The 72,089-nt window shown below is 40.4% G+C and overlaps 1 protein-coding gene and 1 long non-coding RNA gene across 2 annotated transcripts; one reads left to right on the top strand and one right to left on the bottom strand.

Moving 5' to 3' along the window:
- Positions 1–12,615: 12,615 nt before the first annotated feature.
- Positions 12,616–59,022, bottom strand: TAB3 (TGF-beta activated kinase 1 (MAP3K7) binding protein 3). The gene is made up of 7 exons (XM_064151976.1): positions 58,623–59,022; positions 31,193–31,381; positions 27,896–29,348; positions 24,892–25,052; positions 22,662–22,755; positions 21,093–21,176; positions 12,616–17,282 (listed from the first exon to the last, which is right to left on the bottom strand). The coding sequence occupies exons 2-7, from the start codon at positions 31,292–31,294 to the stop codon at positions 17,134–17,136; spliced, it is 2,043 nt and encodes a 680-aa protein (XP_064008046.1). The 5' UTR covers positions 31,295–31,381; positions 58,623–59,022; the 3' UTR covers positions 12,616–17,133.
- LOC135179885 (uncharacterized) lies at positions 59,001–60,114 on the top strand. The gene is made up of 2 exons (XR_010304177.1): positions 59,001–59,413; positions 59,833–60,114. It is a non-coding gene; the product is annotated as an uncharacterized LOC135179885 (long non-coding RNA).
- Positions 60,115–72,089: the final 11,975 nt, after the last annotated feature.

Below are 72,089 nucleotides of genomic sequence, written 5' to 3'. Positions count from 1 at the left end.
AGGCTGAGAGGAGACCTCTTTGCTGTTTACTACTACCTGAAGGGATATTGTGGACAGGCTGCTGCTGGTCTCTTCTCACAAGTAATTGGAGACAGGACAAGGAGGAATGGCCTCAAGCTGAGACTGGGTAGGTTTAGATGGACATTAGGAAGAAATTTTTCATGGAGAGAATGGTCAGGCACTGGAAGTCACCAACCCTGGATGTGTTTAAAGGTTGTTTACATGTAGAGCTTAGAGATCTGGCTTAAGGTGAATCTTGTAGAGTAGGGTTATAGGTTGGACTTAGTGATGCTGAGGGTGTTTTCCAAGCCAGATGTTTCTGTGATTCTGTGTGATTCCCTCACACCACCTTCTCACCTGCAAGGGCTGTCTTCACCCTCCTTTGTGTTTGGGCATCAGAGCAGTGAGACCTACAGCCTGCCCTTAATTCATGCCCAATATACAGAGCAAGGTGGTACTTTTTGGGCAAATTCAGGGATTAGGAGGATTAATTTTGGACCTTCAAAGACAGCGAGTCACCATCCCCTCAAGAGGTGTAAGTAATTCACCTGGGGTCGCATCAGGAGTCTGGGATGAGACAGGAGAGGAAAGAATCTCTCAGGAGAAAAGAAAAAAGTTAGAAAAAGTAATAAATGTTTCATTCCCTTAAATTCTAAAAAGGGTTTAATCGATAACAGGAAAGGTACCAACATTTTCTGTAACTCAGTATTGATTTCTATGTTATATTTAATCTTTGAAAGGCACTAGTAGGTCATTTACTGAATTAGGAGAGGCCTGAGCTGTTAAGGGCTTTTTCCAGCCTCAAAAGCTATGTAGTTCTTAACCAAGGTCACAGCAACTGCTTTTGTAAAACCACTGGTTACACTTAATGTCCTGTTCAATATCTTTATTGATGAGCTGGACCAGGGGATTGAGTCCAGCACCAGTAAGCTTGCTGATGACACCAAGCTGGGAGCAGGTGTGGAGCTGTTGGAGGGTAGGAGAGCCCTGCAGAGGGACCTGGACAGGCTGGATGGGTGGGCAGAGGCCAATGGGATGAGATTGAACAAGGCCAAGTGCAGGGTTCTACACTTTGGTCACAACAACCCCAAGCAGCACTACAGGCTGGGGACAGAGTGGCTGAGAGCAGCCAGGCAGAAAGGGACCTGGGGGTACTGGTAGGTAGTAGTGGAACATGAGCCAGCAGTGTGCCCAAGTGGCCAAGAGAGCCAATGGCATCCTGGTCTGTATCAGGAACAGTGTGGCCAGTAGGACAAGGGAGGTTATTCTGCCCCTGTACTCAGCACTGGTCAGGCCACACCTTGAGTGCTGTGTCCAGTTCTGGGCCCCTCAATTCAAGAGAGATGTTGAGGTGCTGAAATGTGTCCAGAGAAGGGTGACAAAGCTGGTGAGGGGCCTGGAGCACAGCCCTGTGAGGAGTGGCTGAGGGAGCTGGGGGTGTGCAGCCTGCAGAAGAGGAGGCTCAGGGGTGACCTCATTGCTGTCTACAACTACCTGAAGGGAGGCTGTAGCCAGGTGGGGTTGGTCTCTTTTGCCAGGCAACAGGCAACAGAAGAAGTGGACACAGTCTCAAGTTGTGCCAGGGCAGGTCTAGGCTGGATGTTAGGAGGAAGCTTTTGTCAGAGAGAGTGATTGGCATTGGAATGGGCTGCCCAGGGAGGTGGTGGAGGCACCATCCCTGGAGGTGTTGAAGCAAAGCCTGGCTGAGGCACTTAGTGCCATGGTCTAGTTGAGTGGCCAGGCTGGGTGCTAGGTTGCAGTGGATGATCTTGGAGGTCTCTTCCAACCTGGTTGATTCTATGACTTTGTCCATGTCAGACTGCCAGCCAGCCTTCTGTTTCTTTACTCTTTAGATTTAAATGCATCAGGGTTGATTAATTTAAAAAAAAAAAAAACTCTTATTTTTTTTCCTCTTCCAGTGCCTCATGTTCTCCTGTGCTGGAAGGCCCAAATTGCACCTGGAATACCTCTCCATTGCACGCCGTAAGCACCTGCCTGAACACCCGCCCTGGCGCCCCCCTCCCGGTTCCCTTCCCGGGCGGCAGAAGCGCGGGAGAGCAGACGCCAGCCCCGGCGCCTCTCGGTCTGTCACAGGCGCCATCTTTGGCCGTGCCTGGCAGCTTGCTTCGGGTGCGGCAAGCACAGGTGGCGGGTGCTAGCTATGTGCCTCTCCCTCTTTGGAGAAACAACTCAGGATTGGTTCTAGGGGTGGTTTTACCTGTTGCTGTTGGCCAAAGACGCTTGTCAAAATGCTTAAAAACCTTGCAAACTTGTTTGTTTGCTGCTGCTGCTGCTGCTTTTGTTTGCTTCCCGTTTGCCTTGCGTGCCTCTGTGTGCCGGGACACCGCACGGCGCCTAGCTGGGGACTTGCCTACCACTGGCAGCCCTGACTCCGTCTGACTAAGCCAAGGGACTGAAACAGCTTGCCCTTAGGCTGGGTTACAGCTGCCCACTTGAGCTCAGCCGAGCCCGAGTATAGGTAACGACATAGCAACGGCCTAGCAACGAGTTTCGACACTGGGATCTGCCGGCCCGCCGCGCCAGCCTCCGCTCCGGCCCGAGGGGTAACTCCTCGATAAACACAGCACTTGATCGGACTGCTCCAGCCCGCAAACCTGGATCCTGCTTTCCCAGGTGGCTCCGATGCTTTCCTGAGAGCCACGGAGCCCTTGCCTCGTGTCCCTGGGCCTTCTCGGCCGCCGTGCTCAGCCTGAGCTACACAAGCAGCACAGCCCTGCCGCACCATCGCCACGTGGAAGGCCACCGCGTCGCTGCGACCTAATTCCCTCCGTTTGTGCTTTGCATCGCAACTACTGAGACTCTTAAACAGTGAGTAAACTAGCTCTTCTTTACTCACGTTTGTGACAGTTCATGCTTACCCTTAAGCGGCAGTTGGTGCTGCAAGGCTCTCCAGTTGTAAACATTTTCTAAAGGCCTTTCCTAAATCATTTTATCTGACTGTATAGATACATTCTGCAAAAGAGCTTTACCAACCGCATAACAGAATCTGTGTGTGATAATTTGGGCAATTTTTCTTTATATATTTAGTAATCTATCTAATATTTTTTATATCAGCCTCATTACAATTCACTCCTAACCTATATTCAAGGCCCTCCTTAACATCTCTTCAGTGCCAGTGTTTCATTTCCTTCTCTGTTTGTCTTATAGTGATGCTCTTTTTGTTTTTCTTCCATTGCTTCATGGGGGAAGGACATTTCTTCCTTGGATATTAAACACGGAGTAGTAAACAACCACCGAATGTTGGAAGGGACCTCCAGAGATCATTAAGTCCAACCCCTCATTCATGTTTATAAATATGTAAAGGATGAGTGCCAAGAGGATGGAGCCAGGCTTTGCTCGGTGATGCCCAATGCCACAACAAGGGGCGATGAGTGGAAGTTGAGGCTTAGGAAGTGCCATGGAAACATGAGAAAGAGTTTTTTCCCTGTGAGGGTGACAGAACACCGGAACAGGCTGCCCAGGGCAGGTGTGGAGCCTCCCTCTTAGGATATACTCAGGACCTGCCTGGATGCATTCCTGTGTGATCTGGTCCAGGTGATCCTGCTCTGGCAGTAGAGTTGGACTGGATGGTCTTTCAAGGTCCCTTCCAGCCCCTAACACTCTGTGATTCTGTGATTTCTTATTAAATGTACTAGAGATGCTGACTGCATGACTTGGTTAAGGGGAATGTGATAGGAAGGACTGTGAGGCACTGCAGTAGGTTTGGCTCAACACTGTTTGGATACACTTGATAAAACCTATCAGTAAATATCTCTGCATTATTTTGGGGGCTTGTGAAGATTAGGCAAGAATGGAAACCCTAACCCTGCTACCAGTTGTTTTCTCATCAGTTCTTCTTTCCAGGTAAAACATGATCTGAATGTTAAAAATAGTTATGTATCTATGATTTATTCACTTGGTTTTATTTCAGGTTTTGGTGCCCCACTTAGTAGAAATGAAGTATGGTGTAGAGGCTTTGAGGAAAAATAATATCAACATTTCCCTGCAGGCAGAGAATTATGAGAGGGGCTTTGTGCTGAATGCTTCTTTAATAATTCTGTAAACTGCAATGAAAGAAAATGAAAGAAAGAGTTAGAGTGAGATTGACACTGAACCACAGCATCTTTTACATTCTTCTGATGTCTAATGTCTGGAATCCGCTGTCAAGTTTTTTTCTGCTTTTGGGGGCAAAAGATGTGTTCTTTTAATCAGGGAACTCTCTATTGTGTTTATTGTTGTATGATTGACAGGCTTTTGCCAGGCAAAATGGGGAGAATTTAATTTGTGCAGTTTCATTTCTTATCAGTTTTGAAGGATGTGATTGTTTCTGTTGATCTTTTCTAGACATAAGTTTTCAGGTAGGGACCTTCAAACAGCAATTATTTCTGATAGGAAGGAAAATAAATGGACTGCTAGGTATGGCTTGTTTGTTTTGATGATATCCAGCCTTGTTCTAAATGTCTTGTCATTATGTGTAAGAGATAAAGTAACTTCCGTGTTTTAGCATCAAAATTTGCTGTTTGTTCTCTGGTGAAAGGCCTTGGAGCACATGGCCTATGAGAAGCATCTGAGGGAGCTGGGAGCTGGAGAAGAGGATGCTGAAAGGAGACCTCATTGCTCTCTACAACTACCTGAGGGGAGGTCGGGGAGGAGGCAGCCTCTCTCCTTGTTGACAAATGATGGGAGGAAATGGTTACAAGTTGCACCAGGGGAGATTTAGGCTCGATATTAGGGAATATTTCTCCACTGAAAAGGTTCTCAGGACATCAGAACGGTCTGTCCAGGGCAGTGGTGGAGTCACCATCCCTGGAGGAATTTAAGCGGAGTGTGGACCTGGCACTTAGGGACCTGGTTTAATGCCGACCCTTCAGTGCTGAGTCATAGGTTGGACTGGATGATCTTTGAGGTCTCTTCCAACCAAATGTATTCTGTGATTCTGTTTGCCTGTATTTGTGCAGTCCAAAATATCACAAAGGTAACAAATAGGTTGAAAAAGATTAACTGAAATCTGTGAATGATGAGCACTGAGCATGTGAACACCAGAGAGACTTTTCCCATTAAGACTCCAATAAGTTTCCATTATTGAAAGGCTTTTTTTTCAGTGTGAAAAATATCATTGCAGGCTCAAAACTTAAGTAATGATTACTTTTGTGAGCATAAACTCAAGGACCAAGCTATAACAAAATTAGAGTTCAGTTGAGCCTGCTTATCACCAGCTCAGTCCAAGCAACCTCAAAGCTACTTCAGAATGAGTTGCTGTGCATCCAGTGTTGGGGTGAAGTTGGATGTATTTCTCATTGGGGCTTTTTTTTGTCTCCCTTATACAGTGTGTCTGGAGCAAAGCAGTAGTAGTAACAAAAAATAGGGTCTTGCTGCAATGTTTCTTTGTGATGAGAGGCAGACAGACAGGATTTAAACTGTTGTTTGTTTGTTGTTTGTTTTTTTGTTTCCTTGAACTGATAAAGCCATGGAAGCCACTTAGCCCTTGCTGGACTGACAGGCTTAGGGAGACCTTTGTGATTTTCTGATTAACACAGACACAATCTAGTGGCCCACTCAGCTGATACAGCTATTGATCTACAACAAAGCCTGCCCTCTGATCTCTTTAGAGATGGGGTGAATTTATCTTGCTTTACAACAGCTGTGGTCACTGCTTTTCGTTTTCCCTGAATTTCAGGAACACGTAGTCCTTGCCTTCTTCCACTGTAGAAGTGTGATGGCCAGTCACACAAACCTGGGACAGAGGAGAGAAATGCTTCAGGAGCAGATAATCTTCATTCAAAAGATGACATTAGTCAACAGTGAGATTAAAATGCTCTTTATCTGTCAAGCTGAACTCAGTTTAAGGCACAAACACTTAACAGCTATGCAACTGTACCAGACAAACAACGTGAGAAAATGAGGAGTAAATAATCATTGAGGTGGGGCTTTAAAGGGAGGAGAATTTGACTTCATCATAGAATCAGATGATGATCTTGCTTGGAAGTGACCTCCAAAGGTCATCTAGTCCAACCCCCTCTGCAGCCAGCAGGGACATCCTCAACTAGATCAGGTTGCCCAGAGCCCCATCGAGCCTCACCTTGAGTACTTCCAGGGCTAGGACCACAGCCACCTCCCTGGGCAACTTGTTCCAGTGTTCCACTACTCTCATGCTAAAGAACCTTTTCCTAACATCCATCTAAGTCTGCTCTTGTCTAGTTTGAAGCGATTGCCCCTTGTTCTGTCACTGCAGGCCTTTGTAAACAGTCTCTCTCCATCCTTCTTGCAGACCCCCTTCAGCTACTGGAAGGCTGCTATTAGGTCTCCCCAGAGCCTTAACTTCTCCAGACTGAACAACCTCATCTCCCTCAGCCTGTCCTTGTAGCAACAGAAGTGTAATAGCAAGAAAAAAAGGCAGTGTAAATATTTCCAGAAACTAATAGTGTTTCCTTGGCTAATAAAGGCAGTATTAGTTGAATGTTTTCACTATTAGTGAGCACAAGTGCCTATGGGGACAGATTCTAGTCATGTCCCTACCGACCGCACTTCATACTGCATCTGCAAGTTAGTACAAGGAGATTCTTTTTATAGGCACTTGTTTGCTCTTCCCTACAGTGGGATACATTCACAACGCCATTCCATTTACCAAAATGTATTTAACTGACAAACAGAAGGGGGGAGGGGGGAAACCTGAGAGACTTTACTGAATACCAAATAAAAGGCTGCTATTTATGTCTTTTGTTTATTCACGCTTCCCCCTCCACCTTATGCTCCTGCTGTGAGGTTTTGTGGAGGAACATAAAATGAAAGGAAACATAATTTTGCACCAGTTCTTGTGCTTCTACGTTAGGGAAGCCCCCTGGATAGCTAAGGTCTGGGAAACACACAGGGAGGGAGGCCAAAGCATGCCAGCTTTTGTGCATCTCTGACACAGCCCCTGAAGGCAACCTTGGGACATGCTCATTATCTTGCTTCTCCTTCCGTCTCTCCTTGGTTTCCCAGAAGAAATGCACTTATCTTTTCTGAGACAAGACTTTCTTGCTTGTTAGAATTAGAGGACAGCTTATCTGTATTCTTGATGACTCTTTTTAACTGTCTTTGGGAGGAGTTAGAGATGTAAGCAAAGGTACTGTTGCCACTGTGACAATAAAGGACAACCACTAGTCAGGAAACTTGCCATGACAATAAGGTAAAGTCCAGGTTTAGCTACATTTTATTTATTTCCCCTGGTTTTACAGCACAACTACTGAGAGAAATGTTCAATAGTTTCAAAGATTCTCAATAAAAGGGAAAAAAAAAAGTAGAACTAGAAAACTAGAAAGCTAAAGCCTGAATGTTTCATGTGATAAATCTTGTTTAGTCTTTTCGAGTAAGCCGGTAAGGAAATCTGTTTGTAACTGTGGTCTCTTAACCAACTGCTTGAAAGAGCCCAGCACAGAGCCACAAAAGTGATTGAGGAAGCAGAATATGTCCCTCATGAGCAAAAGCTGAGGGAGCTGGGGCTCTCCAGCTTGGAGAGGAGGAGAGTGAAGGGCAAGATCATTCATGTTAATAAAGGTACAAAGGGTGAGTGTCAGAATGGATCCAGATTCTTCTCAGAGATGCCCAGTGATGGGACAAGGGACAGTGGGTGCAAGCTGCAGCAGAGAAGGTTCCATGTGAATGTAAGGAAACCCTTTTTTTCACTGTGAGGGTGACAAAACACTGGAACAGGCTGCCCAGAGAGGTTGTGGAGTCTCCTTCTCTTGGAGACATTCAGAATCCTCATGGACACATTCCTGTGTGACCTACTCTAGGTCATCCTGCTCTAGTACACGATCTTTCGAGCTCCCTTCCAACCCCTAATGTTCTGTGACTCTGTCATAACTGTTGTGCATGATCAATATTGCAGATCTATAATGTTTTCAGGTTGAGGGGAAGATGCTCTTCTCTCACCTTTTTCCCACTCTCTTCTTTTGAGAGGTGCATTTTTCACCCATGAAGGATAGAAAGTTAATTACAATGCCTTGAAGACAGCACACATTTTCCTCCTAACATTCCTCACCATCATCTAACTTCTCACACCTGAATACAGAATACCATGAATAAAAACAGCAACTGGCTGTAGTTTCTCACACGTTCTGTTACTAGAAATCTTAATCTGCCAAAACATGCATACTAAAGTGGATCTTCTCTTCTTCAGCATGTACCATGCAATTGTGGAACTGAGTCCCAAAATAGCTTCAGGACAGGCAAGGAAATAAAAGGCAAAAGTCAGGTATAGTGCCCATTACATAGGGCCATTACAGGATCATAAGAGACCTCCAGAGATCATCAAATCCAGCCCCCCTGCCATAGCAGGACCATAGAATCTAGCTTAGGCCACACAGGAATGCATCCAGATGGGTCTTGAAAGTCTCCAGAGGAGTCTCCACAACCTCTCTGGGTAGCCTGTTCCAGTGCTCCGTGACCCTTACAGTAAAGAAGTTTTTCCTCATGTGGAGGTGGACCTTCCTGTGCTGTAGTTTATATCCATTACCCCTTCTCCTATCACAGGGTGCAACTGAGAAAAGTTTATCTCCTCCCTCTTGACCCTCAGCCCTCAGATATTTATAAACATTGATTAAATACCTTCTAAGGGGTCCTCATGTCTGAGATCCTCTCCTCACAGGGAAGTGCTCCAGCCCCTTTAGTCATCCTTGTAGCCCTCTGTTGGACTCTTTCAAGTAGATTCCTATCTCACCTGAACTGGGGAGTCCAGAATTGAATGTAGTATTCCATGTGAAGCCTCACCAGGGCAGAGGGGGAGGAGAACCTCCCTCGATCTGCTGGCCACACTCCTCTTAATGCATCCCAGGATCCCATTGGCCTTCTTGACCACAAGGACACATTGCTGCCCCATGGATAACTTGTTACCCACTAGGACTCTCAGGCCCTTCTCCACAGGGCTGCTTTCCAGCAGGTCACCTCCCAACCTGTACTGGTGCAGTTCATTATTCTTTCCCAGGTGCAAGACTCTGCGCTTACCCTTCTTGAACCTCATTAGGTTCCTATTTGCCCAGCTCTCAGTCTATCCCAGTCTCATTGAATGACTGCACAGCCTTCAGGTGCTATCAGAGGTCTTCAGTGATAACACACTGCACTTGAGCCAGCATGGTTTCAAAATAAGTGGTTGTGATTGATTGCCCTAAAATCAGAGTTAGAAAAGGAAAGGCAGTGAGAGGTGGCCAAGACTTTGAGAAGAACCAGTGTCCAAGGCAGAGCTGGGGTTTCTAAATCCTAACAGAACAGCACATAGTGCTTCTCATAAGAGGCTGGCATAACCTGTTTAACAAACCTATCTGGATTACACACATACATGTCTCTGTCACAGTAGATCTTCAGCATCAGGGCTGTGACCTGCAAGAGGGTAGCAAGAGCGTAGCAAGGCCTTTAATTGCAACTGACAGAGGCAGGTTTAAAAACACTGCAGCTGAAGGATGGCATGGCTGGATAAAGATCTGCAGAAGTTAGGGGAAGCCAGACAAGACAAAATTCTTCTCTGTGAGAGAAAATCATTCCTCTGGATGAAGAACAGGTCCCTCTCATTTGTTAGGGCAGAGATTTTTTTTTTCAAGTGGTTTCCCATGTAGAACAAATTTGATGTCAGTAGAATTTGTGAGCTGGAAAAAGAGCAAAGTGGTTATCTTCCAGTTTGAAGGAACAGATTTTAACATGACTGGGGAACGTTTAAACACTCTGCCTTTATTGTGGTAATAAACTTGCTCTCATTTTTAAAGCCAGGCATCACCATGTGGGAATTCTTGTATGCTTGGTGATTTTTATAGCTCCTGAAAACATCTATATTTCCCTCCTCAGTGGATAGATGATTCATGTCAAAATGGGAATGCACTTAAATAGCTTTGCCATGTTTAGCATAACATCCTGTTATTACTCTGTTGTCACCAATACGATTATGCCTCTGTTCCTGGGGTTTATATGCTATGTTCTCCTGAATGACAGCACGTTTCAAAGCACATTTCTACAGCTACGTATTGCCAGCAGCGTGGAGCTGCCAATTCCTGGTGAGGATGAGGCTGCAGCTGCTCCATATCCCCATTTCAGACCAGCAGCAGGGCTGAGCATGTGTTTCCCTGTGTGCAACACTCAAGTTTGGATCACAACTAGGCTGCATTAAGAGGAGTGTGGCCACTAGGTCTTCCGTTGTACTCTGCTCCTGTGAGACCCCACCTCAAATACTGCACCCAGTTCTGCTGTCCCCTTTGTAAGGACATGGAGCTGTTGGAGCAAGTAGAGCAGGGGGCCACACAGAGGATCCCAGGGCTGGAACACCTCTGCTATCAGACAGACTGAAGGTGCTGGAATTATTCAGCCTAGAGAAGACTCCAGGGGGACTTTAGAGCTGCCAATACCTGAAGGGATCCTACAGAAAGGACTTTCCATAAGTGTGTCTAGCAACAGGAAGAGGGAGAATGGTTTGATGCTGAGTAGGTTTAGACTGATGAGCCCTTGAGCAGCTGAGTCCAGGTGAGAGACATCCCTGGATATGGCAGGGAGGTTTGTGTACTCGCCAGTGCAGAGTACAGGTGGATGATCACCTCCCCATTCATTCCTGCTGGCCATGGCCTTCTTGGCCACCTAGCAAGAGAGCCTTTCTTAACTTCAACAAGATCACTGTGGTCTGGGAATCAAGGAGAATTAATTTGTCAAAATCTTCTAAACAGAACATGTGAAATCAGCAACTGTGTAAGGTTTTAAGTCTTGCCTAAATGGACAAAAAATCTCTGCAGTGTGAGGGATTTAAGGATTGGTATTAATAATAGTAATCAATTATAATCATTAATCAAAACACAACTATTTTCCCGAGACACAGAGAGTATTTTGCAAAATAAAGCATCACTCCTGCAAGAGGCTTTCCCAGATCTGGCCTGGTTTTTGCTGTCAGAGGAGAACATGTCACAAACACAGACCCTCCACCTAAAAATTAACACAGCCCTTCCTCTAACAAGGTTGGCACAGGTAATCCACTTAATCTACAATTATTTGAGTCCAGCTGTTGGGTGAATTGACCCATCTAAGTCACCTCCTTCCGTAAAGAATACTTACAATCGAGAGGGGGCAAGTAACACACGGCACTTAGCCAGCACTGTGGGCCACCGTGACTGACTAGAAGCTGCAGCGCTGAACTCCTGCAAGATGTAACCACATCACAAGAGAAATTGTATCTCTAAGTGTCCCCAGTTTAAGACACGCTGCAGTACTGTCAAACCCAAGCAGTCCTAATGAATACAGCAACTAGTTTTATGCAATTATTTCAAGCAGATCCTCCTCCTGACTTCAGGGAAACAGGAATCAAAAACCAGTGGCCATTGTCACTAGCAGATTGACTGTCCTTTGGCTTTGATCTATTTTACGGGCATCTTAAAATTTTAAAACTTTCTTTTTAAAGCTTTGAAAATGAAAAGCAAGTTTAAAAAATTTAGTTGCAATCATATCTACAATCATGTCTAAAGTGTAAGAATCAAATGCTTGATTAAAACCCAAACTTAGCCTGAAACATTTATAAATTCAGTTTAGCTAAGGGAACATGAAACAGAGCTCTTCCATGGTTGCTGGAAGAAGTTCAAAACTGAAGTTGCAGGTTTGTTAGACCTGAATGTGTTTCATAACTGAAACTGTGCGAACAAAAAGCTGCAACAACAGGTAGAGAGCTTTCGAGTTTTACAGTGAGCTGTTCATACAGTCAAGAGGACTGAGAACTCATGCTAATAAATTGTATGCACACTGATTGATGCACTCTTGAATTCTCCATCCTCTCCCAGAGCAGTGCCTTTTTCTACGAGGTTACAGCAGAGAAAGGTCTTTTGTGATCCATAGGGGCAGTGCTAGCAAGGTCAGGCAGGAATGCCTGTGATTAGGACTACAAAATGTGATTACCTGCAAAAGGAGGTAAAGCTACTCCTTTACTAACAGCTTTACATCTAAAAAATAAAAGCAATGACAAAACTTCACTCTGAACATCCTACATCCTGTTTTTACACCAGAAGCTGCACAGAATATCCATCACCTGAACAGGGCTGCTCTTAGACAAGCTGTCCACATTGACAGGACATAGACCCCAATTTAATACTAAGCAACTGTCTACTGCATCACAGAAAACATCTGGTTGGAAGAGACCTCAAAAATCAACCACAGTCCAACCTTTGGCCCAGATTAGGGTCAATCCTTAATTGTGGCCCTAGGCACCAGGTCCACAGGCTGCTTAAACACCGTCAGGGATGGGAACTCCACCACCACCCTGGGCAGACCATTCCAATGTCTGACAACCCTCTGTGAAGGAATATTTCCTAACATCCAGCTCAAACCTCCCCTGGCACAACTTGAAGCCATTTCCTCCAGTCCTGTCGCATGCCACTAAGGAGAAGAGGCTGCCCTCTCCTCGCTCCAACCTCCTTTCAGGTGGTTGTAGAGAGCAATGAGGTCTCCCCTCAGTCATTATTCATCATCAAAAAGAAAACCCCAACAGCTCCTGAAACGAAAGTGCTGTACCTATGGGTTGAGGTGGAAGACTAGGAACAATCAACCCTGTGAAAGCAAAAACCAAAAAGCTGTATTTTTCAAACATTTCCTACTACATACAAGAACAAATGCAGGATGTGATGTTTGCTTAGTTTTATTAATTTATTTTTTTGCAGGGATCTGCAACTCGGGAGTATGCACTTTCTGGAGGTACCATGCATGCATAGCCTCTGAATGCTTTTTTTTGTTTTTTTAATACAATTTCATCATCTCTTAGTAATAAGTTCATTCACAGCATACACAAATCTAGAATGTAGACACCATATATACAGGTTTAAACAAGATTGTGTCATCTTCTTTTCTTTTTTAATGAAAAAAAAAAAAAAACAGGGTTTCACACAGCAGGAAATATAGATTAGATACACTGGTGCCACCATAAATAAATAAGTTTCAAGAACACTTTTTTTTTAATCCTTTTTTTTAAACTGCTTTCATCAAAGGTACTGAAAATCCAGGATTATAATATTGCATTAACTCCATTGTTTCCGATTATTCTCCCCACCCCCCTCAAAAAAAAAGAGTTCCATTAGTATTTATGGATGTAAAACAGCAGTGAAAGCCCCAAAAACTGAAGGAATCTGGCAAAATTCAGTCAGAATATCGATGCTGTGGAAGAAAAAAAGAAATGCTGCAGCACATAGAGACAGTACTGACTATGAGCTGTGATCATCTGTGCACATCTTCTTTCTTTACGGATTTAGAGTCACTGCAAATCCTGCGGCAAAAAACGAGCTGATAAACTGTTTGTGTCCAGCTGTCCGCTTCTCCTCAGGTTAGCCATTTTCACATTCTAGGGTATACCACTGAATTTTTAAAACAACAACAAGCTTGTTTATAGCATATTTAATATTCTCACATTCTTTTTTTTTTTTTAAACAACATTCTTTATTGGGTTTAGTTTGTTTTGACCCTGTTTCGACTCAAGTATTTTTTATTTTCGGTTTCCAAGGGTTGGTTGTTTTTTTTTTTTTACAATCAATATTTAAAAGTATTTAGAACTTGAAATGAGAGATGTGTAACTGGGACAGAGAAAAGTAAAGTGGAAGAGAAGGGGTTTTCTTAATAACAACAACAAAAAAAAAGTGACTTAGTAGCATATCATAATCAGAAAGTACTGAGACCAGCTCTTGTAAGAATTATTACACTTTTCACCACACCTCCCATTTTTCAAGGGAAACACACACATACCACAGACACACGGAGACACAAATTCAATCTGATCTAAGACTACATTTTACAAAGGAATTCCTTTTGCTTGACTTCCCACCCCTATCCTCTTCGCCCAAAGGAGATTAATAATTACATCAAATTAAAAGTAAGATCCAAAGTTCAGGATTTCTTTTGGTTGACGATGGTCTGAATCACCTTTCCACAAGCCCCACTCTAAAGCAGACTTTTTAAAGAGCTACAGCAGTATTCTATAATTCAAGGGAATTCATCTTCATAGCATGGTAAACAGAAAATAAGCTTTATAAAATTTTCAGTGAACAGTGAAATCATTTCAAACATCTGAACGTCCAAGGTCAGTTACAAACACTACACTTGAAGTAGCGTGGTTGAAGGAAAAAGCTCAGTCGGTAAGGAAAACAGAAAACAAAAAGAAAACACAAGTAGTGCATTAACACAATGGCATCAGCACCCCTCTCCATTCACACCCAGACAGAAGTTGTATACAATACAGTGCATTTTGTATGCCAGCTGACATTAGGGTTTTTATGTGCAGTCAATAAATATTACATAAACCAATCTTTTTCTTTTTTCCCTCCCCTTTCTTTTTGGCATAATCTAGAATTGGGTTGGGATGTGAACAGCATCACCTGCTTTCGAGAAGGAAAATGGATCTTCCGATACCCAAGATACAATTTACATTCTAACAAACTAGAAATATTCAAGCACCATGTAAAAAGGCTTTGCTATTAATGTTTGAATATGGGCATTTACAAGGAAAAGAACAACGGAAGGGCTTGTTGGTTTGGGTTGTTGGGTTTTCTTTTGTACAAGCAACAAATGAAAGTAACTGGAAAAAAATGAAGTACATTTATCAGTATGAAGGAATTAATTTGCTATTTAATGGCACTCAGTTTTCCAAGAGTCTTCTTGTTATGGCAGCATTCCTTCTCTCCCTCTGGTGAAGCTACAACTAATGGCAGCAACTGCCTAGGTAGGGTTGTTACAGCTCAGGGAATTACTGACTGCATGCATTTTCCTCTCCCCCTTCAGAAGTAGCACTGATTCTGTCCAAAAGCAGCACAACTATAGTGATGCACAAAACACCTATCCTCATTTGCTGACTGTCATTTCAGCTGCTATCAGTTTGCAGTTCCAGCAAAACCAAATGCTTCTAGAACTTCAACAGATGCACAAATGAAAATTGAAGTAGTACAAAAGCATCACAATAGAAAAGTCATGAAGTTACTGGGATTGTTTTGAGTAATTCATTAGACAGCTGATAACAGCAACAGTACTGCTTATCTTAGGCATAATGCTTATGCTCAGCTGCTCTCCAGCTATCTTGGTTTAGTTAGGCCATCTAACTGGGGAAGGGGGAATGGGCTTTGATGCCTTTGACTTTATTTTGCTTGTCAGTGGTGCATACTGATTGCTGGAGATCTCCTAGTTTTACTTAAAATTACACTGAAAATTTAATTAGTGCAAGAACATATTGAAAAATGCCAAATCAAGTATTGGTTCCTCATCTAAGATCACAGGGTTGGTTTTGGGTTTTTTTACTGTTCTCTTTCTAAACTGCAGGGAGTGAAGACACCAGATTAAGCAATGCAGCCAAAATGAGTTTTCCACCACCCACCCTTTAAAAATGCTGCTTAATTTGAAGTAACGATTCAGACACATGATTGTTCTACCACAGCTTAACACATTACCACACATCAAGGGAACTGTGGAAATTGACCGTATGGATGTGGCTGCCACGAGCTATGAAGAATTTCCAATGAAACAGTTTCAGCCTCTTCTGGTGAGGTTTAGCTAGCACAGGTTGCTCACAGTTGCAAAGTCAATTACCATAACTCAGCTGATGTGCTTGGTTGTGTCTCTGAATCTCGACAGAGTTACAATATAAAAATAACTCAAATGCACTGGGCCAGCTTGACCAGTACACAAGAACGTCCTGTTCAGTTGCACAGTTGTGTAATACAAGCATTCAGCTGCCCAAATCCAAGTCTGATTTCAAAAGTATTGAGTGCTTTATTACAGCAACCTGAAGCATTCAAACAAACTGAAGATCACCTTTATAGTACAGTATATCATATGCATCGAAGTACCAGTATGATTTTTCAGTTCCAAGTCTTATGTTCTTCAACCTATGGCAAGTATTTCCTGACCCAAAAAGAAGAAAAATAAAAAATGCCATGTGTAATCTCTCAAAATCTGGCATCTGCTATTTTACACAGGCTGGTTTATCTACAATGTGCAAATAAACCTTTACTGAAGAGCTAATTGATTGATTATCTTTCAGCTAACTTTAAACTGGGGCACAAAGTACCTTCTGTGCTGTAAACATCATGAATTCTTCAAAAATTGGAAGCTGAAAAGGCCTAAGGAACTGGGTACAAAATCTTCTCATACTCACCCATGGCTGAGCTCAAGCCTTCCAAACCAAATTTGGATTAGTCTGCTTGGCATATGTCACCGTGCTGCTCCAGAGCACAGGCTTAGGAGATTGTTGTGTACAGAAGCATACTTTTAGCTTTGAAACACAATGGCCTAATGAAAGCATGCAGCAGCATGGTAGAATTCAGTTTTAGTTTATTACCATTGTTGACACAGCCAGGTGAGCACTGTACAAGCAAAAGGGATTGTAAAAATTTACCTCAGCTTAAGCTCTCGGGAACACTCATACAGCATCTCATTTAGTCCCCTTAGGTTACTATTTCAAACAGCAATTTTTTTGTAGACATAAGTTACCCTGAAAAAAAGCAGCAATTACAAATACTCTTCTCCTTGTTTGTTTTTGTTGGTTTTTTGTTTGTTTGTTTGTAATGCATTGCAAATTTTATCATTGCATTTACCTGTCTTCTTTTTCAGTAGCTTACAATCTAGAAGCACAGGGAGCCTTTGTTTTCCAGCTAGCTGTGGCCAGGATAAGTCAGCTCTGGCTCTTCAGTTTTTCTGGTTCAGTGTAACATTTCACACCATTACTAAGGTCCTAGAATTTTGTTCTTTTTCTAAAAAACTTTTTTTTTTATTGGTGTGGGTTGTTGTGGTTTGGTTTTTTCATTCTTTTTTTAAAATTTTATTTAGAGCCACTAAGCAGTAACTATAACCACAGGAATAAATACCAGTAGTTATTTGCTTTCTTGTATTACATTCTTCCCAAAATGAATCCTTTTACATTTTCAGGTTTCTTTTTCTGCTTTGCTCACTGCAATGGGATAAGAGAGAATTTCACCCTTAATTTATCTTTTTTTTCAGTGTAGCACAAGCAGAAACATCTTAGCACATTACTCCCACCCTTGCAATATGAAGATTGTCGACTTGCAAAGGCCGGGCAGATGGACTGAAAGGTTCCCCATGTTTCCTTCTCCTACAGCTGTCGGCTTGAGAGCCTGTTTTAAACCCAATGCAGCCCCTTCCTGCTTTTCAAGTGTATCGTGGCATTTCGCATTGCTCACAGCGATTTAGTGCTGGGTGGTTTAGAAAGGTGCAGCTATCGCAATTCCATGGAGCCCCTTCAAAGTCTTCATCTCTTGGCTGAGTCCGTGGAGTCTGTTTGGAGCTGTTTTGATGTTCTAAAAAAAACAAACCCAAAGAAAAACATTTTTTCTTATTTCAGAAAAGAAAGGTGATAGGCAAGACCACACTACCGATTTGTCACCTCTTAAAATGCTCTTTCTTCATAAGGACATGGAAATCTTTTCTCTTAGCTACCATTAAGGGACTTAGATAAAGCTCTTATAACTCGGTGAAATTTGAATATTTCAAGTATTTCACATCTGTAAAGAGCCACTGACCATTAAACAAAACATTTGTTTTGTTTAATTTAACTACATTAAAACAAACAAACAAACAAATCAGTCACCTACTGATACTGCTGAAGGTTTAGCACCTTAAAATTTCCTGAAAAGTTTTCTTTCTGGCACTCAACAATCAACTTGAGGAATGACTTCACAGATTTACATAAAGCAATCTGTTACTGAATTCTGAGCTCCAATAACCCTGCTTTACCTGAAGTGAAAAACTACTTCGAACTTAGTTCCTTCAAACAGTCTGACAGATGATGTATTTTCCTCACCTTCCCTAGTATTTAATCCAGGCTGAAGAAAATACAGTCTGAAGAATAAAAGACCAAGCCTGTTTCAAAACAAAAAATGACTGCTTTTCTTCCTCATAGCCTTGCAGCAGCAGGGATGTGTGTGAAGCAGCAGCTCTGTATCAGTATATATGCAAATCACACATTAGCTAGTAGCCAGGTGGGGGTCAGTCTCATCTCTCAGGCAACCAGCAACAGAACAAGAGGACACAGTCTCAAGTTGTGCAGAGGAAGGCTTGATATTAGGAGGAAGTTCTTCCCAGAGAGAGTGATTTGCCACTGGACTGGGCTGCCCAGGGAGGTGGTGGAGTTGCCATCCCTGGAGGTGTTCAAGAAAAGCCTGGATGAGGCACTTAGTGCCACGGTCTAGTTGATTGGATAGGGCTGGGTGCTAGGTTGGACTGGATGATCTTGGAAGTCTTTTCCAACCTGGTTGATTCTGTGATTCTATGAAAGACTTCCATTTTCCCATGTCTCCTACCACCACTTTGAGACTTGAAATTATCATGGAAGAGTGACAAATACTCCTAAGAAGTGAAAACAACATTTTATGAAGTGGTGATATTCAAAACAACGTGCCTAGAAGGTTAGGTTAAGAGGCTGTAAAACATCTGTAGAACAGCTTTGTTAAAAGAGAAGCTAGGTTGCAAAAAAGGACTGTGATTTGTAATTCAGAGTACACACACTGCTATCATCTGCAATGAAATCTAGCAGATGGCTGATGACAAAGCTAGTGCAGACAGTACTTAGGTTTGTCTTCAGAGACACAGTTAAAGAAAATAGAAAAGTAACCTCCGTGCTTAGATAGGAACCCTCTCAACTCCAGAAGTTGCACTGTCATATTGGCAATGCTTGCGTGGACTCAACAAATTCCTTCCAAGGAAACAAGTAGTTTGGCCACTAAACTGCATTCATGTTCACTAGACAGCGGCATAGAGCAGACCCTTATCTGTCTGCCAATCCTTGTTTGTGTCTCCATGCCTTTAACAGATGAATTTTAAGGAAATATAATTTTTTAAAAAATATTTTGATGTCTCCTTGCTAAAAGCCAAACTCTGAATCACAGAATTGTCAGGGTTGTAAGGGAACTGAAGGATCATCTAGTCCCAACTCCCCCTGCCATGGGCAGGGACACCTTCCACTAGATCAGGTCGTCCAGAGCCACATCCAGCCTGGCCTGAAATTCAAACTTCCAGAGATGGGGCTTCCATCACCTCTCTGGGCACCCTGTTCCAGTATCTAACCACCCTCATGGTGAAGAACTTTTTCTTAACATCCAATCTGAATCTGCCTACTTCTAGTTTTGCTCCATTCCCCCTAGTCCTATCACTACCTGACACCCTAAGAAGTCCTTCACCAGCTTTGTTGAAGGCTCCTTTCAAATACTGGCAGGCCACAATATGGTCTTGAAGCCTTCTCTTTGCTAAACTGAACAACCCAAACTCTCTCAGCCTGTCTTCATAGGAGAGGTGCTCCAGCCCTCTGATCATCCTCATGGCGCCTCCAGATCTTTCTTGTAATAAGGGTTCCAGAACTGGTGGACACAATACTCCAGGTGGGGTTTCACAAGAGCAGTGTAGGGGATACGGTACACCAACCCTAAAGCTGACCTCTAATAAAATGTCAGTCAAAACTAGAAAGCTAGTCTGGGAAGTTATATAAATCCTTACAAGGTATCTTCCTAATTGCCAAAGGAAAAAATCATTTATTACATGCCAGTCTTGCTTGTTACTTTGCTTTGAAATAATAAATAAGAGAGGCTAGTGTAATTAAGAGAATCTCTTGGAGCACCATGAACTAGTATTGTCTTAATACCAATCACATGACCTCAGCAATTTAACATGAATGCAGGCAGCTGTCCTCATGCCACGGCACATCTGCTGCTACTGTCTCTCCTGGACACTATCACCTACACATGTACTGTTTGAGGGTTTTTTCTGAACCACAAGCAGTAGTTGTGGGCAGGCATTCTCTTTCTTTTAGGTTTCTACATACTGGATTTTCAAGCAGGCTGTGTGATTACTAATTCAAAAGAGTGACTTCTCCTCCAATGACAACTTTAATACATGCTAGCTACAGCACAAGGAGTCACAATATTATGAATCTTACCACACATAGCACTGTCAGAGAAAAGACCACTGTCTTCTCTGTAGGAGGATCCCAGATGGGCTGTTTTAGCAGAAAAATGCAGTGTTTAAAAACTTCCACTAATATTTGAAACCATTCCTTTAAAAGATTCTGGAAGGACTGAAAGAGTCCAAAAACACCTGAGACTAAAAGCAGGATTCAGATCCAGCATCACCACTAAAGTTAGTGGAGCTCAGAGAGCTACTGAGTTACACGACCACTAGGTGTCTACTGAGGATGAGTTGAGACACTTTGGGATGTGCTGACTGAATTTCCACTGGGCAAAAAGTGACTCTTAACTACACAGCTCTTGCTCTTACATAAAACTTACAAGTGTCCTAAGGTGGGTATGAATCCTAGATACTAAACAACTAGCAGACCATTTTAGGAACCAGCAACAAACTTGTACTGTTATCTCTTTAGACCAACGTGAGGAAATGAATTCTACCTTGGCCCTTAAAATATCTGAAGCTCTTGCTATGCTAATACTTTAAGGCCACTATGAAATGTATACTCTGAACAAAAAAAAAGTAGGTAAAGTTTCACCAGTCAAAGTACAATGAAAAACATAAATGCTGATTTTACAAAGCTCCTGTGACCAATGAAACTTGCATAAAGGAGTCCAGATAAAGTACTAAAAGACAGCTAAACAACCTTGATGTAGAGCTTTTAACCTTGAAGTATAAAAATATTTAATAAAAATAAAATTAGAAAAACAAAAACCACACAAAAGATAATTAGGAAACTCAAGTTAATACATAAATTTTGTATACTTTCAACTCTTGTCCTATTAGTGATTAACAGCATTGACAAATGGCATATTAACAGAATATTTAATTGCAACAATTTGCCTCAGGAAAACAAGTTGCAGCCAGAATTACTGCACTTCCATAAAAATGCTGGCTTGGTTTAGTGAGAGGAAAAAACAAAAGTTTTAATAATGAGAATTGTTTCCAGTTATCACAGAAGATTTTAAAACAGAAGCTACTGAAAAAAAAACAAAGCAAAGCAAAACTCACAACAAATGACCAAACAACACAAAAAGCAGACAAACATAAAGCCCCAAACCAAAACAAACAAAAAACAAACCAACCAACCAACTAACTCCCCCCCAGCTTTCTCAAACCAGATTAGGTAACTTGATGTTAATTTGTTGACCTACCCTTTTTATATGGCTTTGGTGGCACAACAGGACCAGGCTCTATGTTATCATAGAAGTTACATGTGGCTTTCGGATCAAAGTTCCCTGTCGGAAAAGGAAAGTACAAAAATGTAACTTGAAGGTTATTTACATGCCTGTGCCAGTGATACAAACATCTAGAGGATAAATATTTTATGCTTCTATTATTATTACTATTATTTTTCTACTATTACCACTATTTTCTAGGTAGTTTTTTGTCATGTATTTCCATTTTTGCATCGATTCTACTTATTTTCATCTTGCTAATCCCATATTGAAGAATCAACTCCAGCTCAACATTCTGTATTGCTTAAAAAAATACATGAAAATAGTATGCCATCCCATAGGATAAATTCTTGGTGAAAAAGGACTATGCACATTCTAATCTATTTGACTGTATTTGTGTCAGGCTTCTATTGCTGAAGGAGGATTTTTAAAGATCTAAGTAGATTTCTGTTTGCCAGCTTCTTAGCCGCAACCTATAGTTCTAGTTTGTATTACTTGGAAAGAATCTTCATTACGGAGTACTTTATTTATTTGTTTATCTATTTTTATATTTGCTCTTGCAGAAGTCACTCTTTTAAGTCACCACTTTCTTCTAATTTAATTTAACTTGGCCAACAGCAATATTAGCAAGTCAAGTTTATAAAGTTGCAACTGAAAATGACACCTTTTAGAGTTGATGTTGATAATCAAAATTGAGTCCAAGTATGCACATTTAAGCACATACTCTATTAGAATCAGAGAATCATTTAGGTTGAAAAAGATTTTTAAGATCATCAAGTCCAACCTAACACTGCCAGTCTCACCTTAAAATTGTGTCCCTGCATGCCACTTCTATACATCTTTGAATACTTCCAGGGATAAGGATTCCACCACTTCCCCAGGCAGCCTGTTGCAGTGCTTGATAGCCCTTTCAGAAAAGAGACTTTTCCCAATATCCAATCTAAACCTCCCCTGGTTCAACTTAAGGTATCTTCCCTTTGTTCCTTGGTAGAAGTGATTGAAACCCACTTAGCTACACTTCCTTTCAGCTAGGTGTAGAAAGTAATACTGTCTCCTCTCTCCAGGCTAAACAATCCCAGTTTCTTCAGCTGCTCCTCATAAGATCTGTGCTCTAGACCCTTCACTAACTTTGTTATCCTCTAGACATGCTCCAGCAACTCAGTCTTTCCTGTAGCAACACCCTGAACACAGTAGTGGAGGTGTTGCCTCATCAGTTCTAAGTACAGAGGTATAATCCCTCCTCTAGACCAGTTTGCCACGCTGTGTCTGATACAGGCCAGGATGCTGTTGGCCGCATTAGCCATTTGGGCACTGCTGGCTCATATTCAGTTGGCTGTCGACCAACACCCCCAGGTGCCTTTCAACTGGGCAGCTTTCCAGACACTCTGTCTAACCCTGTAGCATTGCATGGGGTTTTTGTGACCCAAGTGCAGGACCTGGCACTTGGCCTTGCTGAACCTCATTCAACTGTCTTCGGCCCATCAGTTCAGCCCGTTCACATCCCTCCGTAGAGTCTCTCTACCCTCAAGCAGATCAATTCCATACCTCTAGATTGAAGGAGATCAACTTCTTTCAGTGTACAGTCAACATTTATCTGGAGCTGTCTGTTGAGGCTTCTCAGTCTGGTCATTTCCTCAGGCTAGAAAAAAGAACCCAATCATAACTGTGGGAAATTCAGCACCTTACACTGCTCTTTGTTAACAGTTTCAGAAAATTAGTATAGATGTATAGGTAAAGCACTGAAGAAAAGAAAAACAAAATCAAGATTTCACTGTCTGTCCCATTCCCCCTACCCAATTTATTCTCTCAGAGACATTTGAGGATGGAAACAAATCAAACACGAAAAAAATGAACACGTTAATTAAGAAGACATTGACACATCAAACTTCCTCAAGCTGTCAAGGCAGCAAAGCTGCACCTCCCACAGCTCCTCAGTCCTGTGCCCCAAGTCCACACTGACTCCCAAGATCCCAGCAGCACCAGCTCACTGCCCAAGGCTTTAAAATCACAGACCCATAAAATAATTTTGATTGGAAGAGACCTTTAAGATCTTTGAGTCCAACTATTAACCCAGCACTGCCAGGTCATCACTAAACCATGTCCCTCAGCACCACATGTCCATGGTTTTGAAACCTTTCTAAGGAGGGGACTCCACCACTGCCCTGGCCAGCCAGGGCCAGGCCTTGACAACCCTCAAGGGGAAGAAATTTTTCCTCATGTCCAACCTGAACCTCCCTTGGGGCAACTTGAAGTCCCACCAGAAGCTCACAAGTTTCAAAGAGGACACCAATGAGCCAACTTCTAATTGCTGAGGTTAAGCTTATAAAACCATATAAAAGTTGCAAAGTTCTGCATAAATTGAGGAATTGCTACAGAAGTTTACATCAAGATGAGCAGAAAGCAGAATATGACCTGCAGCTCACATCAGTTATTATTTGTTATAATGAAATACAGTTAGAACTTTATTTATTTGCACCACCCTAAGGAGCTCCAGCGTATCAAACCTTCTAGGCCAGTAATGCTGCAAGAGAGTAATTATTCTTAACAGAATAATCAGTTATTTAAGGCCATATATTTGCACATCATTAAGAGACTTTAAGTTACTGGAATGCAAAGTGTTCCTAATGTTTGCAGCAGTGATTATTAACATGTGTAGGAATAAACTACCTTATCCTAGATACATTCCAACATCACAGAGGCACAAAATCACAGAACATCTGAGGTTGGAAGGGACCTCTATAGGTCACTGGTCCAGTCCTCTGCCTAGATAGGAGACAGCTTTTGAATATCGCCAAAGGTGAAGGCTCCATAAGCTCCCTGGACAACTTGTGCCAGTGCTCAGTCAACCACACAGTAAGAAGTGACTGAAGCTCACACCTTTGCTAGTCTTAGTTTTATCACCTACATATTAAGATAAACTCTTCTTTTTGTCCTTGATGCTCTGTCCCAGATTGAACTCCAGATGAGCTACAGCTTTCCTTACCTTATCTTTACACACCCAGACAGTGCCTCTATATTCCTTTCAGGAAAGTATATGCCAGATGCTGCCTTGAGACAGGTGAGACACACAGCAGCCTTTCTAGTTAAGCAGCTAACAGGCCCAAATATGCCTTCCAGCCTTCATCTGTGTGCATCAATTATGTCAACACAGGAAGTCTGAGCTGATTTGACTAACGACTGCACAAAGTAGAAGCTATTTTTCAGTCAGCGGAATTATCTTATCAGAGCCATACAGATGTTTTGGCTACAGTCATTTGCAGGTGGAAGTCACATAGATAGGCAGAATCAACAAAGAAAGGAGGAGAGAGAGGTGACCATTGTTTGAGCTAACATCACCACTGAAAAGTCACTTGGCACAACCTGCACATATCAAATGGGAAATGGATTGTCTATGAGAAGCAACTAGTCAAACAACAAAATGCCTCAATAAAGGTATTTGCTGCAGAAGTGCCAAGCTGTATATGGCTTGGTCTCTTTCAATAGACTTGGAGATACACTTTTACAGGCTGCTAGGAAGTAAGTATCTATGCAGCTCTGTGGTCCAGAAAAGCACATGTATAGAAGTTTCAGAAATTCTGCTGTGAACACAACTTGGACACATATATGTTTCCTACATTATAGGAACTGTCTTACAAGCAGCCAAGAATGTATGAAAAGTCATCTTCAAAGACTAAAGATCCTATTTCCCCAAATAATTGTTTGTATAAATACTCAGTTCATGAAAATGGAAAAAATAAATTTGTATCTTGAATTAAAATACTAACAAATTGCTTACTGTTGGAATTGCAGTTGTACAGCTAACTCTTCGAAGACGCCTCTGCATTAGATCATGCTCCATACCATTGACTTCAGCTTTCAAGCGTTCAAGCTCTTCTTTCTCAAGCTTCAGTTCCTTTGCTAATCTCTCCATCCTTGCTCGTTGATGTAACAGCAAGGCTAACGTTTTACATAGAAGAAATAGTTATTAACACATTAAAAAAAGGGTACTGACAAAAAAATGAATTCCAGAGGTCTGATCAGAAGGTAACACACTTTGTATCTGCTACTCAGTAGCAGCTGACATGCTAGCCTTGAGACTTTAGTCACATCAGTCTTGAATTGTTTTTTAAACTGCCATTACAGACTATGCTGCAACAACTTCAGCCTTTTAAGAGTATCATAATTCTCAATATTATAAATTCTCCAATGCTCAAAGGCAAAAATATAGAACTACAATAAAACAGACAAAAGAATCTAGAAAACAAAAAGTGGAGGCAGCTCAAGTGCTTCAGTCTTCCATTCCACAATAGAGCTGATTCACTGCTCTCTAACCTCTCCCTGCTGTTAATCATTCTGTCACAGTTTTGTCATGACACTGAAATTATGACTCTCAATCACAAACTGATGTTGGGCTCCCAGAGGGCTGGCACTGAAAGAATTCTGGCCACCGAGAAAATAATATTCCACTTCTGCAGGAAAAGTGTTTCTCAGTTATTTCATCATGATACAAAACTGACCAAGTTAGTCGATGCCATGCTTAGCACTTCCTGACCTAGCTTGTTTTGACCTGATTAAACTCTACAAGGACATAGAAAAAGAAGATAAATTTGCTCTGTTTTCAAGACAGGCATGCTGCTCATATAACAACATTCACATGTATGAAGATATTGTAGGATCTGCAAAATACTATTTCATACAAAGCACCAGCCAGCACCTCTTTTCTTCACCCCATTTAACTATCTTTGTACCCTTTTCTTTACCCCATCCAAAACAGGCAAAGAAAAACAGTTATCATCTCAGGAATATTTGCATACCAGCTAAAAAAAAAACAACAACCAAAAGAAGTTAGAAAAATAACCAACAATAAAATAAAATACATCCTACTAGAGGAAGACAAAACACCTCCCACCCCCACTCAACAGCATAAAAATAACAATGTTTTTTTATCACATGTCAATATTCTGTGAAAAAAAAATGCACAGGATTGGATTTTGTATGGATCAACCAATTCATGGCCAAAGAATAAACACTGCTAATCCCATCAAAAACTAACATCAGATGTTTTTGTATTACAGGCACTAGTGTTACTGAACAGAGCTGTTCTCTGTTTTTTCAAGTCATGTAAGCCATCCATGGACAGTTTAAAACAGTGCAAAATTAAAGCAGAGATACCAGGCAGAACTTTGTCTTTGTGTGAGTCCTCCAACTTCACATCTGATATTACTACATTACGTAGCTTTGCATTATACTCCTGGACAACCCATCACATGTGACTCACTACCAAGAGCAGTGGAAGTACAGATACCAGAAGAGAGTTTTGGTAATGCTTGTCACAACAGCTAATATTGAAAAGAAAATTACAGAAACACATTCCCTATATGAAGCTCTTAAATATACTCCTCTTTATGACTCCTTTGGGGTTGTAATGAACATAATGCTTATTTTGTACAATTTATTTCTATCGAGAGTTCAGAGTGCAGCAATGCTATAGGCTATAATAAAGTCTGAGCAATGGTAGGTATTGCTACAACACCAGATGCTCCAAAAAAGCACATGCTAACTAGCTTTATGGGGTTTGTTTTCCAAATGCATAAATCTAGTCAAAGATATAAAGGCAAGACAGTATTTCTGTGTTTCAGAATGGGTTTTTCTCAGTTATGTGAAGCTACTTATAGTTTTGTTGTTTAACTGACAAGCTTTAATGAAGCTGTAAAAGGAACACTAGAAAACAAAGTACATTGCCTAGGAGTCACAGACCTACCCATGTTTGTTCTCTGTAAATAACATTTCTAATTGGGCCTATCAGGTACAGCACAGCTCAAAAGACACAAAGCTAAATAAGAAATCAGGAACTACATGCAGAGCAGCATCATAACCATTATTTCAGCTCTGTGAATTGAAAGGAAGTCTGGAAGGAACTGTGGAGGAACCTGCTCTTTTCCAAACAAACTCAGAAACAAAGCACAATCTCTAAATAATTGCTGCTAATTATCATTCTGTCATTACCCCAAATAACTGAACACTTGCAGATGAGTTCATTTGCTCAATTCTAAATGTTTCAAATCTATAAAGCAGATTGCTCTGAGAAAAAACAGTTCTCAGAAAAAGGTTAGATTTCACCATTTTTATGTTGTGTTTAGTTTTCTTAAACTAAATTGCTTTATTCGTCACTTACATATGGCATTAAGACTAAAGACCTTCTATCCTTTTGCAGCAGAATGCACATCCTACAATTTGTCTGCCAATCTCTCCTCTTTGAAAACTCAACTACTTAAGTTCTTCAAAATAATGATTTTAATACATTTCAAACCAAATGTATTATTTCTGTTGACATTCAAAGTCATTTTTGCTACAATCCTACCTTGCTTTCCTCTTTCACTTAATATTCTTCAGTTTAAACCAAACAAATTAGATTCAAATTCCCTGCAGAAGTTAGGTTTTATACAGAGCAAATGAAAAAAAAATAGGTAAAATCCACATGTAAATTTCTGACACAGTTCTTTGATGCAGAATTTATAAACTGGACAAACAGTATACAAACATAACCACTTGCTCTTTTTTAAGAAACTTCCCTAACATCAAAACATGACACCTTTAATACATTAAGAAATTCTGAGGTTCTTAAAACTGGCATTTGGCAAATTTTTTTTTTAGAAAAATCGGAACAAACTCATTAGATGATTTTTGGTGCAATTTCTATGCTTCTCTGTACAGATTCAAAAATTCTCAATTAGTAACTAGTAAAAATCAAGCTGAAAATGCATTTTATAGTAACAGGATTTGCAGCATGAAACATTTACCTTGAGTGTAAGCATAGTCGTCTGATCCAGAACTAGAACTTCTCTGATACTTATGGCTTCCTTTTTCTCCTCCAGATCCTGGGATTACAGAAATAGGCTGAATAGGTTCTGGTGCTGCAGAACGCTCTTCTTGGTCCACTAAATTTAAAAGATTCTCAGTCGGTGCTCGCCCTACTGTGATTTTAAAAATGGTTGGGTTTGGCTGAGATACCATTACCCGAGGAGACTGTGTTGGTGCACCTGTAGGTCCAGTTGGTTGAGTGTAGGTAATATATACTGGATTAACACTAAATGGAGGTTTGGGTTGACCTGACATACCTCTTGATGGAGAGCTTGAAGGAGGAGTAGTGGGTGTATACAGTGGGTGCTGGTTTCGTTGAGATGGTTGATTACTTATTGGTGAAGGACTTCGGTTCATTGCAGTCCCAGGTCTTTGTGGTGGCTCAACTGTAATTTCTATTTTATTCATGGAACCTTTGGATAAACTAGGTCCAGCAAAAGGAGGAAGATACGATACAGAGTGACCGCCTTGTTTTTGAAAAGTCTGGGAAGCTTGCTGATATGGATGGGGTGGGACAGTTGAAGGACTGGGAGGCATGAAAACGTGTGAACTCTGATGACTCAACTGAGGAGGCTGAACTTGGTGTTGAGGAGAGCCAAAGGGAGACGGACACTGGGATGCCGGTGGTGATCGAAAAGCTGACTGAGGGATCTGAGCTTGTTTAGGAGAATACTGAGAAGGTTGATAGTTCTGTTGATGTGGATACACAGGTAGAGGACGGGGAGTATAATGTGGAACTGGGCCCTGTGGCGACGAATGCCACTGTGTATTTTGAGGAGTCTGTCGTCCTGAAGAACTCTGAGATGTTTGTCTTATATAAATAGAGCCGGGAGTCCCATAAAGATTGCTTGGAATCTGTGGAAGAATTTGTAGAGCTCTGGGTACACTCTGTCCAGAGGGGAGGTTTTGTGATACTGTAACAGTAATGGGATTTGTACTGTACCGAGGTATGTGCATATACGTGGGAGGAGGGCCTTGCATAGCAGATGTGTTCATTCCTGGTTGTATGGAAGATGGCTGAGGAGGTGGCTGTGGAGGAGGAGTAGCTGCATTTCTATTCTGGTCATTCATGAAAAAAGGATTGTAACTAGGAGAAGCTGCCACAACAGCAGGAGCAGAATGTGGTTCTTGAACTAAGCATATCAGCTGTTTACCTGCTGTGCGTTGTGGATCAATATGTCCATCGCTTGAACTGTGTACCAGTGTACGACCACCATTAAGTTGAGCTCCATCCCCTGCTTGATAGCTGGTATGAGGATGAATACCCAGATTAATGTGCAAAAGGCTATTCCTATTCATTCTGGTGTCATCGGGGCTATGGTACTCCATATACAAGTATTTGTTGCTCTCCTGTGCAAGGGCTCGACAACAGGCATCTAGGTTGTTATTGTTCTAGGAGTAAGAATGGACAACTATTATTGTCAAACAGCAGAGAAAAAGCCACTGCATTCAACTGAAGCTGCAACCAAGCCTAGCTTGAACATGACTAGGGATAACATTTCATAGACCTGAAGTCTGAAATTGAGGTAACATCTACAAAGTCATAAAATACAAAACAGTCCACTGCTCAACACCACATCCAGCAAAATGCTATGGTAGCACTAACTCCAGTGCTTGACTGAAAAAAAGTCAAGTCCAGGTTTGGGGAAAGCAATGGTTAGATCTCTTGGCGTCTTCTGGAGGAACAGAACACAAATCAAATCAAACCGGATCAAATTGTAAGCTCTGGAAAGTCAAAACAAAAAGGAAATGACATCTTAATGTTCACCTGTTTCCTGTTTTTGCCTTTATCTGACTATTTCTCTTTACTTGAAAGTTTAAAAGCTTCTCTCAGTAGTACAGAATCTAGGGCCTTAAAAATTAAGTCAGAGTAAGTAGTGCTTGAAGAAGTAGTCAGCAACTCCAGAAAGTGCTTCACAATTCTGACATAATTTCAACCGCCTTCAAGAATTTCAGGCTCAAGGCTAAAAAAAGGTTTATTCATGTATAAATCAAACCAAAAGTATAACAGGGAATATAATTTCCCTTCTTCCTTTCTCCACTCATTTTAGCTTAACCTACTCTTGTTAAAAAAAAACAAACCACCAAAAATGAATGACAGCTTTTTCCAAGAGTACAATCACTAAAAGTATTCCAGACTCTGGAATTTTTTTCCTCCCCAGTTCTCATACAGTAGCCTGTACCAGCTATGATTCAAGTGTTAATTTAAATAATAGTTTTTTAAAAAAAGTCACAGACTTAAACAGCTTGGAAAAGACCTTCAAGATCACCAAGTTCAACCTATTACCCAACATCGCCTAATCAGCTGAATCATGGCACTATGCACCACTTCCAGTCTCTTTTAAACACTTCCAGGGACAGTGACTCCACTACCTCCTGGGGCAGCCCATTCCAATGGCATTCCAATCACTTTAAGTTCAATTTCATCTGGCCCTCAGCATCCTAACTTTGTCACATGTGACCCAAGACTGGCACTTCTTGTGACAAACAGCACCTTCTGACAGAACAAGAATGCACGTATTCATAATACACACCTCCTTAGTGCACTAAGATTACCATTCTAAGGAATATAAATTAGTAATGGTTTCACTTCTAAACACTATCACTATATAAAGTCCTCTTGCAACATCATTTCCAACAGCCTATCCACTGGTTGAGAAGTTAGTTACATTTCTTTTGAAATTACTTTGAAAAATTATTATATGTGTTCATTTACTACCATTTTCAATTTGTGAATCTAGATAAAGAGGGAAGGAAGAATCAGAAAGGAAAACAAACAAACAAACAAAAAAAAACCCTGCCACCTGACCTGGAAACAGTAAAAATAAAGCAAGAAATCCTTGGAGAGCTGTGGCAAACAGATGCCATGAAGACAGAGAATCTAGATTCCTATCTAAAGCCAGATCCTTATCTTGGAAGAAGGATTTATTGTTTGCTAAAATCTTCTCCAGCACATATATGTCATTAATGCAGCCATCATCAATAACCATCCCATTAGCTACTTCCCTTAGACCCTGTATGCATACAGTCACAGGTCACACAGACAAGGAGGAATAGTCAGTCAGGCATCCCCTTCCCCATCAAGTAAGTCAAGAATGATAAAATCTTATGTACATAAAAGATGGGGCAAAAATGCTAGTAGTGGAATCTTCCAGAGTAGAATTTACACTTACAGAGAAGAATTTTCATACTACAAGAATAAAATACACAGACTCTTAAAAAATCTTTTACCATACCTGAAGCATGCACTGAGATACCACCCCTTCAGGTATCTCAGGGAAACGTTGTCGGAGATCATGGAGTACCTGCACATCAAGTTGTTGACTGCCCTGCGCCATGCCAGATCGATGATGTTCCAGATTACCAAAAAGTGGAAGTCAACAGACCTTCCATTGATTACGGTCTTCTGAGGCTTCTGGCATTTTCTGTAAGAAAGAAAGCACAATAGATCATTTTGTAAGTCATCACAGCAGTCTTCCCTCCTTCCCCAGCTGCATGTGTAAAAGAATTACTGTATTACATATTCAGGTCTAGGTATCAATCTCAAACTCTAAGGTTAAAACACTTATTGTAGCTATGTCCACGTGTAATTTCATTGGAATCTGCTAGTTCAGGTCTTTTACACAGGCTCACTGTGCTAACACGTAGGCACAACCTGAATCCATCTGATTTGCATAGAATGGAACTGCTACACATTTATTCCCAGTAAAATCCTGAAGAGCTTATAGACAAGTCCAAGGTTATCACAAAGCACACACATCTTTGTCATTTACAACATGCTAGAAATTACAGACTGGAAACCAAGTAGCACAATTATCCAAAAATACTCCTCTAGCAATAGAGCTTAGATTCTTGCCTCTTTACAGGACTACAAATCCAAGAAGTTGGAAGTAATTTTTGTGAAAAACAGCAAGACTTAAACAGAATTTAATGAGTCCTTTTTAGTATTACGATAAGCAGCTACTAAAGATTATTTTAAAGCAGATATGCTATTCAAAGGAGTATCAGTGACAAAAATCCTTCCATTTCAGAATTCTTGTATTCAACAGCAAAAAGATTCTATCTGAACTTCAATATCCAAGGAGTATTAGAAGGCAAATACAGTCTGAGTCAACAAATGCTTTCCTTGCCTGTGATTTATGATCTCAGCAGTAATCAAAAGGTAGCTGAAATTTAAGTAAAGAATCACAGATTTTGCATGAAGGTGTTGCCTGACACAATGTCACAGCTCTGGTTAGCAACAGAGGGGGGCGGGGGTTGTGCTAAAATTCAGATAATCCCCTTGGAGTAAATAAAGGTGAACTGATGCCAAATGGCTGTTGAATTTGGTTTATTATATTGGACTGGAGCAGAGGGAAAATGGGAAGGAAAAGGATAGGAAAAATACAGAGGAAGAAAGAGAGGCAGAGACAGTAAGGAGTAAAAGGAAGAGACATCACTATTCTCTGGGTGCAGGGAGAATTATCACGGGAACAGTTCCAGGAGGAATGGAGGCTCCTCCCAGGCCGCCCCCAGGAGGGAGTGGTGCAGTGAGGTGGGCTGTGCAGAACAGAGCTGTCGTGCCCGCTGCAAAACACGTGGATGCCTGGAAGCTGCCGTTCCCCCACCACCCTCTGCAGGGCAGGGACAGTGCCTCCAGCTGTGCAGAGTGCGAAGTGCACACTGGCCTTTCAGTGGCGCTGCTGCAGGGCAGGGACAGTGCCTCCAGCTGTGCAGAGTGCGAAGTGCACACTGGCCTTTCAGTGGCGCTGCTGCAGTGGTTTTAAAAGAAGGAAAGGCGAGAGCTCCAGCCTCCACAAAACCCACCTCTTTTAAACCAGGCTGTCAGGCCAGGACATGGCACACCCTGCTTAAGACAATAAAGCAACTGGTATCTCACGCACAGCCTCTGCAACACAACTATTACTCTTGAACTTCAAAAGCTTTCCCAGCATTACTGCTCAGCTGAATTCTTAACTGAAGCAAATGTAGTTCCATGCTCAAAAACAAAAATGCAAGCCAGATACCTGTAAAGTTGGTGTTCCAGTAATGTACTAGCTACTCAAACTCTTGGGTCTAAATCTTACTCAACTGTACAACCATGCTGCAATTCCAGGCAGCTTTTCACTTGCCAGCTCAATATCCAATAGCCATCTAGAGCAGTACAACACATCAGCGCAAACATGTATCATGAAAGTCTCTTAGTTTTCACAGGCAACAAAATAGAACATATACCTTCAATGAAATATAAAATGTTTGGTATATGCTAAAAATGCTTTCGTGGGTATTATTATTATGGAATATTTAATAACTACACTTTTTTTTCTTCCCCTCTTTCTAAATAGTACATCCTTTCTCTGAGAAGGGGCAAACAACCGCCACTGCCACAAAAATAGAAGTCAAGTTCATTCTGCTATCTGGCTACTTTGTATGTGGACAGATAACTGGCATTAATATTCATTAAAGAATACACATACTTAGAGGAAGGATTGTTCTCCATCATAGCCAATACATCCTAGTATCAAGTATTACACCTGTCACATTACACTCTCTCAAGATAAAAGAGACAAGTTTAAAGAACAGGGAGATGTGAGGATGATTCATCTGTCATTTAAGAAATATTACAATAAACTTACATTGTATAATCACAGTGCAGTTCTGGCCACTGCAGTCATGCTACACTCTTTATTTCAAAAGGAAGAAAGTTTTAACTGACTACAAGAGCCAGATGAAATTTTCTATCTGCAGTCACAGAAGGGGACATTTTATCAAATTTAGTTTTGCAAATGACAAGCAAATATCTTGCTTGCAGACTACCACAAGAATTCTCAAAGAAAACCTCTTGAGCTCTCTGTTTCTAGACAACTCTCCTTCTCCTGAGAAGCTGGAGATGAAGTGCAGTAACAGAGGAGTACCCTACTAGAATGAATTGCAGTCAAAAGTTCTGTAGAATAACAATGACAGTACCTAAAAATCTGGAATAGAAGATAGTAATGTTAAGAATTTCATTTGCATGAGCAAAAGCCTTTGCATCACTTCTCTCTTCAAATGCAAACTCAAATAATAAAACCACTAAGGCTGGAAAAGACCTTTAGGACCACTGAGTCCAACTGTAACCCAACTACCGTGACTACTCCTGAAGTACTTATCTACATGCTCCTTGAACACCTCCACAGGTGGTGACTCCACCACCTCCCTGGGCAGCCTGTTTCAACACCTCACCACTCTCTCATTTTCCTAATGTCCAATCTAAACCTCTCCCGGCATAACTTAAACCAATTTCCTCTCAACCTAAATGTAACATGGATAAGCAGGCTGAAGATCCACTAAAACCACTTCTCATAATCAAAATTAATAAAATAACAAATTAGTAATGTTTTTGATATTATTCTAAAGCTTCCTGAATATGTGGTAAGCAGAGGTGTAACACTCAACACAATTAAGATAAAATTCATAGCCAGTCAATAACTGCCAGAGTTCTCTTCTAAACACAAATGGATAACAAAAACTTCCAATTCTTGTTTTGAAGAGTTGAAGCTTTTAGCCTTTAGTTACACAGATAGCCTTGACAAGTCTATTAAAAACCCAAAATAATTGTCTTGAGAAGCATGAATACACAGTGACTCAGAACTCCTTGATTCCATGGCTACACTATTGTGGAAATGTGTCATTTTTTTAGTCAAGACCACAAAATTCATTATTGTCTTATCAAGGCAACCAGCATTTTGTTCCACCTATTGTCTAGAATTTTGTGCTGCCTTTTCTTCTTGAGATCAAGAGATCTTTCTTCTTGAGATCTTGACTCTTAGAGTGACTGCATATTTTTCACTGTAAACAGGCAGAAGCTGGCTAGAGTACAATACTTGCTTCCCATATAGTTCCATGGCAGCAGGGAGGTGGAAAAGCGAGTTGTTCAGAGACCCAAGAGTTTACAGTACATACTACACAGCTAAGATGCTTAAACAAGAACCCCTGATGAGTCTCAAGAGACTAAGAATGCAACCTTTCAAGCTTCTTTATTTCACAGCATGCATAACTTAAGGGACATGCTGAGATGCACTGCAACACCAACCTTAAAATTACTGGAAGTCCACTGAACTGACCACACCAAAAAAACAACCCAAAGTCACAAGGAAAGCAAGATGCTTCATCTGTAACTTGCAAAAATGGGTTGAAATGCATTTCACAAGGGTGGAAAAAATTCCTGTTGCTACATACACAGTAACTGCAAAAACAAAGGATATTGTTGCAGAATTGGTTCTGCTGTGTTAACACAGAGAGATGACCTTCGAATCCACTAGTGAAACTGAGAGATTATGCAAAGTATGACCCAAGTCCTAAACAAGTACACTAATCCATTTTTCACACCTTTTGCATGCTCAAATTGTATGTGCAGGAAACCAGTATTTTAAATTCAATCTTCTCTCCTCAAGCAATTTAAGTATCTTAGAAGTTAAGAAAATAGCTAACGGCTTCATCAATCAACTGATGTCTTCTTTTCTGAAAGAGTAAATTAATGAGTAGAATTACTATAGTCTTGATGCTCCCCACAGGTGTGTTCAAATACATACAGAAGGAAATTAATTTGTCTGCTATTTTTGAAGCACCAAATCACCCAAAATTAAGATATATGAATTATCAGTGATGAGATCAAAATGAAAAATAAATTAGGTCAATATAAACTATCTGGAAGATTATAAATTACGTGCTGGTGCAATTACAATGTATATAGCAACTGAAATAATTCCTAAGTGGACATCCAGAAAAGAATAAAGTTTCTCAGGCCTCAAATTAAAAGTTTATTGTTAAGAGTTTTATAACAACAGTTAGGACTTGAGAGATAACATGAAAACAAACAAACAAACAAACAAAAAACATAGGGAAAACCAAATCAGTTTATGAAAACAACTCCTAAAAAAGCACCTCACTTCTGTAAGTTTTATATAAGGTTCTTTCATAGAATCAAGCAGGTTGGAAGAGACCTCCAAGATCATCCAGTCAGAAATAAACCTATCTAAACATTTAGATTACCTGTATGAGAAAGCATAAATGAATTTAAATACAGCCTGGTAAAGAATATCAAATTTCCCTTCAAACACTACACAAATGTAACTCTTAAATCTCATTGTCACAACTTCTAATCAAATGCATGCTGATATTCACAGGTAAAAAGATGTACTGAATGGCATTCATATGAAATCAAGCCAATATTTGTATTTTTTTCCCCTCCTTGTTCTTTTCTTTTTGATCAAAGCATTAAAGATAAATTTTGGCTTTCAGATTTGCAAGTGAAGTAGACATTTTTTCACTCAAGCACTCATAAGGCAGCTCCTTCAAACATTTACCCTGATCTGACAGGCTTTTAGCCAAGAAGGAGGAAAAGGACTCAGAAAAACCTAGCAAAGGTGGATTGCTCTATTCTAAATAAAGTTTGCAAGAAAATGGCATGAAGATCCTATGAAATTTAGGTGAAGAAACCTGTAAAACAATATCAAATTCTTAACTATGGAATCTTTGGAACAGGAAGAAAAAAATATTAACATAAATCAGTAAGCTGAAATAAAAATGAACACATATAACTCCTCCACAAAAAAAAAAAAGTGACTTTGACTTTAGAACCATCTAAACTCACTTGCAATAAAATATGAAGTAGCAAATCCAATAAACAATTAAACAATCAAAATTTATGACAGTAATTCTTAATTGTCATCTGCTTAAATATCATTTACCAACATCAACACCACCTGTCTGTATTTGCTGCTGGTATTTATGCATAAGGCTGAGGAACACAGGTATCAGTGCTCCTCAGAATTTTATTCTTGTTTGGAGCCAAACAGAAGGGTGAGAGTAGTCTGGGTACCCTCCCTGAGCAGGAAATTTCCTTATTTCTCTGGTAGCAAATAGAGGGAGAACTGTGAAGTGTGATGGAAGCTGTAGCAGAGAGAGACACAAAACTCTAAATTTGCTTTCATTAATCCAGATGAATACAGAATTTTACTTTAACCAGAAGTAAATGAAAATGAGATCATGTCATTCATCAAATGGAAGAAAAAAAATAGTAACATCCTAACACTTATTTGTAATGACTTTACTAAAACATGCCACTTTGTTTTCAAACCCATGCCAGACTAAGTGGCTGCACAGCCTGAATTCTGAATCTGACATTTAAAATCTTTTGTTCTAAATTTCTTTCTTAAATGGAAAGAAGTTGTAAGTGCATCTTAAGAATCCTATTTCTTCTTGAGGTAGTGTCAACCCATGAGACATTTCTCTGGTCATGTTAGCTACATGTTAGCTCTTGAAATTGCTTTTTCGGTCTAATCATTGCATTTGCTGAAGTTTTTTAGGAATAAACAAATCTTTCTGAAAAAAAAAATGGCTCTATTCAGAAAAGCCTTTTAGAAGAACACATCATTCATGCTCAAAGCACAAAACCTCCTAGCATTACTAGACTTTCTTTTCACAGTAATATTACTAAAGTATACAGCAAGGTACACAAAGTGCTTAGCAAGTGAAAAAAAAAGAGGTTTTAGAGAGTACAGTTTTCCTAGTGTATAATTGAAAAAATTAGTTGATTATTAACTACTCCTTAGGACATTCATTTTTCATGACTACTTACTACTAGATTCCTAAATCGAGCAAGGCTTATACTACAGAAATAATCGTACCAAAAAGTCAGACAGGTATAAAACTTGAGTGTTCTCCTTTACCAGGCACAGCACATAACAGATTCTGCAAATACCCTATTATTTTCCCAGTGTGAAAATTATTTCATTTTACTACAACATTGTGGGAATTGTCTCCTGAACATGAAAATCACCTTGTGAATGTGATGATTACATTAAGAATGTGAGAAGTGTCTCAACAAAGAGGATAACATCCTGAACGACCTGCCTGATGTGTCAGCTTTGCCCACTTAGATAAAAATTGTCCAGTGTGGTGGAAGTCTAGGAGAGGGTGAGGTCACTCAGCACTGACCTCCGTGAGCCCATTCAGAAGCACCTGGAAGTCATAAGTGCATTGTAATGTGACAAGGCTGTGGAGCAGGTGGAGTTATGATGAATGAAGTAGGGCAATATAAGAACTCTGAGTTATGCCATCGTAGTGGTGGGGAATATCACTAGGAACATCATAGGGAACATCACAAGCTGGGGGACACCTAGGACATTTCAGGCTGGTGGCAGTAGCCCAGCTCCACCAAAGAAGGCCCTCCTCGGAGTGGTAATTATCTCTCCATCTCATGATCTCTTCATTCTCTCTGTCTCTCCCTTTTCCTTCTTCCTCTGTTTTGTTTGTAAGTAATATGTAGTCCCATTTTGATAGATAACTTTGTGTCTTAATTGCACTCACAAAAATGCTTAAAAGAACTGTGTCTCCTTCCCAGCTCCCAGATCAAGACAAACATAAAGATGTAAGCCACACTTAAAAGATTAGCCTACTTCCTGGAAGCACCTATATTAAACCCTGTAGCCCAAGAAAGACAGTGAAGACATTCCACCTCTCACAAAGTGATAATGTCATCTATTCCAGCCTCAGCACTGAAATTCAGCATAGTCCCAACCATTTATTATTCTTTGGGAATTAAACACTCAACAGTAACAAAGAGAACAGAAACCCTACAACATTACCCAAATTACTCACTTGGGCAACTTAAGTCACTAGAAACTATCTTACTGGAAAAGTATGTAAAAGTTATTACTTACATACACACATTTGTAAATTGAAAACTATTCAGTGAATTACCTGTTTGTTACAGGTTCTTCAATGAAATTACCATATAAGCAAGGACTGCTTAGGGTATAGATGTCAATTTATCTTCTAGAATAGATGTGAACAAACTTCCACTGGCTCTAGAGTCATGTAGAGATTTGGCTGCTGTTCACCAAGGATACCAAGATATACTGCATGTGAGGCAGCATGAAAATGCAGTGAGATCAGTTGTAGTGTTACAACTCACAGACAACTAAAGAGCTTTCTCTACCTTTCTTCTCACTCCAGTCAATGAAGCTGAGCTAATTCAACCTAATAGATTTAAAAAACAAAACCCAGAAACAAAAAGAAAAACCCCAAACCAAACCCATGAAAATACAAACCCGCAAAACCAAGTAACAACAACAAAAAAATCCAAACTTTTAATTCATTTAGTACACATTCTTTGCACAATGGATACCCCACTGAATATCATGCCACTGTGGAAATGAAGGGGAAAAAAAGGAGGAAAAGGGAAAAGGATAGAGGACCAGAAATAACACCTTGCTCTTTTCAGCACAGATTCATCAGTTAAAGCTGTAACAAAAATGCACTTTCAGCTAAAGCAAACAGACTAGAAGAACCAAAGCCGTTCTTGTGTGAACAGCATTAAATAACAATGTTGATTTTGTCAAGTGCTGTCAATACCGGAGTCAGAGGTTGTGTCTCTGCAAGAACACCATCAGCTGATCTCAGAAGGTAACACCATCAGCAGTAGGCTGAAACTGAAACTACTTCAAACTCCACGTCACTTCCCCACAGTCCATGCAATAGTGTTCTCCACAGAAATGCTTTCTGAAAACTACAACAGACCAACTAATTGTAGGTAGCCAGCTCTGTATCAGTGATACAATGATACCTTCTACATTTATGATCTCTGTTGACACGTAGATTACATGCTTCCCAAGCCTAGAATACCCTCCATACGCTGCATACCTATGGTAAAACTTGAGATGACAAGAAGGGAATTAGCTCAGCCAACAGATTTAGAAAGCATATTATTAGACAAGGTATCAGTATCTTTTGTTTTTCACCTAACACCATGCCTTTAGGAGATAAATGACTGTGGCCAAAGTCTACACTAGTAGATCACATTCCAATTGTGCATTTCAATACTGAAGGAGAAGTTAAGGTGCATAGTTACTGTGGTGCTTCCAACAATGCATGCAAACACACAGCAGAAAAGCTGCTAAACAGTAAGAGTTCTGTAAATAAACTTGCATAAACCCATTAAATTTGAAGATGATCATTCAAACAGAGCTGCTTCACACGAAGGATTAACTAAGGAAAAACATAGGTTTTAACATCCCAGCCCACACACACCTACTATTTAATAGGCACCTGTAGTAATTTATAGCCTTGTAAACATGTCCAGCATGTGACCTAACTGCAGATACAATCACGTAATCTCACCTCTAATCCTTGAGCAGCCTCTGGAACCACTGCAGTGTTAAACTCAAAGGTGCCTGTTGTAGAATACTACACTGAATGCAAATGGTTTAATCATCATGCTAAGCTGATACTGGGAATAATAAAGAGAACAGTTTTGTACACTGATTTTCCTTTAACCACTCAAAACCAATTAACTCATCTCACATCTGAACACTCAAGTCAATCCAGATAAAACTCTGGATTGCTTTTGCAGCAAAGGAAGGCAAATCCTTTTATGGTGGCATGAGATCCTTATAAAGATTTGCTAGTGGGAATATCTTAAAATCTCAGAGATACGAAACAGTGAACTGTTGCAGCAGTGCCAAGAAAGCAATATTTTCTCACAACCATCTTCAGTCATACACTCACTCTGTATGGCAAAAACCCAAAGATTACTTTTCCCCTGCAACTGTCTGGCTAAAACAATTTTTAGAACTACATATAGCTCATAATGAGTCTCCTAACTCACAAATCATGACAACTATTTGGCTTTTTTACTTACAAAGTACTATATCCCACAGTTTTGGAACTGTAGTGCTTCAGAGAGTAGAAAAGATACATCCAATAGAACTTTAAGACATTTTGTTAATTCATACAGACAGATAAAGTTTAACAAAGCAAATCAGAAGTGGTCAGTATTTGAAGTTGAGCCTAAGCTCAACTGTATGCTACTGTCACTGCTCTGAATGAATGGCTATGTCAGTAAAAATGCAACTTCATGGTAAGCTGTCCTATGAGGAATGTTTGTTCATTCACTTGTATAAAAAGCTCCTGAAAGTATCCAGAAAGCTCCTGGATAGTAGGAAGGCAATCTAAAGCCCAAGGAAGAGGTATACAACAAAATAAAACTAAGAAATGAAGCTGTCATGCAATTCTGCTGCCCAGTTGGTCTCTGGTTTATGGTAGTTACACAAGCTCACCTGACAATTCTTGGTTTGATATCTCTATATTCAGCCATACAGTGGTTACACAGCCATATAATAGTTGCACAGATGTGTCATTTGATGGCCTAGAACAGTTCAGAATACTGAAATGGAACTTAATTCATTGAAGCCAGCATGATGAGAATATTCATCTCACACTGATGAAATGATAATGTAAAACAATGAAAACATACCATCTATTGTTTGTAGTTTCCTCTTTTTTTTTGTTTGGGGAAGCTAGAGCAAAGGTTGTTGGGTTTGGGTTTTTTTTGCTCTTACTAGCTTAAATTTAAGCAATGATGAATTTTATCCGTGTTTGAAAAAAATTTCCACAGATTTTATAGAAGAGGAATATTGTGATATGATATAGTGTGACTTTGTAACACAAAAGCAATATGCAATTCTGAGGTTGGAGAAATCTGGATGGAGAAAATCCGTTTTTTGCATCATGGTGACACTGCCCAGAAATAAGATTCAAGCATAATGATGTTTCATCTGTGGTCTGTTAATGATACAAGTTGTTAGTAAAATGAAAGAATATCATAATGAAGCACTGTTCCCTTTTAAGCATGTATTCTGTGTTGCTTTATGTGCTTTCCCCCTTTTCATTACTCCCCTCCTTTTCATTACTCTTTACAAAGCTCTACAAAGTTCTAACACTCTCAAAAATGAGCCAAATATTATTCTAGATACTGGAAATTAAACTTTAGGGAAAACTGAGCTAAAAATATCTGCAAAAATACTGAACTATTAATACACAAATTACTCCAGAAAGTGAGCTTCCTTCTCAGAAGCATGAGATTAACATTTCTCAAAGAAGAAAAGTCTCTGAATATTGCTATGGACTAAGAATTATCTGCAGCTCACCAGTCTTAATCTTGAACAGCTCAACGAGAATTTAACACTGTGCCATCCTAACAGATATTTGGTAGCTCCTACACAAGGTGATTCTCAGCATTAGCTCCTGCTCCTACATCATTAAGTCATTGATACATGTTTAATTTGACTGTAAGACATCCAGAACAGGCTTTGTTGTAAGATATAGTTATACCAGTCAAAATACAATGATGACTTCCACAAAATGTAAAACTGCACTTACTTGTGCCTGTCTTCAGAGCAGTAAGTATTCACTAAACCCCTAAGTTCTAAAAAGTCACAGTTTAAAAATATATGAACCAAACTGTTATTTGCTTTACCCACACAGAACTTGTAAGATTGCAGAGTTAACATCACTCATAAATCAACTTTTACACATTCAAATGGCTATTCATATAATTAGCTTAAACGTCTAATTTTTCTTCACCTCACTTTGACTTGGGCTTCCCCCTATTAAAAACATGTGCTCTAAATGAAGTAATTGCTATCAATAAATCTGAAATAGTCCATTTGCAGAGTAAAAGCAACATAATCCCCCACACAGTCATCTGAGCCTGATGATCTTTCCATAAAAGGCACAATGCTGCACTTCATGCATTCAGGGCCATACCATCTGAATTTTCAACCAGTTTTTTACTTGGATGGGTCAGCAAACAATTTTACAGGGAAGTAAAAGTTTGACCATCCTCCCAGAGTCAGATGAAGCTGTGCTAAGGGACAGGAGCAGACAGCATTTATACACTTGGTCTTATATTCTCATTTCCATGCATCAATTTAAAAATAATTGTAAGACATATTTATACCTGTAAACAAATACTAATTTTCCTGCAGAGATAAAAGGAGATAATAACTAGCATTATGTTCTATTTAAATGACCTGTGCAAGTTAATTAGTAGTCCATCTAACTGATGGCAGTGCAAAACCCAACACATATTGCAGACTGGCAGCATACAATGTTCACTACAACTCTCATACCCAAGAAGACCAGTTGGAAAAGAAAACAGAACAGTACCAGTGAGCAAGAACACTTATACAGCAGTGGTTCCAGCTTGACTACTACTAGCCTCTTCTCACTTTGGCCACCTTGAACCAGAAGAGAAACCCTGGATTACCAAAAAAGTGAGCTTTAGTAAAGAGATGAGAAAACCTCATTTTGGGATCCACAACAAACATAAACTGAGGAAACAGAGAAGTGGCCAGGCCAGTCACAAAACTAAGGAAAAGAAATGAGGAAGAGTAGATACAGGGGAAAAAAAAATAGAGTAAGAATCAATACAGAGCAATGCAGAAAATTATCAACAGTATAGAGAAATGCAAACTACATACCCCTCTACTTTTGAAGTTCTGAATTAAGCTTTGGTGGCCTGGCTGTGTAATTTCTTTGGCATGACTAATTGCTATAGAATATAGTGGACAAATTAAGCAGCATGCATGTATTTTCTATCATTTCAGAAGACTTTGTTAAGATAAGGAACTGTAACATGTTTCTTGCCTATTTTGTGGTACCTTCTGATAAGTTTTTGTATGAATACCCACCCACAAGGGTGTCACAAAAAGGCCATGAGACTAGGCAAAACATTTTATTTATTTCATCTATATGTTTATTCCAAAGCAACATATTAATACATTGAGGTTACCTATAATTATATGTGTACTTAGATACTTGAGTGCATGCCATAACTGAAGAACTCAATTTCCCAGCAGAACAGCAAAGATACTTTAAAGCAAAAACTTCATCTGACACCAACATATATAATTATATATACATACATGTACATAGCTATGTATATATGTGGATGTCATAAGCTCTACATTAAGCTTTTCCTTTTTTCTTTTTTTTGTTTTAATTTCCCCTTCCAGGGAAAGAGAAGTGTCTAAAACATAGAATCGAGTAGGTTGGAAGAGACCTCCAAGATCAGCCAGTCCAACCTATCACCCAGCTCTATCCAGTCAACCAGACCATGGCACTAAGTGCCTCATCCAGGCTTTTCTTCAACACCTCCAGAGACGGCAACTCCACCACCTCCCTGGGCAGCCCATTCCAATGGCAAATCACTTTCCCAAGGTAATGTTTAAACAACTAACACTCAGATAAAGCTGTAGCTGCCCTGTCTGTGGAAGTGCTTCAATGGCAAATCTCCATGAGGAAGACTAGACATCTCAAACCCAACAAGTAGAAGTAGTACAAGTCAAGAAAAGATAACAGGTGACCAGAATATAAATACAGTTCATCCTAAAATGCACTGATGTATTCCTGCCTAAATTCTTGTGTAGCTTCAAAAGATGTGACAGTATCCAATACCTTTATTTGATAAAAAGCTTTAGAGCATCCTCTTCCTTATAGAGAGCCTGGCACCACATAAGGTGTTTTAAAATCAGTGACAGCAGGCTGAGAAACTATAGATAGCAACACTAAAAGGGCAGCCATCAATGCTGAACTTTCACATAAATTATGTTAATTTCAAATAACTTTGATGATATTCTGTGTGCTCTGGGCAAAGGACAGGGATGGAACTGATTTTTCTAATGACTTAACTTAGAAGCTTTATGAATTATAGTCACTCACAGGTCACATATTGCCTACAAAAAGTCATTCTAAAGACCCCAATTCTACCTCTCCCTCACAAGCCTTCAGTCATGACTTTGGTAGATTAAGAAGAACTATGTTTTCAGTCCTGACATTGGCTATAAAGGCAGGTTATCAGTCATAGTATTTGTTTATTTTTGTTGGCTGGGTACAAGGCCAGAAAATTTCAGATCCAAGTGATGAGACTGAGGCAGTTCCTGGCTATAGCATGCATCACAGTTTTTTATGCAGCTAGTATAAAAAGACTAATTTTGTGATGATGGTGCTAGAGTCCTCTTTCACAGGGACTGCGACCAAATGCTACATAGCAGGAACATATTAAACAACTCTGTGGCTTTATACAAGTCAAGTTTACATCATAAAAACTACAGGGAAGTGATTCTTTATTACTAGCCAGTCCTTCCACAGCTGACACTACATGGCTAGCTGATGACAAAAGTTATAAGCACATTTCACTTTCACCAAGTACAGCTACAGAAAGAAATAGATACAAATCTGAATATGGAACAAAATGAAGCACATGTCCTGAATGTTTTGGGAATAAGTATTATTTGGCTTCTCAAAGCACTTCATTCAAAAGTGTGTATCCATAATTTCAGCTTTTATACCTACTTTTTATTCTCCATGAGAAACATGCTTCCAATTATAGGTTAGACATGCATGTTGAACACTTAAAGCAATCAGCATCTGTCTAAAGCCAGATCATTTGCACACTGATCTGCCCTACTATACTCCATTAAGATTGGCAGGATAAACTGCTGATTTGCTGATTTCATTTCCCTTTTAGGAAGCTATCCTCATAATCCTGCTTTAGAAGAAGGAAAAAAAACACCCAGAGTTCAAAGACAGCTTCATCTTAAAATAGTAACTCACTCATTCTATTCAAAGAGGTTTGGATTACTTCCCTCAAAGAAGGTGATGCTGTCCAGCAGCTCAAGGTAGGTGCATCCTCCAAAAGTGCTGCTCTGTTTTAAAGACCTCTCTGTTCTTAAGGTGTATACAGGGTCTTGTGGAAAACTTGGTAAAGCAGTAGCAAATGAACTGCTTGAAATACACTAAACTGCCCGAGCATTTTGTGCTCTGCTCAGTGCTATTCACTTTCACAAGAACAAGAGTGTGAAACAGACACCCAACCAACCATAGTTTGAGTGGTTGCAGATGCAAGCTACAAGAATGTAAAAGTCTTTCTTTCACCTGATATGGCACAGTGGTTTCTTTGCATAGATGCTGTAGCAAAAGAGATGTGGCATTAATCAGTTCTTTAACCCATCTCTGAACTTCTTTACTCTTAAGAAGTGGCAGTGTCCATAAGTTTTGTAGAGAATAACAGTCTCATTTCTTCATTCAGACACTGAGAATTTCTATCTGAAAGACAGGGCTTTTTGTCTAGCTCCATGGAGCATCATTTGTTGAGAATACAGGGGAAGAAAATCAAGGACATGTATCTTCCTGCTAATCAAATGCAGTCTTCTATACAGCAAGAGGTTAGACAGCAGAAAAATAGCAAGTTTAAAATAATTTCCAGACATCCTCCTGCCTGCCAAACATGGTGACACGAGAGTATTCCCCTGAAGCCAGTAACTGGCAGATAGTCTCTGCCCAAGACACAAGCAGCATAAAATGACAGATTTGAACATTTCAGAACGAAACAAGCAGTTGCAAGCAAAAAATAAGTTAAAATAACAATGTAATCCGATGCCTCGATTCTGAAAGCACACTGAGAGTAGTCACACCCTTTGCTTAGCCAAACAGCCCAATGACTTCTTCAGAATTCCCACGAGCACTAAATAAACAAAACACAGCTCTAAGCATTTGCGTGGCCTGGACTCAATCAAGTGGATGCTTTGGCTTTTCTCTCCTCTTTTAGAAAAAATGGGATAAGGAAGGAGCTAAAAATCTTTGACATTTATAGTGTTGCCTAAGAACAAGCCTTTTGCAGAAGGGTATCTACTTTGTTCTTATATCATTCTCCCTCTGCAAAATGGGACAGCAATGCTACATTTCTGGACAATAAACACGACTACTTTGAGACACAATTCAAACCTATCTGAAAATTAGATACAAATATACTTCTAAAATTCTATAAGCAAGCACACTTTGAGAATAACGGTGCCTAACAGGACTATGTATTTATAACTTGGTTTTCAATACCCTGAACGGCCAGAGGAGTTGAGCAATACTGTAACAGACCTATTAAATTAGACTGTGCATCACATGTAGATTCTCTGTTCATTCCAATTGCTGGATAAATATGCAAAGTAAGTATTTAGAGATCACTGTCATATGGCCGTTCCTTTGATTCATCATCAGACTTAAAAAATAAATCTGCCTTTTCAAAACCCCTTATAATACTATGAAAGTCATTGATTCCTAACAACTATTTCACATAGCCAGCTTTCTATTACAGTAAACCAAATTCAGTACTGTTTACAGTTTTGAGTTCTTGTATAAAAGTGGAATCTTCTTTGAAATTATATTCACCTGAGAATTGCAATCAGAAGAGTACCCAGTCACCAGATTTACATACTAGCATAAAACTTCAGCAAAGTTGCTGCCAAGAAGGATTTCTAGGCTCCATTCATGATGTACAAGATGACCTTGGATACCTGAGGCATGCTAACTTTCCATCTTGTGTGAACATTTTAACCTATGGAGTTACTTTTAATTCAACTACCTTATTACATCTTTCGTCTAATTTTCAAGTTAAAAATAAATTTCACACCAATCTGAATATTTGTAAAAGAGAATTAACATTCAACTCTGTAAGTAACTGCTCAAATACAGCACTTCTATTACTTGGAGAAAATTTCAGCTTCCTAATCTCAACCATTCACTTTGATGACAAGAATAACCTTCTACATATTTGCAAAGTAAATTAACTGGCCACAGACAAAACACTCTTCTAATGAGACAGTGTCTTTCTGAAAAACAAGTATGTGTTAGAATAAGGCATTCTTTACAATAGTTATATACACTGAATTCAACTGATCTGATTCCAGAACAAACAGAAACCACACAGAAAGAAAAACAGGTATAAATTTAAGCGACAAGTTCAAACACTGTAATATCGACTATTTACCTCATGTACACCAAACTTGTTAATAATTGAACAGTCATAATTTGTATGCAGGCTGAGAATTGTTAATAGTTTAATATAAAAAGCACCTTTTGAAATGCAAATAATCATTACATTATCAAAAAAAAAAAAAGCCAAACAATTTAAGGAAATTTCATTACTAAAAACTACAATGACATTTTCTCAACTTTCAGAATGGTTCATATAACTGCTTTTACCTTAAAAAATGTACTTACAAATGTATTTTATATTTCAAATCAGTTTTTAAATTACTAGTATAAACCAAATACGTCTCTTTAAAGACCATTATATAATAGAATAGACACAACCTAGGCTAGTCTGGGAGACAGTAGAAAGACTTAATTTACTAGAAGAATCTATAATAGAACTGTGTAAAGTGCTATCAAATGTTATTTCCAGAAATAAAGGGAGACTAAAAGAAATATGTAAACAACAATAGTGCAAAAATAATTAACAGAAGGACAAACCCACATAATATCAAAAATTAAAGACATTTAAATATCAAGCATCTCCAAACTTTTTTAAAAGGGAGCATAGGGCTGCAGTCTACTTCCTCTCTTTGTAAAGAGACAGAAATACACATTTGTAAGGGAAAAGAAATAGTGAACATCCAAACCCATTACTTTTTCCCCAGTATGGTGTCACAACAGAAAACACCAAACAAACATCAACACTTCCAGAAAAACAGAGGGGGAGCTTCTATTGCTGTTGAACTCTTCAAAACAATAACAATTTCAACAAGTGAGCATTAAGCACAGACCTCTTTAACTTCAGGAAATAAGTTCTGGAAGAAAAAAAGTAAATAAATCTTTGTCCAGGGAAGCAATTAATGGCATAAAATGCTTAGCTATTGCATGAACTCTGGGTGTTCTCACAAGAGAAAACTATCACATAGGAAACCTCCTCGATTCATAAACACTTTAAATCTGCAAAATTAGATTAATTCTGAGAAAAAGATTTTGCTTTTTTCCTTTGAATGCTTTCTCTTCCCAATGCACTACCACAAACATTTAGGGATGAAATGGCAAACTGAACATGATTAAAGCTGAACTTTGCTTTACAAACCCTAAGCACTAGCTCAATCTGGATCAGCTCCCTCGATCACTTTAAAACCCCATGAAACTTCGTGCCATAATGAAATACAAAAAATTGAGACAAAATGGGCAGTCAGGGGTGGGAAGGAAAGAGATGTGTTACATCTCACCAAGAAGATCTCAAAAGTACATTCTCCCTTTCAGTAAGACAGAAAACACTATTAGAAATTAGACTATCCCATTACAAAACCAGTGCAGCCATAAAGCTTTGATGCTATTTAGCAGATTATCTTCTGGGGCACCTAAGCACCTCATATTTGCAAGCAACTTAAGCAACCAATAGTTCTGGTTGCAACCATACTTCACTTAGTGGTTTAGACATTAAGGAAAATCACAGTATTTCTAGAACTCTCATTTTCAAGTTAAATGATAGGACAAACAGTATCATTGTGAACTCTAAATGATCTACAGTCAAATAAACTAATAGCCTAAATGTTGGAGAAGTGCTGATTGCTCCCAACTTCACTGAAAACTTGCCTGAGTCTTCATTTTCTTTTTTGTTTAGAAGAATTGGGAAGAGTTCTTAGCCTTGCACAGAGAAGTAATAAAGCTATCAGTCCAGATGAATTGTGATTGAGTTTCAGGGATTAGCAAACATGAAGAATCACAGAGGGGAGAAAAACAACCCAAAGAGCGTGGCATGCTATGCAAAATACATATACTGTGCTTCAAAAATCTTAGTATTTTAATACGAGATACATAGAAATTACGTGAATGTAATCCAGTGTCATGAACGAATTCAAACAAACACCTAAAAGGACATTTGCAATCTTCATGGATTCATCCCAGAAAGTATTCAGCAGGAAGTTTTAACATGACATTGATACATTCAGAAATTACTCATCTTTTGACTACATGATACTTGATAAAACAAACACAAATTATACGTATTCAAGTATATGCATAATGATAACAACCTATTATAATTCAGATTTGAGCCTTATACCTTAGTAAACTGTTTTAATGCATAAGCACTCTTTTTCCCCCACAGGCAGCAATGTAGTTAACTGTTAAAGGAACCCTAGCTAAATACTGAATGGTCTAGTTGATTGGCTAGGGCTGGGTGATAGGTTGGACTTGGATGATCTTGGAGGTCTCTTCCAATCTGGTTGATTCTATTATTACACCGTTTAAAACTGCAATACAGTAATTTTACTGCTTTTCAAGAACACACTCCTGAAATAACCACCACAGTACTTCCTGAATATTACCCCAAAAATTGCTGGATTGTTTTTGCAGATTGCTTGTCTACTGGATAGTCTTCTATCAGCATTCTGTCATGCTGTACATACTGTCAAGTAACCAAGCAACTAAGATGCTCACACTACATAACATGAGATCATCACTACTCGTGAACAAGTAATCCAAACCATCAAGTTCTTTTGACTGCTTGACATTTCTTATAGTTTAATAAAAATTGAGATTATTTATGTAACATGTTTACATAAGTCAAGACTGTACTACACAAAGAAATCATTTGCTCTACAAATTTAAGTATATCATACACTTACTCAAAAAAAAACCCAACCAATTCCCCCCTCAAACCCCAACTGCACTAAAAAAAGACCTCAGAGAAAGCAAACAAAAGAAAGGTCTAAGCAAGCCTAAAATCATTGCCCCAAGCATGTAGAGTTTTCATTTTCTAAAAAGACTAAATAGCTTGTACCATAAATAGTTTCATTAAAGAACAAATGCAGCTTACATAAGCATGTGGCAGTCATCTAAACCATTTTTACTGATGCCAATGCAACTAACACTGGCAAAACGTGTATAAATGTGTTCAGCTCATAAGGTAAGACTTAGGAATCAATTCAAAACTTCAGCAGCCTTTACAGTAACCTGATACTAATACAGCTTAAATTCAAAGATTTCATGGATGGACAAGTTGATAGAGTATATCATTGATTAAGCTCAGGCAAATTTATTCAGAGTGGTCCCAAAGCAGAAATTGTCATGAGAGCAAAACTTTTACAATAGACACATCTGTACTTTCTGGAATCTGTGTTCAGCCACATAATAAAAACATAGAAACAACAGATACTGAAATGTTCATGTCTTAAGTACCTTTTTTCCCTCCTGAGTCAAAGACTATAAATCAAAGTATTTAAACCTTTTTTTCTTCTTTTTTTCCCTCCTCTTCGAGCACTCTAAGTACTTATGAAATCCTGATCTTTCATAACTTTTATAAACCAAGAGACACTAAGAGAATTCTTTAGATTTTTTTGCAGAAAGATGGACTAGACAATGACCTATGGTGTAGATTTTAAATGGGAATCTATGAATGGGCAGAGAACAGAAAAAAATAGAACTGATTTTTTGTTGTTTGATTTTGTGGTGGTATTTTTTTTAAACTTAATTCACAGAAGAATAAAGTCGAACTTCAGATCTTTTCCTTCCTGTTCTTTAACATCACTTCCTCATCATATAGTTCTTAGGGATATCAAGGCCAAGAACAGAAATCTACAGGAATTGCCTGTGTGACTCCAAGACAGGCAATAAAAAGTTTTCTCCATTTCCCCAAACCACCAGGAGAGTGAGCAGAATTTCCCTTTGGCTTTTTTTGTTTGTTTGTTTTTGAAAGGTGAGAGAAGCAGGAGCTTTTCACTCATCTTTTCATCTTTTTTATTGCTTCTATGAGAAGGCAGGCAGATGACACCTGTCCACTGATGCTGTATTTTGACCTCTCACAAATGGATGCATACAAGAACAAACTGCACCATGTTTCTGAAAAGGAATTGCTTAGGACTGAACTATACAACTTTTATAGAAAGTGGTCTCAGTTACAAAAAAGCATCTTTCAAGTGACTGGGTATTCCTCCTTAAATAGAAGTGCTGTTTGTCACAATACCAGCAACCTCTGTGTTGTTGGTACTAGCACCTCGTTAAGTAACAACAGGAAAGAGCAGTGAAAATACCTCAATGTCCACATTACTATACGAAGGTGTCATCTGGTTAATGGTACTGAAAACATCAAGACCTGCTGGACAGAGCTGCAGAGAGTAAGCTTCTTTCTTGTATTCAGAAAAATGTAAGTTGCCCTCTACACTATCCACCAATTCATCGTCCTCCTAGATCAAAGAACTCTATTTCAACACCAGTGACTTTTTGACTCTTTGTGTCTCTCTCCTTTTTTTAAATTTTTTTTTCTTAACTACAGTAGAAGATCATTTCTAAAGACAGATTAAAAAGGCTGATCTTACTTAGGTCTCTTAGACCTAAGGCTATCTTCAGCCTCATTTACCTCCACTCCCAAATCTGGAAAAGGATTGGCAGGTAGAACATTTACTTGACTTGGAACTTCCTTTTAAGTAAAAGAAGCTTTTACTATATCTAAGAAAGGGCTTCAAAAATAAAGAGGCAGATTTCATGTAAGAGAGTCTACATTCTACCATTTATAAACTTAATTCTACTGCAACACATATAACAGAGATTGCCTTCCCCTTCTGTCCCCTCTTCCTTTATACTGGATACAAGAAAACAATAGTAGAAGGATATGTTTGTTACAGAAAGTGCTAGTAAGTTCAAACCAACACAGAAGGAAGCTGGACATGAACCACAACTTATCTTGCCATCACTATCTTCTCCTGAACCTGATACATATTGAGGGCTAACATCTTCAGTATAAAAGCAAGAGGTACAAAACTGAATACATTAACCTGAACAATTATTAGGAAAGCTCATAAGCTCATAACACACAAAGCATTTTTAAACCAACAGTGAGATCTATTTTGAAATACCTGTATAAAACACTGATGTTCATGAAGAAGGAAGACCAAGCAAACTTTTGAAACCAGATTTTCACAATGCTGTCCTAATAGCAGGAAACAAAGCAGAGACAGACTAAAATAACTGTTACCCCATGCTGTCCACTTGAAACTTACTAACAAGTTGCAAAACACAAGCTAATATACAAACGTTCTGTCAAAAATGTCTATTTAAAATATCATTTCATATAAATTACGAGCTCAGTTACAGCAGTTATTCAGCAATTCCAAGATTACTAAACTCACATCTGTACACTACCTAGCAGCTAAAGTTTGATTTGCAACAAGAAGAGACATACAGTGGCATTTCAGTGGAATTACACAGAAAATAATACAAAGTTTTTATGAAGCAACAGAGTGAAATTATACCACAGTAACATTTTCCCTTGTGTGGACATGTCACTTCTGACCTGACATTAGAAGAATTACAGTGAGAATTATTACCCCATCAAGATAAGATTAAGAGTTTTAGGAAAGGCAGACGGATATATTTCAACAGCAATGATCCACAAAAGACCTAGGGCTTGGCTTACAACTTCTGCCAGCTGATCTTTAAAGAACTTCACCACAAAAGGCAAATTTCACATTCTTTCCATAACTTGCAAAACATCCAGGTGAAAAAACCAAACAAACAGAACACAACTCAGACACAAAGACACCCGACAAAACAAAACAATTAAAAACAACTCCAATCCCCTCTTATTTACTCTAAAATAGAAGCAAATCCATCTCCAATAAAACAAACAAACAAACAAACAAACAAAAACCACCAAAAAGCAACCAAAGAAAACAAGTGTCAGGAATAAATGTCCACAGCTTGAGTTAAGCCAAAGTATACAAACACCCCCACAGAGCAAAAATAATACACCTGAGGATTTATACCAGTGTTACAAATGCTATGACTTACATAAAACAAACCAAACCTTTTGCCAGATATTTTCAGTAAGCTGTGACATTGTAAACCAGTACAAATTGCTCAAACAGATGAAGCTTCAGGACAAATTACTTTAGAACATAACCAAGAAAGGGAAAAAGGAAGGCTTAAAGCTGCAACAAGATTAAAATACTAGCACTGCTGTGGATCTTGTTATCAAATCTTAAAAGAAGCAGTGAACACTGAATACATTTTAGGGAAGCATCCAACTTATTTTCTGTCACATCATCAAATACTGACAGTGATAGGATATTTTTCTAAAATGATCTCCAGATCAGCCATGATTTTAGAGAAACTGATCCAACTTGAATATATACTTTGGTGGACATACAATTCATTTGAAAGCAAGTGTTTCATTAAAGTGTCTTGTGTGTGAACATGAGTAATTGAAAATAATCTGCTGAATGATTTTTTTAAAGAAAACATTCTTAATTATCCACCAGCAAGCCCACATGCAGGTAGCAAAACACCTATACTTAAGCTGTGACAGTCAGGATACTGAGTACTGCTGTACCAGAAGAACCTTTATCCTGAAGCTTTGCTGTTTGCTTATGAAGCCATCCTGTTTTATACAACCCTCTGAAATGCACAAAGTCATTTCCCTTAAACTAGAGCTATGTTGAGACCACACCTGGTAATATATTGAGGATGCTTTTAAAATAACATTACATTTAGGGCCTGAATAAGATAAAAGCCCGGTTGGGATTCAAGAATTTATGCTTCTTAGAACACAAAGCTGTATATAACTTTAACAGACATGACATTTTTCACTTTTATACCATAGTGCCATGCTAGCTATTATGAAACAGTATTTGGAAAAGAAAGAAACATTCAACACAGTAATCAATGGAGTGTAAGAATATGGAAATGCCATTCCTATTCTGACATTAAACTGAGACACACATACAGCATCATCTAATAGAATCAAATCTCAAAAAGAGAAGAACAAAAAAGAAAAACCCCAAGCATTAAGAACTCACTGTCCATCTTGATCTGTATGGTTTATTAGCAACATTTGTCTCACCTTCTTATTACATACTGAATTCTGCCAGATGTACTTTAGCTACTCATGACAACAAAAAGGCCTCAATGCTGCTTTTTCTGGGAGTTGTGCACATGATAAAAATACCACGGTGCCACCATTCAAGCACTGACACAGCACAGAAGTTGCTAACCAACTACTCACTTCACAAAGAGTAACAGTCATAACAGTTACAAAGTACCACATAAACACCTACGCTATCAGGTCAGACTGTCACCTTTTGTCTGAAACTGGAGAGACAAATTTGCACAGCATTACTAGCACACTCAAAATTTAAAAGCCTTACAAAAGACAACCTTGACTAATATGAATTTTGGCAAGGCACAAGAACCTATTCTAGAAATGTTTTCAACCAACACCTTCAACATTTGCATACATGAGTCTAAACAAGTATTTCAAAACTCATCTTTCAGTTTAGAAAGAATGCTTCACACAAGTGAACTGGCACCATGACATCACCATGCATTCAATCTCAACAAAACTGTTCCGTCTTTTCACAAGAACAAGAGAGCTAATATCACCTTCCAAGTCTGTTATGCCCATATACAAACAACAGGTCAAAGAAAATGTATATAGATAACTGAAGGATATCTCCAACTTGCAAAAAAACCCCACCAAACCCCAAACAACTCATACAAACAAACCCCACTCCAAATACCAGAAACAGCAGTGATTTTAAAGTAGCACTCTAAGACCAGTTTACTGCACCAGGCAGCACTATCAACTTCCAGTTTAGCTTTGTTTTCCTTTACAGGGGAAGAAAATACATTGCAAAAACTACAAGTCACAGATCATAGAATCATAGAATCATAGAATCAACCAGGTTGGAAGAGACCTCCAAGATCATCCAGTCCAACCTATCACCCAGCCCTAACCAATCAACTAGACCATGGCACTAAGTGCCTCATCCAGTCTTTTCTTGAAGACCCCCAAGGACGGTGCCTCCACCACCTCCCTGGGCAGCCCATTCCAATGGGAAATCACTCTCTCTGTGAAGAACTTCTTCCTAATATCCAGCCTATACCTACCCTGGCACAACTTGAGACTGTGTCCCCTTGTTCTATTGCTGGTTGCCTGGGAGAAGAGGCCACCCCCCACCTGGCTACAATGCCCCTTCAGGTAGTTGTAGACTATCTTATAACTTGAAACACTTGCAGTCCAAGGTACTTACAAATAAGTTTGAGGCTTTGTATAATCTTTCTCTTAGTTTCACTCTCCATTTGTCACCTGCCCTTTAAATGTACTGTGTAACAAAAACAACTCTATTGCTGCAAATTCTTTAACTTACATTTATGTGTGCACGCAAACGTACATATGCACCAGGCACTGCACCTACTTGAGCCCACCACAGTGGAATCAAGAATAGTACGGACACATCTAGAGATAACAGTGTCATCCTACAGCTCAGTTGTATGACTAAACATACATGATAGACTAGATATTATCCGAAATTTACTAGATTGGATCATTTAATGTTTGGATTATCACTAAAATAATTTTGCTGTCAAATAAGTAAATCAAAGGCTTCTGTTTCCATTGTTAATGATTTTGCTAAAATACTGTGTCTGTAGAAGTACAGACTTGAACCATCATCCCACCTGAAGATATGGCTCTTGGAAAATAACTCAATAAAACAAATTCTTAAGTTGCATATTTATGATGTATTGCAGTACAATAGAGAATTGTGTAACTCTGACTCTACCCAAGAATACCTTTGCAGGTCATACACTGAGGCTACTTATGCCATTTAAAAATGCATGCAAAATGAATCATCACAGGTTTAAAGCCAGGAGAAAGCATCTACAAAGCAGTGCAACCAAAATCTTAATTCATTTAAGTAGTACATGATTTTTGAGAGGAGAGAGAAAGAGCCAAGCTATTACCAGATAACCTTAAGAATCATATTAATGTATTCTCTTGGAAAACTTCAAAAGAATCTTCAACCATTAGGGTTATTTTTCACCAGTACTCCTCTGCAACAAAACGGACAGATATCAGCACAAACCTTGGTGACAGATATCACCAAAACTGGGTGGAAAAGAAGAGACACTTTTATCTTGTCTTCTTCAAGATGATGACTAATGGAAAGAAACAGGAGTCTCAATGAAATCCATGGATACATATCTCTCAATATCCTCTCTACATTTGTCTGCAATCACTTCTAGTAAAGGTTATGACCCAAACCAGATAAAAATATAATACAAAAATATAGGTTCTTAATAACTATCCATCATACTTATCCACCTCTCTGTATCTAAACCGTAAGATTTAAGGCAGATAAATGCTGATTTTATTATCCTTTACTGATATGTCTGTATTAGCAATTCTGTGGATGAACTGAGACAGTCTGTACATACATTGACACAGGCTGTTAGGCGATCTTCAGATCGCTGCTATCAACTGACACCATTCACAAGACAGGACAAAGGGCAGGCTTTAACAAATGTTGTGAAATACTTTATTTTTAAGATTTCTGTTCCTCTCTCACTGCTAAGAGGAAATGAATTTAACATTTCTTCTTTTTACATGAAACATATTAACTGCAAATATACCAAAAAGTGTCAGAAGAAAGTACTGGTCTTCTTGCAGATCTGGAAAACAAAATTAAAGCTAGCAGAGCAGATACTGACCTTTGACAATGCAGGTTTTACCTCTAAGTTTCCAAAGTTATTTTACATTAAGCCCTCTGGAAACAGAAGTGGTCAAATGGACCTGTCACAGAACATATGCCTATAAACGCTTACTACTCTAACACCAGCACTAAAAATAACAGATGTCTATCAATACATCAGCAGGACAGGTTGGCCTATCTACTCTCAGTATTTGTTTAGAATGGAAGAAGACCAGAAAAGTAAAGCTGTGGAGCAATGCAAGCTGCAAAACCTTTAAATGTAGTTTTTATAAAAGCATTACAAATAGCTGTCTTTTTAAGCTAATATTTACTGTATTGATAAAGTATAGAGATACTGACTATTAATAGCATCTTTAAATTTGAGTCTACCAAAACCTTCCCAAAATTTTTATACTTATTTACCTGAACATAGTATCTTGGTTTAAGTTTTTCCTTTACTTTTCAGCATAGCATACCTGGGCCGTTTCTTTTTTCTTATATTTTTTTGTGTGACAGGGATTCCATACCAAAAATCCAAAGCATAGTTACTCTCAAACCATGTAAGCAACTGTCTTTCCTCTCCCTGTTTTCTCCTTGCTAAAGCAAAGAACAGCCAATATCGCATTACAAGTCACATCTGAACAAGGGGAAAACACATTAACTGCACTGTGTAACACTGGAACAGTATCTAGCCATGAATGTGAGTAGCATCCTTCTTACATCATATCCATCTACATTAAAAAACAAACACCGAAGGAAAAAAAAAACAGACAAACCGAAGCTATTCTTCCCAACAACCAAAAAACTTAGAAGATCTCAAATTTGGTCTCAGACAAGACTGGGGACAAGAGCACAATCCAGGCCTTGCCACCTTTGGGGGCCTTGTATCTCCAGAGCCAAGCCACACAAGCACTATCACCGTCATCATACTGCAGTCAAGATGTCGAAGAGGCAGTGGCAGCTCTTTTACCTGTGAATTTGTGTTTGTTTGGATTTTTTCACACAGCCAAAGCAGCATCTGTGGCCCAGCAGACACCACAGTCCCTGCTAAGCAGACACCTGCACAGGATCCCCGGGCAGTCAGCCTGTCACTTTCTCCAAAAGGCTCCAAAAACAAAGAGCAAAGTTTTCTCTTCTCGGTGTGTGGGAGTGTGACAGCAAAACAAGAGCCAGCATCAACACGAGCAGCCTCCCATCACCACACCCCTGCCCCCGCGCACCCCGCACCCCAGTAGATTCCCTCCCCTGTCCCCCCCAGATCCCACTGAGCTCCTTTTCCCCCGGGGCATTCCGCCTCGCCCCCGGACTGCCAACAGGGAAGCGCGATCTCCAAGGTGCTCCCTTGGCCAAGGGGGTATGGGGCACCCCATCGAAAGGCGAAAATAGGAAGCAGCACAGAGGTGTCGCCTCCCACTCAGTCCAGAGTCTCGCTCATGTCGGGGCACCCCCCGTGGCGGAGCACCGCTGGCGGCTGGGCACCCCCGGCAGCGGGACACCCCTGCCCGCCCTCACATCCAGCCCCTACACATCTTCCTCTCGTCCCCCACCTCCACCCTGGCCGCGGGGCCTGCCTCCTCACCGTGCTGCGCTGGGGGCTCGGCTCCGGCGGCGGCTGCATGCCCGCCCGCCCGGCCAGCCGGCCCCTCGGCTCTGCCCCGGGCCTCCGAGACCGCGACCGTTGGGGGGCGGGGGGGCGGCACGCGAGGCGCCCCGCGCGGGCCCCCCCCGCGCCTCCTGCGTGAGCGAACCGGCGTGAAGGGGCGGGAGGGAGAGGCGCGTGCCCCCCCGGTGAGGGCGGGGATGGGGAGGGGGGGGCGTTCTCCGGGCAGCACCGGCTCTCCGCGGAGGGGGGAGGGGAGGGGGGGCGCTCTCCGGGCAGCACCTGGGCTCCGCGAAGGGGGGAGGGGAGGGGGGGACCTGGAGCGCGGCCGGGAGGCGCTTCCGGGCTAGGCGGAACGCGCCGCACGCTCAGAGCCGGCGCTGAGGCCGCCGGGCGCAGGCCGGGGGAGGGGCTCGGCCTGCGCCGACCAGGCTCCGGCATGGCGCGGCCCGCGCGCCGGCTGCCTCCCGCCCTCGCGAGACTTGGCGCCAGCGGGGTGGGGGTTTGAACGCGCGCGGTAAGGAGCGGTGGAGGTCGAGGCGGTGCGGAGGGGACGTCTGGCCGTGGGTTCCCTCCGTGTTCCTCCGCCCGTGTTCCTCCCGACCCATCTTCTTACCGCGAGTTTTTCCTGAGTGTCTTTAAATAAAGGTTTCTCGGCGCCGCTTTCGGTTCGTCGGTGGCCGCTTGGCCTGGCTGCCGGGCGCTGGGGGTCTGTGAGGGCGCCGCCAGCTGTGTACGTCGCACGGGCAGAGTGGCAGAGGGGAGGCGAGGTGAGGCGTGAGTGGTAGCAGCCGCGCAGGTAGTGGCCGCTGCTGGGTCGCCGTGGAGCGGCGCTGCGCGGCCCGGCCTGGCGTACGGCACCTTGCGGTGGCGGTCTGGCCAGGGGACGGAAATCGTTAGCCTTCTAGGCGGCCACCCGGGGGCTCTGGAGCCGGAGGCAACGGGCCGGGGGCTCGCATCCTGTGTAAGGGATTCCCTCTTGACAGAAACCTCTTGGCATGGTTAGGCGGTTCTCGAAACTTTGGGGCGTTATTTTCCGGATATTGGCAGCAGCAAGAAGCTATGTGTAGAGTTTACAGCACGGTTCTTAAGTAGCAAGTTACATAATGCTCGTGTGCCGTGCTCCTAGCCTGCACTCTCATCGCCCTGTGCCCTTCTGAGTAGTATTTTTGTGTCCCTTTGCTTGCAGGACAGACTTCAGGCAGATGCGATGAAACAGATTGGTTCAACATGGACTTTTCACTGACGTCAGCAGAGGCTGAAACCTTCTGTTGAGGGAGAACCTTGCAGATGGCTCAGTGGGTGTGCGATGATTTGGGTTTTTTTGTCCACAGACCGGATCATAGTAGATTACATTCTGCTTCGGGGCTTTTGTCAGCCGGTCTGAAACATCGCCTGACAAATGAGAAAGGCTGTGAATTGTGTTTTTCGTTTCTTTTTGTGTTCAAATATATATTTGTTTGTTTAGCTAGCATCTGCCTTTTGTTTGTAGTTTCTTCCTTTTGGCATTGTTTATCAGAGCCACGGAAACACTATAGCAAAGAAGTTGATCAGAGCAAATGCAGACTACTGTGACCGCTGGTAGATAGTATGCTGAACATGAGCCAGCACTGTGCTCAGGGAGGGCCAGTGGCATCCTGGCCTGGATCAGGAACAGTGTGGCCAGTAGGACAAAGGAGATTATTCTTCCCCTGTACTCAACACTGGTCAGGCCACACCTTGAGTACTGTGTCCAGTTCTGGGCTCCTTAATTCAAGAGAGATATTGAAATACTGGAATGTGTCCAGAGAAGGGCGACAAAGCTGGTGAGAGGCGTGGAACACAGACCTGTGAAGAGAGGCTGAGGGAGCTGGGGGTGTGCAGCCTGGAGAAGAGGAGGCTCAGGGGGGACCTCATTGGTGTCTACAACTACCTGAAGGGAGGCTGTAGCCAGAAGGGAGCTGGTCTCTTCTGCCAGGCAACCAGCAACAGGGCAAGAGGAGACGGTCTCAAGTTGCACCAGGGGAGGTACAGGCTGGATGTTAGGAGGAAGTTCTTCCCAGAGAGAGTGATTTCCCATTGGAATGGGCTGCTCAGGGAGGTGGTGGAGTCACCGTCCCTAGAGGTGTTCAAGAAAAGACTGGATGAGGCACTCGGTGCCGTGGTCTAGTTGACTGGATAGGGCTGGGTGCTAGGTTGGCCTGGATGATCTTGGAGGTCTCTTCCAACCTGGTTGATTCTATGACTCTGACTCTCTGGTAGAGAACTGTGAAGTGCAGAATGAAGGAGAGGCAGTGTATTTTGTATTGTTGTTACTGACTCTCATCATCTTGCATGTGCAGAGGCCATGGCTCCTGTGTCAGAGATTGCATGAAGTTAATTAAGGAATTCCTGTATTCTGATCCCTACATCGGAAACAAGCTCAGCCTGACTAGCGTTTCTGGAGAGGCAAGATGCAAAGGCAGAAGTAAACAGGATCTTGTTGTAACAATACTGTTGTCTGGCATAGTCTGATTCTTATCCTGATGCTGAAATGCACATCCCTCAGCAAAAAATCACAATTTCCAAATCTAAACATGTGCTTTTGGATCTAATGAATAGTTAGAGTAGCTCTGTAACTCAAAATGTGAAAAACAGCCCTTTTTTAAAGCTATTGCTCCTTATGCACATGCGAGTGTGTGCCTTGGATTACATTCACTGGTCCTGGCTTGTTCAGCATTTTTTGTGTAGTCCTGTGTTAATTCATCCTGTAACTTGTTGATTCCAGATCTTTCAAAGTGAACCTTTACAGTTGTCTGAAATCTGCCTGTACTGCATTGCAGCATACTTGGCCACCAGTGTAGCATATGAGTGAGCTCCATGGCTCCATTTCATTTTAGCAGCAACCAATCCTTTGTTTGGAAATCATTTTCCTCTGCAATGGACTGTAGTGGAGGCCTCTTATTTAGGAATTGCTTGATTTTGCTTGATTTATCTCCACCCATTGCACTTTCAAAGTAGGAGTGTTTCAATAGAAATTGCAGAATCTTTGTGGTTTTCATCTGCCCTTAGTTAGCTTTGAGAGCCAGGATTATGCTACTCACAAATTAATCAGTCTTGAAACTTCACAATTAAAAATAGCAGAGCCAGTGCTCTACTGAAGAGTTTAAGGAAAAAATCCTTATGGATTTTAGGTGCCTCATTATCCCAGAAACCAAGGATTGTGTATATTTATCTTTACTGAATACATCTTTTAAAGGAGTCTAGGGTTTTTTTAAATTTAATACTTCGTGGCAGTTACTACTACCCATGTTTGAAAGGCCTCAGATTGGGATTTAAATTCTGTACTACTTTAATTATTTTTCTGATTAAAAATACATTTCTGTTCCCTTTTTATGAACAACAATCTAAAAGAGCCTTTTTCCTATTTTGGAATTAAGGGATTTTCTGCATGTTTGTGCCTAAAAATGGAAGCCAGAACAGTATCATGATAAAATGACTCGCTAGTATTCCATATGTTTTCCATCTGAATAGTTCCTGTACTAAGTCAGTTCTGTTTACAAATCAGAAGTGTAATATTTCAATGTGTAAGCACTGTAAAACTGAGTCATAGAATCATAGAATGGCTTAGATTGGAAGGGACCTTAGAGATATCTACACCAACCTCCCTGCCATGGGCAGAGATGCCTCTCAACAGCACTCAGCTCCCAAGGCCTCTTCCAGCCTGGCCTTGAACACCCCAAGGGAGGTGGCATCCACAGCCTCCCTGGGCAACACATTCCAGTCTCACCATCCTTGTATTGAAGAAATTCTTCCTAAGATCCAGTCAAACCTACTCTCCCTTAGCTTCAAATCATTTCCCCTTGTCCTATTGCTAGACACCCTTGTGAAAAGTCCCTCAGAAGCCTTCCTGTAGGATCCTTTCAGGCATTGAAAGCAGCTCTAAGGCCCCCCTGGAGTCTTCTATAAACTGAACAACCCCAGCTCCCTCAGCCTATCCTCGTAACAAAGGTGTTCCAGCCTTTGAATCTAGCAGGGTTCTTCTTCCATTATGCTGTCACTGAAATGGTTTTGTTTTATAAAGTAGAATACAGCAGGAATCCTTTTATCATAGTTTTCATTACTAAAAGAAGGAACTTTTTCTGATGTGCACATACTTGAAGCAGTTAACATCATTATGGAAAAAGCCCAGAATGTGTCTAGAGTAAGGACATACTTTCCATATGGAAGGAAAATATCTTGAGCAGAGTAATCTATAGGCCTGTGGCAATACCTTGTATTAGTGTTGGATCCTGCTGACTCCTTTGACAGTTTACTTATGTACAACAAGTTGCAGACCTAAGGGTCTATGCAGAGTTCCTAGAATCATAGAATAGCTTTAGGTTGGAAAAAACCTTAGAGATCATCTACGCCAATCTCTCTGCCATGGACAGCGATGCCTCTCAACCTGACTAAGCTGCTCAAGGCTACATCCAACCTGGCCTTGGACACCCCCAGGGAGGAGTTATTTAGGTGGAAGCTGACAGAACTGGAGCTCACAGTCAGGGATATCCTGTCTATAACAATTTTGATTCTACCTACAAAATTCAACAGAGACTTTTAGTCCTGTCAGTTTAAACTTCTCAAACCATCTAGCTATTATTTTATAAATTGTGTGGCATTGGTTTATAGAATCACCTCACTTCTCTGTCTTTCATTGCATTTTACAGAATGTGTCCTTGGCCTTTCCTCATCTTCAGGTGAAATCTATGCCCTAATAGCAATTTCTAGAGCACAATACAGTCACCAGATTGCAAATTTAGGCACAATTTTTTGTACCAATGGATCCCCTTTTGTGCTTTGCAGTAAAACTGTTTTGGCTCTACTATATACCCTGGTAGTTCTTCCATTTCAAATTCATGTCATCCATATCATTCTTAGAGAGTAGTATAAAATGTTTAATATTTTAACAGATTGTGGATTAAGAAGTCCAATATAAAGATACCTTGGAACTCAAAGAGGAAACACAGCAATACTGAAGTTGAGAAATCAAAGTAAACCTCTGGGAAAATGGAAAACGTTACTAAGAGCACTCAAAAATGTTATTACTGTGGTTTAAGTTGGACTCTTTCCTGCTTTAGGAAGTACAGTGACTGTCAGTTGTTACATCCTCTATGTTAGGGCTACCTAACAGTTTGAGGAACCTCTTGGTGTATATATGAATGTGCATGTATGCCTAGTGAATGAGAAGGCGTTTTCCCTCACTGGTCTTCTGTCCTTAGTGTTCTCCAGCCATAAAATCCCTCACTGCTCTTCTGTGCCTAGTGTTCTCCAGACATAAAACACTACCATCACATTTATACATATGCTAGCACATTTACATGCCTTTGTACTATCAAGTCCAGTGAGTGAGTCTAGCAAGCAGAGACAGAACTCTGCAGCTGTTCAGGGAATGGTCTTTTGACACAAGAGTACAACACAGGCACTGGGAAGAGCAGTCAAATGAGTGCAAGTGTGCACCTTCACGTTCACTCTTGAAGAGAGGATACAGAGCAGTGCTCATTTTCCTCTTTCCATTTCCATAATATGCTGCTTTATAGATTTCTAGCCTGTGACTTGGAAGAGCTGGATTCTACAGAAATGCAGATTCTCCATAAGCATGCTTAAAAACTAAGGAAAAGTTTCAAGTGTTCTTTTGCAGCAGCATCTTGCCTGCTGCAGTCCTGGTTGTAGTCATTGTCGCTAGAGTTACTTGGTGCTGAAAAAATTATTAATGGCATCAGTAGTAACAGAAAGGAAGTGTTGTGGCATAAGTGTTTTCAGGATGTTTGAATGGCATTATACCTTAAGAGGAGAGGCTGAGAGGTCTCTGGAGAGGAGAAGAATGAGAGGAGGTCTAATATATAAATATCTGAGGCCTGGATGTCAAGAAGGAAGGGACAACCTCTGCCTACTTGTGCCCTGTGATAGGACAAGGGGCAATGAATGTAACCTGCAGCACAGAACGTTCCACCTCGACATGAAAAAGAACTGCTTTACTCTAAGAGTCACAGAGCACTGGAACAGGCTGCCCAGAGAGGTTGTGGAGACTCCATCTTTGCAGAATTTCAAGACCTGTCTGGATGTGTTGCTGTGCAACCTATGCTAGATCCTGCCTCGGTGGGGAGGTTGAACTAAAATATGTCCAGAGGTCCTTTCCAATCCTTAACATCCTGTGATCCTGTGAGGGAAGTGCAAAGAAATGCTCTTGTTTATGTCTTCATGAGTGTGCATTTTTATTGTTAGGGTTTAAAGACCTGAATATTATGTTTGGGTTTTATTAAAGTGACATCAAGGCCACGTTTATCTTTTCTTTTATATAAATGATTAATTTCTTCAGGGGTATTTTTTTTTTACAGTTAATTGATGCTCTAGTCAATTCCAGTTTCTAAATCTGTCGAGTTTCCCTGTGGTAGCAGGAATTTAAATGAATGATGTCATTTGCTTCTTCTGTGCCAGTGCTATTGTTTGAGACTATTCTATAAAATTAGCTGCCCTTTTTTATCTTAGGTGTGACTGTGCTTCCGCAGTGAACACAATGACTGTGGTGTTAGTCCATTTTACCATTTGCAACCTACGTGTGTGATATAGATACACCTAGATTGCTAAGTATGTGATTTGTAAATGGCTACTAAAGGATTTTGAAATTCTTGGGAACAAAGGAGATAACCTTTGTAAATCATCCTGATGGAAGATTGCATGGGCTGTTCTTAACTTAGGATGATTTGATGGTTTGCAGTTCATTCAAGATGACAGGAACATTTTTGCCATGATTCCTTATAATTGGATCTGGTAGCACCAGAGTGGTATTTCCAGTTCCTAGATTTTTCACTGAGGTGTGACATTTAAAAGAGAGATAGTACTTTTGAATTCTACAGACTGCTTGTCTAAACTCATCATCACAAACTGTCAGAGCCCCAGTCACTGCTCAGTGCTATTTTATCCTGTGAACAGGAATGTGGGCAGATAAGCAGATTACCACATCACATCAGATATGATTGCTAGTAAGAGCAGTCAGAATGATTGGGTCAGAAAAACTCAATCTGTAGAAATGGAATGTCTGTCCATGTGGGAATGCATAAGAATTCTGTGCAACATAAAGCATTACTGCTGCCTGAGGATCAGCATTTTTTGCATTCTTTCCTATTCATATCTGTTGGGCAAGGGAAGCATAAAGGGTGTTAGATCTCTATGATTTGCTCCATAGGAGAGAAGCAGTGTGTTTTATGGTGCAAATATGTCCTTTGATATCTGTTTTTACATTCCTGGAAAGATATGGAAGTGTAGTAGAATATTATATTCAAACTATACTCTGTAGAAAGTTGCAGGATATGAATAAACCCCAAATACTTACATGAGGTTGGGGGGGGGATACACCTACTCATTAACTGAAATGCAATAGGTCTTACTCTGTGATTGTTTTCCTTGCATTTTACAGCCCACTGTAGAATGCTTTATTTCAGCCCTAGTAAATATGATGACGCAAAACTGGGAGGAGTGGTTGACACACCTGAAGGCTGTGCTGCCATTCAACCTGACCTAGACAGGCTGGAGAGTTGGGCAGGGAGACATTTTGAGAAATACAGCAAGGACAAGTGTAGAGTCTTGCATCTGTGAAGGGACAAACCTATGGACTAGTATAGGTTGGGAACTGACTGTTTGGAGAACAGTGTAGGGGAAAGGGACCTGGGAGACCTGGTGAACAGGATGACCATGAGCCGGCAATGTGCCCTTGTGGCCAAGAAAGCCGGCGGCATCCTGGAGTGGATTAGAAGGACTGCGGTTAGTAGGTTGAGAGGGGTTCTACTTCCCCTCTACTCCGCCCTGGTGAGGCCACATCTGGAATATTGTGTGCAGTTCTGGGCCCCTCAGTTCCAGAAGGACCTCAAGGAAGTGCTTGAGGGAGTCCAGCACAGAGCCACAGAGATGCTGAAGAGAGTGGAACATCTCCCTTCTGAGGAAAGGCTGCGGGAGCTGGGGCTCTTTAGCTTGGAGAAGAGGAGTCTGAGAGGTGATTTCAGTGATGCCCTATGGTAGGACAAGGGTTAATAGGTGCAAACTAGAACATAGAAGGTTCCACATGAACATAAGGAAAAGCTTTTTCACTGTTAGGGTGACAAAACACTTGGAAGAGGCTGCCCAGAGAGGTTGTGCAGTCTTCTTCACTAGAGACTTTCAAAACTCACCTAGATGCGTTCCTATGTGACCTTATCTAGGCGATCCTGGTCTGGTGGAGAAGTTGGACTAGATGATGTTTTGAGGTCTCTTTCAACCCCTAACATTCTGTGATTTTGGGGCCAGCAGAAAGACAGCTTTAGTAGGGCAACTCTTGTTGTGGAGACATCTGCACAGAAGCTGCAGTGGTGTTGTAGTACATAGAGTTAGTAGCAAAAGATTAACATAATTTATGATGTGCATGCGTTGCTAGGTAATATCAGAGGATTTTGTCTCAAATCACTGGGCAAAGCAGATAATTTCTTGGACCTTGAAAAGGAAGCTTTAAGTATATCTCCATAATTAAATAGTTTAAGTTGTCTTGAATATTGATTGCCAGTTTATGATTATCGTGCTAAGTACTACACAGCACCTTACAGTCAGATAGTTTCATTTAAGTCAGCAGCACTGCTTGTAGAGGAGGAGTAGGGTTCTTGAAGAACACTAGTAATTTGGGGAGAGTCGAGGCCATGATGTTTTTTAAGTCTCAGCTTGTGCTTCAATATCTTATTGAAATATTTCTCTCAGTTCCTGAGAAGCTAAGACTTAACTATGAAGAAAACAGTGACCATGGTCCCTGTTCCAATCTCCCTCCTTGGAAAAATAATCAGTAAAGTACTGAACTCCCAGAAGCCTGTGAAATCTACAAATATTGTAAAGATCTAATGATAATCTAAGGTTAAAGCAGAGCATGTGACAGTGATTCTCATGGTTATTATATAACCTCAGTCCTTGTAATACTGTGTCCTTTGCTAGCCTTGGCAGTAAAGACTACAGTATGCAGCAAGAAGATTTTTGCAGAGTCCTTACAAATGTGTCTCATGTAGAGCTGGAGGCACATAGCTTCTATTTGTCAAAGTCATACCAGGTCATGTGGGATGTTTGAGTTGTTAGTAAACTTTCTTGCTGAGTTGCATCAGTTTCCAAATGGAGCTTCCTGAAATGCTAAAAAGCATTGTCCCTTCTGTCTGATGCTGTGGTCAATAGTGGCGGGTGCTTCTAACACTTCCAATGTGAATTCCCCCTGCTGAAGTGAAACGTGAAGAGAGCTGATGCAAAAATCCATTTTCTTCTATCTGTTTCTCTGCTTAGGTCCTTTTGCCAGCTGCCACATACAGGTTGGACTTGGTGATCCTGAGGGTCTTTTCCAACCTGGATGTTTGTGTAATGTTCTTTGGTAGTAACTTCAAAGCAATTAATGAATCAAGCATCAAGTATCTGATTCTGTCTTGATGCACAGACCACAGGTTGGTTGGGAAAAGCTAGTTACAGGACCTAATATAAAGTGTATGAAAACTGGAAACAATCTTGGCTGTCAGCAGGCAAAATTAGGTGACTGTGGAGTAAGACCTTTTTTAGGAAATTCCAAATGGCCCATGGATAAGACTTTTCACTGAGACACTTGCAATAAAGATTCAATACCTGCTCTCTTTAAACACTTTTCAGACTTAGTCTGCCATTTTTCTCTGTAACACAAAGCAGATTCTCTGAATACAAGATGTGATTGCTACTGGTTTTGTATAGAAGACTTGAATTTCATAGAATTGGGCAACTGTTTTAAAATGCACTTTTCCCCCCCATATTGTTCAAAGCTGTCAATCTAATCTTGTGCATCTTTCTCTGCAAAGGTTAGCAGAGTACAGAAACCAGTTCTGATTAACCTTCTGCCAGGTACTGAATGAATAAGAGCAAGCCAAAGAGAGGAAAGAGAAATACAGCAATTCCCTGTGTTGTGTGACCAGGCAGAATCAGGGTGGGTGGTTTCCTTTAGGCCAGAACTTTGAAAAGCTAGGCAAAGTTCACAGAGGGGAAGGAGAAAGAAAATAAATTATTTATATCATAGAATCAGCAAGGTTGTAAGAGACCTCCAAGATCATCCACTCCAACCTATCCCCCAGCCCTAGCCAGTCAACTAGACCATGGCACTAAGTGCCTCATCCAGGCTTTTCTTGAACACCTCCAGGGACAGTGACTCCACCACCCCCTGGGCAGCCCATTCCAATGCCAATCACTCTCTCTGCCAACAACTTCCTCCTAACATTCAGCCTATACTTTCCCTGGCACAACTTGAGTCTGTGTCCCCTTGTTCTATTGCTGGTTGCCTGGGAGAAGAGGCCAGCCCCTACCTGGCTACAACCTCCCTTCAGGTAGTTGTAGACAGCAATGAGGTCACCCCTGAGCCTCCTCCAGGCTAAACAACCCCAGCTCCCTCAGCCTCTCCTCATAGGGTTTGTGTTCCAGGCCCCTTACCAGCTTTGTTGCCCTTATTGCTGCATATAGGATGTATCAAAGAGTTAGAATTTAGGGAACAAGTACCTTTTAAGCAACCCCTTAATCTGACATGTAGCTCTCTACTGGAGAAATGGAATGTCCTTTCTAAGCAATCTATTTTCCTTTCTGTCAAAGTGTGCCAACATCACAGTAAACACAGAGAATCCAAGTTAAAAAGAATAAAAACTTTCATTATTGCATGGAAAAGAATGGAGAAGAGAAAGCGAATACTCAGTTTTGCAGAGAGATAATGTCAGGACAGTAGCTGAAGCAGTAGACAAATTAGGGTAAACATTTCACTTGTCATTAACAATAGTGCCACTATAATGAATCATACTATTTTTTTCAGCCTCTCTCTAGAACTGTTGTCTTCAAACACACTTTTAATGCTATGTAAAGTGAGGTAGCTACTCATTTCCAATGGATAACTATATATTTTTTAATTTATGTTGCCAGAAGGGAGCCACACAACCCTTTATTGCAATAAAACACAAAAGTGTGTTCTTGACATGTAACATTTTCCACATCAGTGACTGATGACACTGCTGTTGAATACTGAGCCTTAAATAGTCTGTGGATATTGAAGGTTTGCTTACCTTGTCACCAAGAAAATGTTTTGTTTCAGAGTTTACATATGCCTTTGAAAATGTACCTCAGCAATGTAATAGCTGAACTGATGTTATTAATCCTTGGAAATGACCCCACTCCAAAACTGTCACTCACATTTATGAGGCTATATTGCAGCTGGTTTCAAGTGAAAGCCATTCAGTTTTACAGCAAATAGAAAGTATAGGGAAGTTTAAAGAAATAACTTATATTAAAAATTACCTTTCAAACCTCAAAGGGTCTGCTACTTGTTAACATTCAAACCAAGGCAAAATTATTTGTGCTCTCTTTGGCACAGAAGCTAATCCTTATGCATCATTTGTGTGGGAAGGCAGCCAGATTCAAAGCATAGACAAAACTCTACTAGTGTCCCTGGAGTGGAGGGTTTGCAGGACTCCTGGCCCTGTGCCTTTCTTAGCAATGCTATAAATCTTCCAAGACCCATCAGCATAGGGGAGACTGAGGCTGATTTTTACCTCTTCTATTTCCCATCATTGCAGTCTTTCAGCCAGAAGATGTGTCTGCCAAGAGGCACATAGAGGGAGCTGGTGTCGTTCCAGAAGTGAGTTTGTGCTATTGAATTCTGTCAGCCCTGCAGCTTCACTCAGACAAAAATGCTACTAAAGTCAATAAGCTTGCAAGGACTTGTAAAAGCTGTGTGTTTTGTAGTTTGGCTTGGTTTTGCTTTAAGGATAATAATCAAATGGGACAAGCGTTGATTATTTTTCAAGTATAGAAAAACCAACAAACATAGGGTGTACAGCAATTAAGTCTTAAACCCACCTCAGCTGGTTTTAACTTTTTAAGAAGCACTCTAAATCTAACATACCTAGAAGATTTTCCCCTGAGTTGGTGTACATAGGCTCAGACCCTTAATATCTGAGAAGGGAATCAAGAGAAAGACATAGTTAATAGAAAATGAAGCATGTGTATCTTTCCTTCTACATGTAATTTTTTTTCCCTGGGCTTTCTTTTCTGTCACTTTAGGACAATGTGCAAATTTTTACTGCAGAGTGTTTTTTAGTTGTTAATGGCAGGATCCTCAGACATCACAGGAACCTGTACTGTCAATTTATATTTCCAGTTCAGTCCTTTCAGTTGTCAGTTTAAGCTGGAAGTCTTATCTAGATTTTATTATGGCAGGCTAATACCCCTGAAACAAGGGGACCACCCAGAATCTTTTACAGGAGCAATACACTCATTAAAGATTGTTAATAGACCACAACATCAGTTTTCAGGTCAAGGTTATTGGAGGCTAAATTGTTTGAAGTTTGATTCTATGCAGAGTGAGAACAGGAAACATCTGTTATTAGGTGTGTTTAGATCACTGTCCATTTGCGACCATGCATGTGGTACAATAACCTGTAGTCCTAACTGAAATGAAGGCTCAGTCAGCTCAGTTTAGGTAAATGTTTGCAGGATGAGCTTGTAATTAAAATTTAGTGGTAGTTTCAATCTAATAGCTTCTTTTTATGTACATCAATTCCTCCAAACTCTTGGGGTTTTGCCTGAATTATGTTTTTCTCATCTTTGACTGTTTGTTTTCTACGTTACACTACAGCCATAGTATAGAAATCCCCACTCCTGTGCAAGCTGTGCCTGTGCAAACTGTTGTTCCTGTGCAGTTCTTGCTGCTCTGTGCAAGGCCATAGCATCTTGTCAAGTTATGTTAGTTCCCAGTTCTGTTTGCTCTGCAACTATTTCTGAGATAAATGTAATGGGTTATTAATGTTGGTGTCTGCTAGCTGTAGGAGTGTCCCTACACTGACATGTGATAGCATGTAAGCACTAAATACATTACACTATGTCTCATGTAGTGGTGAAGAGCAGGGTCAGAGGGTGTGTAGGGGACACTATGGGCTGAAGTAGTAGCATTTGATAGCTATTTAACACTGGCAAAAATAACTACACAGGATGTTGTGTTTATTTTTAACTACTGTGAAAAGTACCTGCCTCAGTCATATCTCTGCATCTTCAGTGACACCAAAGCACTCATAATGCCTGTTGCCAAGTCATGAATTGATTTTTCTCTTACACTTGATTTTTCCAATCCATTTAATAAGTAGTTATCTTGAGATATTTGCTCTCAGAGGTACAAAGCACCTTTGTTTCGCTCTTCAAATGTACATTTCAAGCAGGCAATTTAGCTCTTATACTGTGATTACTTCCTCAACAATAAACAGCAGATTCTCACAGATCTCCTATTTTAAGTAGATAATTAACTGGGTAATTAGAAGCATCTTTAGTCTGTGTAATTGTGCAGCCTATAATTTTTCATAGTAGTGTGATTAATTTTATCTAAATGTGTGCAATATATATCTTTGTAACGATTTAATTTGCATGTCCCCGAATCGCCTTCGTTTAGTGAGATGCTTAATT

The sequence above is a fragment of the Pogoniulus pusillus genome, chromosome 12 (genome assembly GCF_015220805.1).
Source record: "Pogoniulus pusillus isolate bPogPus1 chromosome 12, bPogPus1.pri, whole genome shotgun sequence".
NCBI classification, from domain to species: Eukaryota; Metazoa; Chordata; class Aves; order Piciformes; family Lybiidae; genus Pogoniulus; species Pogoniulus pusillus.
The sequence above is the reverse complement of the archived record's forward strand: the minus strand, read 5'-3'. Positions and strand labels throughout refer to the sequence as shown.

What these genes read in the sequence shown, in the direction of transcription:
- TAB3 (XM_064151976.1), bottom strand. Translation starts at nt 31,294, where the DNA reads ATGGCGCAGGGCAGTCAACAACTTGATGTGCAGGTACTCCATGATCTC. An exon ending in TATCTCAGTGCATGCTTCAG is followed by an intron (nt 29,349 to 31,192) that starts GTATGGTAAAAG and finishes TCTTACTCCTAG; the next exon opens with AACAATAACAACCTAGATGC. An exon ending in CGACTATGCTTACACTCAAG is followed by an intron (nt 25,053 to 27,895) that starts GTAAATGTTTCA and finishes GTAAAACGTTAG; the next exon opens with CCTTGCTGTTACATCAACGA.